The 60,948-nt window shown below is 38.2% G+C and overlaps 2 protein-coding genes across 6 annotated transcripts; one reads left to right on the top strand and one right to left on the bottom strand.

Moving 5' to 3' along the window:
* Positions 1–390: 390 nt before the first annotated feature.
* Positions 391–13,344, bottom strand: LOC114478976 (tropomyosin alpha-1 chain). 4 transcript variants are annotated; one of them, XM_028472354.1, is made up of 9 exons: positions 12,978–13,342; positions 9,948–10,073; positions 4,159–4,292; positions 2,464–2,581; positions 2,318–2,388; positions 2,173–2,248; positions 1,389–1,451; positions 1,237–1,306; positions 391–747 (listed from the first exon to the last, which is right to left on the bottom strand). In XM_028472354.1, the coding sequence occupies exons 1-9, from the start codon at positions 13,089–13,091 to the stop codon at positions 665–667; spliced, it is 855 nt and encodes a 284-aa protein (XP_028328155.1). In that variant the 5' UTR covers positions 13,092–13,342; the 3' UTR covers positions 391–664. The 4 variants fall into 4 exon arrangements, with proteins under 4 accessions (XP_028328155.1, XP_028328157.1, XP_028328156.1 ...); XM_028472355.1 differs by lacking the exon at positions 391–747 and adding an exon at positions 873–1,081 and having other exon boundaries at positions 12,978–13,344; XM_028472356.1 differs by lacking the exons at positions 9,948–10,073; positions 12,978–13,342 and adding an exon at positions 6,278–6,735.
* A 4,760-nt stretch (positions 13,345–18,104) lies between these two features.
* On the top strand, positions 18,105–31,340 carry ap1m1 (adaptor related protein complex 1 subunit mu 1). 2 transcript variants are annotated; one of them, XM_028473202.1, is made up of 12 exons: positions 18,105–18,292; positions 19,975–20,131; positions 20,252–20,319; positions 20,425–20,555; positions 22,083–22,230; positions 22,405–22,531; positions 22,661–22,803; positions 22,979–23,050; positions 23,854–24,012; positions 24,197–24,322; positions 30,606–30,681; positions 31,082–31,340. In XM_028473202.1, exons 1-12 carry the CDS (start codon positions 18,251–18,253, stop codon positions 31,102–31,104), a joined length of 1,272 nt encoding a protein of 423 aa, XP_028329003.1. In that variant the 5' UTR covers positions 18,105–18,250; the 3' UTR covers positions 31,105–31,340. The 2 variants fall into 2 exon arrangements, with proteins under 2 accessions (XP_028329003.1, XP_028329004.1); XM_028473203.1 differs by lacking the exon at positions 18,105–18,292 and adding an exon at positions 18,467–18,554.
* Positions 31,341–60,948: the final 29,608 nt, after the last annotated feature.

Raw genomic sequence — 60,948 nt, 5'->3', positions numbered from 1 at the left:
GCACTGTAGGCTATCGAAAATTAATTATAATTAAAACAAATAATCAAAATATCAATTCACCCTTGGGTAGGTACTGCCTACCTTGCCTACCCTGACTGCACGTCACTGCAACTATAGCTAACTTACCTCAATAGTTTACAGAATGTTTAAAGTCCACACATTTTGTCATCAAATCACATTCCTCACTAGATATATTATCTCTCGGATGTTTAATCCATGAATATTTTGGACAACCAGCCACAAAAGAAAACATGGGCATGTTAGCGCTTGTAAAATGAGTTTTTCCCCATTATTGCTTCCAACTACGAGATGGAAGAGCCTCAGGGGGACCTACACAGAGCAGGAAAAACAGTGCACACAAAGAGAATACACAGAACTGATCAGTCACAATCATCCACATGAACATCATCAGTTTTATTTGTGCTCAGCGTTGTTATGTTTTACACCCACAATTTCAAGCAGCGAAACTGAAACCATTTGGACCCGAAACCACTTAAAAAATGAGAAAAGCAACAAAGGAACCATAAATATATTAAAAGGATGCATGTGTTTAACGACAATGAGTAAAGAGGGCAGAGTCTCACAGAATGGCATGTTAAAAAAAAACAAAAAAACCATTCTTTTAATAAAAAATCATGGTCTGAATGAAGTTTCTTGTGGAGTTTTACAAGGTACTGAGCTCCATGAGAGTTTGGTCCAGAACTTGGTGCATTCCTACGTTCTCCTCTTTTGCGCTCGATAGGGACTCTGCAATAGAAAGGCAGCAGCAGATATATTATGCAAGGCAACCTGCAGAGTATGCTTTACTTTAATTCAGCTGCATAATGACAAAGAGTAGGTCAAAGTGAAAATGAAGAACGACAGACTGAAAATAGAGATATGGCTTTATTGCAGCTTATAGTTCAAAGCAATAAGAGAAACGTAAAAGCAAAGGAAAAGCAAAGGAAGAAATTCAGAGACATTATGATTCCACTGAGGCAGATAAAAGGCTGTGAGGTTTACAAGGTGTTCATATCAGTGAGGGCATGATCCAGCTCCTCGCTGATAGCCTTGTATTTCAGCTTCTGAGTGTACAGTTCATCTGCAGTGCAAAGGTCAGAGAATAAGAGAGGCGGAGCAGGTTCAGAGGAAGTTGAAGAATCATGCAGAGAAAGAAAAAGAGAAAGCAGAAATCCAGGTTAAAAAAAGAAAATATCGACGAAGATTCTGCCAAAGGTGCAGAGAAGTTAACTCTACCTTCTAAGTCATCTATGGACTTTTCCAGCTTAGCCACCGTCCTTTCTGCAAATTCAGCACGAGTTTCAGCCTTGGGAAAAACAACAAAAAGAGAATTAAGGATCATCTAACGCAACGTGCCTAGGAATGCCCAGCCACAGATCTGCATTTACCTCCTTGAGTCGATCATTTAGGACTTTGATCTCCTCTTCATATTTGTCTTCTTTCTCAGAGTACTGCACGAAAAGAGGAACAGCTGCAGTTAACTCATAGATGTCTTTGTGAGATGCAAAACACTGAAGATGGAGATTATAGAACAGTGTGATAGCGCATGCGTAACTGTAAGAAGATGCTCTAGATTTTTTGTATTTTATTTTCAAAAATCCACAATCATTTCCTGTATTATTGTTTTGTTTTTCAATTGCAATTTTGTGCTGCTCCAAAACAAATGGTTTCAAAATTGAAAGACTTTGCTGAGTTCAAAATGACATACTAAGTCTGATGTCAAAATGAGTGTGTAGTACAGAGATGTCCAGAAAAAAAGTAGTAGGCTTAAAAAAAAAAAAGGTTGAAGGCTAAAACTCACGGCGAGTTGCCGCCAATGATGCACGATAGCTAAGGCGGTCGGGGGGCGTGTCCCCCCAGAAGATTTTGCAAAAATCATGCTATATGGTGGGAATGCTCATCATCCTAATCATCATAGCCATACTTAAGTATGTAGAAGACATTATATACTCATTGAGTTTGTAGTGCATAGTACGGAGTGTGCCATTTTGAACAGAGCCTTTGTTTTCATCATATAAAAAAAATTGAGAGTGTTAGATGTCTTTATTTTAAGTGACAGATTTCATCAACATGTTCCTTAATAATATGTAACATAAGTGTGTCAGATTGTAGAGGGAGAGGGTCTGATTAGTCCTGGACTCCTACTTCGAGTGTAAATGTGTGAACACTCACTTTATCAGACTGAGCCTCCAGAGACTTCAGATTGTTGGTGACGTTCTTCAGCTCCTCTTCCAGGTCACCACATTTCCTGAGGGCGTTGGACATAAACTTAGCGCTTTTCATCTGAACTGCGATAAAAAGTGACCAACGCACTTACAGTTCTGCAACTTCAGCCCTCTCCTCCGCCCTCTCCAGTTCACCCTCCAGGATTACCAGTTTACGAGCCACCTGAGGTCAGAGAGAAAGCCAGTTCAGTATTGAGAAAAAAAATTGAAAATCATCTGAAAAACGTCTCCTTTGTACCTCCTCATACTTGCGGTCGGCCTCCTCAGCGATGTGTTTGGCTTCTTTAAGTTGCATCTCCTGAATCTCCATCTTCTCCTCATCTTTCATGGCCCTGTTCTCGATCACCTTCATGCCTCTAAACACACAACAGATACACAACTTTAATGTTTAAGGGCACACAAGGAACACTGATCATTAGATGGTACAGATAAAGGGATCTTTTGGCTAAGAAATTAAAGAAAAAAAGAAAAAAAAATGTTGGTTTGGAGGCCATAAATTGACACAAAAAAGGAGGTTTGAGCTCCTATAACCCACATTTCTTGACATGTGTGGTGAGAAGTTACATTGTGGAAGACTGTAAGAGAAATCATGTTTGGTATGTGGCTACAAAATTACTCTCAAAAGTAAATATTTCCAGAAACCTCACCCAGTCCTCTCAGCCCTGAATGCAAACATAAAGCCACAGCTTTTTAAGTTTATTTTTTTAGCATTTTATTTGTCTTGAATTTGACTTTATTCTCCTTTTTTTGCACTCATTCTGTGTTTTTGTCAAACACAAAAGCAGTGACTGAGTCACTCAATCGTCTTGGTGGTCCAGAAACCAGTACGAAACTTCATTGCTTTGCAAAGACATTTAATAGATTATCCAATCTGTTGTTTTTAACCCCACAAATAACAGAAGTACTGCTTTGGAGGGAATGAACACTGCATTCCATTGGGCTTGCATCAATTGCTTCAACCAATGAGAACACAGGCACATGTAGCAACTTTGTGTCTGTGCTTGTTGAGCAAAGACGAACTAGAATATTTATGTGTGCTTGTTGATGCAGTGAATAGTTATCATTAGTCATTCTGAGATGTAATATACACTATATGGGCTTTTTTTTATGCATATAAAGAGAGAAAGACGGGTATTTGTAAATTGGGGACAGTCTGTTCCGAGGAAAGGGCATGCAAGCCTTGAGCTGCTTGCTAACATGCAAAAAACAAATACAGAAAATGACTCCAAAAAGGCACATATGGACCACAAAACAACCCCAAAGACACACAAAAAGTCCAAAAAATACTCTAAATGACTCCAAACACACACAAAATTACAACAAAATACACAAAGGCACACACAATGACAAGTATACGATTCAAAAATACACAAAAGGACTCCAAAAACACAAAAATGGCCACAATAATACACAAAATGACAATAAAACACACAAAAATACAATAAAATACACAAAATGACCGAAAATACACACAAAACGACTCCAAAAATACACAAAATGAATCTAAAATCACGCAAAATTACCCTAAAAACACACAAAATGACAAATACACAAATTAACTTTAAAAACACACAAAATGACTCCAAAACACACAAAAAATTGCCAAAAAACACATAAAATGACAAGAAAAATAGACTTTGATTTTCAAATTTGTTGTTATTCGATTAATTTTGATAATGTGGCTCTTGGATCAAAACAATCATATTTTTGTGGCCCCTACTGCGATAAAAGTTTCCCATCGCTATATTTTCAGTACAATCATGTTGAAGGTTTAAAAACCTCCAGGGCATCAGGAGGACGACCCCTGTCCACTGAGGAAGGCGTGTCACAGTTTGAATATGTTGTGTTGTTTTCTAAAGATACACGGACACACAAAGACAGTGATCATAGGTCACTATTTTAAATCTGAACCTACAGATCAAAGAATTCATACCTCTCGCTTTCATCTGCAGCTTTCTCTGCTTCCTCTAGTTTCTGCAGGGCCGTGGCCAGTCTCTCCTGAGCGCGGTCCAACTCTTCTTCTACCAGTTGGATGCGGCGGTTCAGAGATGCAACGTCACCCTCAGCCTTGGGAAGCCAAAGAAGATAGATGTTAGCTGCAAGCATGTGAAACTAATAATCTTCTATAAGGTTTGTCATTAAGGGTTGAATAAAAGGAAAAAGTTCAAAATAATTCAGGTTCAGATACCTTGATTAATCTGTAAAAGGCCATTCAGTTTAAAAGTTTCAGTGATTTGTGAATAAATAAAGACTGAAAACTAAAGGTTTATTGCGAAATTTCACCGCACGATTATCGTATCGATCCAAAAAATGTCCAAATCGATTTGTTTAGTCACTAGGTGTCAGTGAACAGTTATGGTACGCTTGCTCAGGCTTGATCACCCTGTAGCTGGCCACCTTTGATGAGCGTGTGGAGTGTTAAAAAGGCTGAAACACCCCCTGATTCAAAGGAACACTACTGATGATGCGTCCCAAAATGTACATCCTTCCCATAGCTGAAACACAGCTCCCACGCCATTCTCAAATGGTAAACCACATGTGACTACTATTTTTGGGCACAAAGGACAGTTTAACATCATGTCCCGTGTTTAATGATCCAACTTCTTGCAAGTTTAAAAAATAATAATAATAAATCAATTGTATCTCATACTAATTTGTACTTGTAAAAGTGAAATTTTTAACTATTGATATTGCAATATTGCAAAGTATCTGGTATTGTTTTAGTATCACCATATATAGTATCGTGACATACCAATCGTGAATCGTATCGTCAGATTAATGGCATCGCACACCCCTACTGAAATCAGTGTTCTTTAATTTTGTAGTGATCTTGAAGTGATCGTAGATCGTCGAGATCACTACGTACACCCATTACAAGACAAAACATTGTAATGGTAGCATCAGAGCATGTGTGACATTTAATATTCATATTAGCCTAACCACTAGGAACGAGTGCATCATGTTTTTCATGCAGTCTGTGCCTTCTCCTCGCTCTCCACTCTCTTTTCTTTCCAGGTGTCTTGATGTCGAAGCTGGCGGTTCCTGATCGATGGTTCGTGGCTCAACTAGTCTGGGACACTCGGATGGACTATCTTTCTATTCTAATCTGTTTGCCCTTCTGTCCACTAACCCCAACCAGTCGAAGCGGATGACTGCCACCTCTAAACCTGGTTCCACTGGAGATTTCTTCCTATAAAAAAAAGTTTTTTCTTCCCACTGTCACTAAATGCTTGTTCATGTGGATCTTGTATCATGTATCATCTTATATTTTGTCGAGCGCTCTGATATGTCTTTGTTGTAATTTGCTCTATATAAATAAAGTTGAGTTGAGTTAATTATATCACTAAAATGAAATGTGCAGTTGGGCTTCCCTGACACTTGAAAAAACACAGGTTGGTTGACATTTTGAATGCTTGTAAGAACAACAGATTTCTTCTTCCCAGGCTGTTTCCTGTATGTCTGCTAGTACAGATAACCATGTATGCACTCGTCTTCCTGCGTAAAACTCAACAAAGGGGCTACAGCTCGGGTTAGGCTTTGTTTATTTATCCATTGTGGCAAACACACAAATCATTTTCATTGTGTTGCAAACCAGGATCTTCCACTTTGTGTGTGTAAATATATATATATAAACAACAACCCACAAACACTAATCTAAATGATAAATGTAATCAACTTTTCTAGGTGTTGAGGTGAATGTGGGACAGATAGAAGTTAGGTAACACACTGAGCGAAGCTGCCAAGGAATGTCCTCCAATTATGCCTCAACTTGTCTTTGAAACATCCCAACACCGTCTGAGCAGATAACACTCATCTGAAACCGAGAAATACACGGCTTAGTTAAGGGAGTTGTGCAAATGTGTTCATTTTTACGCACGACCCAACGCCGTTTCCCCGTTTTTGTTTAGTTTTTTTTTTTTTCTTCTTCTTTCTTTTGCGTCAAATGATCTCCTCTTGTCGCCCTGCATCGATAGAGATTACAGTACCAAACATGTTTTATACAGGTTTAAATATATACATAGATGTAGGTGTGTGTAGCTCTATGGTCTCACATTTTCGCGGAGTTCCCGTTCTATGTCCAACTCCCTTTGAACCGCCAGTGCGCGATCTTCCGCCTCATCCACTTGTAGCTGAAGAGCCTGGATTTTCTTCTTCACAGCCTCCATTATTCCGTTTACTCTGCCTGCTCCAAACCTCAGAAAGATCCGACTACTGCTGTCGTTCTAACGGGGGTTGTCTTTGCTCCAAAAGCACCGACTTTGCACCAATGATTTAAAGAAAAAAAAAAACAAAAAAAAAACTCCGATGAGGCACTTTTCCTCGGGCAGGAAATCACGGACGTGCTGGGGTTGGGATGATGGGAGTTTTCAGGAAATATATGGTCAGATCGTCCAATCCTGTAAAGAAGCCTGTCTCAGATGACATCACTGGGATGAGGAGGGGAAAGGGCTGCTCTTTCCACCCCACAAAAGAAGTGCGTAACACTGTTTGGGGGAGTTTTTAATGTCAGATTGTGGACTTATAAGGCAAGGTGTCGCTTATCATGTGGAGGAAAAGGGTTAAAACTGGGCGTTTTTATCAAATCTAATGATTGACATCTGTGGTGAATCATTATGTGTGACCGGATGTTGAGTTGTCATGGTTAAAAAGTGAAGAAGAGCTGATCAGAGATGGATATAGACTTTAAAAAGTGGAGGATGGGATGGGATGGAGGAATGGAATGTTCGATTGTTCTGGTGCACATGTGACCCACAGCCATCAGGGGGCAACAGGATCCTGATGGCAGGGTTCACCCCAACACCAACATAATATAAGACCCCTTTGCCTTTTTCTTCAACTCTCACATGGATGTAAAGCAGGGATTATAGCACACACTTAAAAAAGGTTCATTACCATAAAGAATCTTCGAGACATGTTCGTCCTGTCATATGTGTCTGATTTCCCTTAGCAAAAAGTTCATATTATTAAGTATGCTTGAGTATAAGTACAAGTACACCAAGTATAGTATCGACCATGTACTTGTAGCGTACTAGAAAGTATACTAATTTAATACTTCTTCGGACTAAATTGGAACATTTTAAGTTTATAAAAGTATACTTTCAGTATACTTTATAAGGTAATTTTAAGTTTACAAAAATACACTTAAAAGTATACTAGTATACTCATCTATTTGCTACTAGTATACTAGGCATATACTTCTAGTCCACATTTCAGTTTATTAAAGTATACTCAGAGTATACTTTTATGAACTAAGAATAAGTATAAGGTTAAGTATTAAAGTATGTGTAAGTCTAAGTAAATAAAATATAGTATGTAAAAAGTAAACTTCAAGCATACTGCCTCAGTTTTAGTAGAAAATAAGTATACTTGTAGTACAAGTGTAAGCTTTATTATTGAAGTGTAAGTCTAAGTATTAATATACTTAGTCTTAGACTATTCTTTATACTTTTCGGTATAAGCTAAGTATACTTCACTATACTTTTTTTTTGAGTATATAAAATATAGTATATAAAAAGTACACTTCAAGTATACTGCTTCAGTTTTAGAATGAAATAAGTATGCTTGTAGTACACTTGAATAAAGTACTTTTTGCTCAGGGTTATTCAGGACTGTCATACATTCACTCATAGTCATAGTGAAATATAAAATGAATGCTTATGGAAATGGAGAAACCACTCTTGTGGAAAATATACCAATACAAAAAGATGGAAGAGAGCAGGGAGAATATTGTATTTTTGTATTCAATAAGAAAAAGTTGCTCAATCCAAAAAAAGAATAGTTGGAAAAAAAAAAGAAAATAGTTTTTGAATGCAAAGAGAAATTTGACATGCCCCCCCAAAAAATGCATTTGAACACTTTTTTCTTTGACTGAAAAGGTTTGTTTTTTATTGAGGTAATTTTATTCTTTTTATTTTTTTTTAATAGATCAAAAATAATTTAATAATACATATGCATGTCCTATGCATAATATGGCCAAAAAAACTAAAAAAATGTGACTTCAATCAAAGAAAAACCTGTTCAAATGCTTGTAACTGAACACTTTTATATTAATTTTACATTATATTATATTATATATAAATATTTGTTTTCAAACCCTCTTTTTCTTTGATTGAAAAACTTTTTCTTTTAATTGAAAATATTTGAATGATTGGAGCAACTTTTTTGATTGAAGTGTAGTTTTTTTTATTGAAAAGGTTTTTGTTATATTGTTTTATATTATTTATGATATTAATCAAACACACAGATCTGCCTCCATAGCCTGAAGCCTGTGACCTAGCTGTCAAGCAGCGCTAACCACTTCTCCCCACTGAGAATCTGAAGCCATGTAAATATAGTTTTAAGAAGAGATTAGTAAATATTCTAATTATTTTTTACACACAGTAGCAGCACTGAGAACAACAATATTTTACATCCCACAACATCTTCCAACTTGTCTTGGAGATCCCAGGCCAAGAGATAAAAATTCCCCAATGAGTTCCAGATATATTTGATATGATTCCAAAATACAGACATTCTGGTTTAGGTTTAACCTAACCAGATTAACCCAAACCAGTAAAAATGGCTTTCATCAGTGTGGAGGAATCCTCTTCTTATCATTGTGAAGTACAAATTCATCTATCAATTTAAATTGTTCAGTTTGACATGTAATTGGAGGTTTTTCCAGTTTTCTCAGGACAAAAGGAGGCATGTCTGTGAAAGATCCCAAGTTCTCAGTAGATGTGATCAGTTCCATGTTATGGTACAAATGTAAGAACTAAAGTACTTGTTTGGAGACTGTGGAGAAAGTGAAAGACCATGGACAGCATCAGACAATCACAGGCCCATGCACTCACGTTGCTGGGCGATACAACAGGTTTTAGAGCAGTGGTGGAAAAGAATATTTATAGAAGAAAAGTATAAGAGATAAGACTAGGTGTGACTTTTAAAGCCAAAGTCACAATGTAAAACCTTCTTAAACTATTGAGTTCTTTTTGCACATAAAGTTGATCCTTTTCAACTTATTGTAACATTTTCAAACAATGATCATGAAAATATCGACATTGTTCAGAATGTGTTCAGACCAGGGATGTTTGACTTGGACAAGGTTTGTTACTGTAAAGCCAGAGAGGGAAATTGTTTAATCTGTACCTCCTAAAAAGGCCAAAGCATTGATTTCATTAGACTCTACACTATGGGGTTCTCTGTTTGCTTAAGCTGCATTCCTGAGATTCCTGGCCGACTACAGGCTGGCTGCGTTTTGTCTCTGCTTGAAAAAAAAAAAGAAGCTCAGTTGGACATCAGCGTGCCACCAGTTACTTGGCAAACCTTTTCTCTGTCTGGGTGAGAAGACACAAGCTGGTCATTTCAGGATTCTCATCCTGTCTGGGATGCAGTAACCATGACATTGGGAGCTTTTCTGTGAAAGGTTCACTCAAGTATCATTGCTTTGGATTTCTAAATGTCAGAGGGGGGCCTGGGTCGCAGCCATTGCTTTATCTATTTAAGTGATACTTTCAGGCAAGTGTATAGTCTTTTTGTATTGAGCAAGTTTAATAAGACAGATAAATCACTCCACCCACCCAATGACTCAACAATTTTAGATGAATCAGCTTTTTTTTTAATCTTTGATGGTTCTTAGTTTACATGTGGTTTTTCTGAAGTGGACAGTGATACTTTCTAGGTGTTGTGCTTTGTTTTAATGTGAGAAACATGTTTCAGGTGGTGTTTTGGTTGCGGACTCACATCTGTCGCCTTCTTGTCTGACAGTTCCAGTTTTTCCTGAGCGTCCTTGAGGGCCTCCGAGTACTTGTCCAGCTCATCCTCAGTCCCCTTAAGTTTCTTCTGCAGAGCGAGCAGCTCATCCTCCAGCTGAGCCCAAATGTGAAATTACATTAGAATCCAAAACAAAGCAAATTTTCTCTGTCAAAATATGAATCAAGTTTGGAAAAGTCTATTTGAAATGGAAGACAATTTTTTTTTTGCCGGTACTTGATAGACTGGCTGTCAGAGGGATATGAGACAATGGGGATGAATTTAGAACCAAAAACCTTTGCCTTTTCTCAGGCTAAACCTAACCATTAAAGTGTAAATAAATTCAGTGTTTCTTTCTGGATAGGCAGAACAAAATGCAGAATATAGAGGGACTCCTGCACTGACTGAATATGATAGCTGATCAGCCGTATCCTGGATCTCTGAATGTTTTAGTGTGACTTGAAAATATAGCAAACTCTAGACTATAATTTAAATGCATTTTGAGTATTGTTTGAGACTTTGTATGGAAACCAGAAACACCAGATTTCAAACCCCATAATAACATTTCCATTCAATTCTAAACCATATCCCCTTATGGCATACAGACATTTGAGGAAAGACTTAAAAACATATATTTTTAGTACCTTTTATGAAGGCTCTTATCTTACTCTTTTTTGCATGGGCATGTTTTTAACTTGTTGTAACCTGTTATTACTATTATGATTATTACCTTCCTGTATGAGTCAAATGTTGCGTTGCTTTGGAGTCTCACGATTTTCACTTCTACACACCTCAAAAATGCTATAGCTACAGCTTATTATGTTCTTTTGTTTTATTTTACTCAGAGTAGATTTATTTTAGGCATTTTTGGGATGAAGCCAAAAACTCAGCATTGGGGCCCTCTAGTGGCTTATAGAGCCCTTTGCAATTGCAGAGTCTGCATATAGCCAGAAACGCCTATGAACACACCTTAAAAAAAAATAATTTTGAGAACACTCAGATTATACTATGGACTTGAAAATTTGTGGGCATAGTTTTTTGTTTTTTTTTTCTTGCTTCAAGTCGTTGTTTTGGGTGCAAAAATGCTTTAAAAATGTAAAGAAAATCCAAAAACTCCTTCAATAATGGATAATAATTGTCTTTTCTTACTTCATGTTTGTTTGGATCCGCACACATTTATCCATTTTAAAGTTCATTTATTTATTCATCTTCTGACCCCCTTATCACTGTTCAGGGTCTGTTGGGGTGCATCCCAGACAGCGATGCCAGTAAATAGCAGGGCCTACTGGATCTTAACATTTCCCAATGCAGGAACTAGGTTTACTAATTTTATTGCAAATAGATGCAGTTTCAAGAGCACTCAGAGAAGCAAACCTCCGCCAAGCAATACTTATCCCCTTTGCAGATATTGGTAGTTATCTGGATCAGTGATTCTGATCATGGTACCGTGATAATTCACACTTTAAAGGCTTGGAAGAAATGTCTATCCCCATTAATAACAATACAGTTGGTCCAAATGTATGCACACCCCCATTTTTCTGAAAATCTCGATGAAACACACAATCACAATCCGATCAGGATGAAACTTGAATGGGATAATTAGGAACCAGTCTGACGTGACTGAATTGAATTTCATGAAGATCGGTCAAATACCAACCGAGTAATGGATTTTTGAAATTTTGCCAATGATGAGAGATAGGGATTTATACTGATCCAGAATAAGTATATTGATCTGGATCAACTACAAATCTTCCATTGGGTAAGGTCTATCTTTGGTTAAACATGTTTGATGCAACAAAAAAACAAATAAACCTTTATACCTCCTTGGCGGTGGTAATAAGGTTTTTTAAGAAGAATATGTTCTCAACTAAAATCTTGATTACAATGTCTGGATCTTGAAGACTTGCAACTTTTTCCGATTATTTTCCTGTTTGCGTGCAGTAATTGTTCAATAAATATCAGCATTGCCCATTAGTTCAATGTGTATTTTGTTCAATCCTTGTTGAACTCTGCTTAGAATAGCACAAAAGGCGCCCCACTTCTCTTGTCTCCCTGTGTGATCCAAACAAACTAAAGAGCCAATGCATGATCTTCTAAGGTTTCATGCAGACTTTTTCTTCAAGTAGAAGTGACTCTTATGATCCATGTGCTGTGTCAGTGACATCTGTCATTCCTTGTGCTCTCTGAGGATGTAATTTGGGCATTAGCCACCAGTGAGAGGATTATTTTAATGCAGATCATGGCCTTGTCCAACCATCATCAGCACCGATCTCTCTAACGTTCTTTACATTCCATCCTAACGATGACACCACGTCCCTCTGGGCAACAATTGCCCCTATTTAAAAACCTCAAATATCCGGTTACATCTTTGGATTTGACTTTGCTTGTACCGAGGGAGAGTGTGTGCTATCATTAAGCCTGGCTTGGAAATGTCAAGCTGTCCAAGGCATGAGCTCTGCAGCACCAAATATGGTGGTGCAGATTTTTTGGAATTTGTGAGGTTTTTGGGCACGTTGTGCAGACCTCAGGTATGATAAGGATGCTGTACAATTCTGTGTACCAGAGCAGTCCAAAAACCTCAAAAATTCATGCTTACAGTTTGATGTGATGTGGAAAATACGTGTAACTTTTTAACTCTTTGGTGGAAATACTTTCTGATTAGAATATGATGAATTTAGTCCAGTCCCAATGGTTAATGATCTGATTTTTTTTGTTTTTTTTAAAAGCAAATTACATAAAGTGGCATCTTTGTTCAAACAGTGAATAAATTCAATACAATCTAGAATCATGCTTAGAATAATTATAATATTGAAACTGCATTTCCTAAATGCTTTTACCATGAAAAAATAGCTTTTATAACAATTTCATGTTTCAATATTTCAGTCCAACATTGCCTCAGTTCCATCTGTGGTTTACTGATTTCTGTTAGTGACTTCAGAAATTTTACATGTTTGATTAATATCAAGAAATCAACAAATGTATCGTTCATTATTCTAATCAAACCCTTTTGCTGTATCTCACCTGTTTGCATTTATCCTCTGCTGCCTTCTGGTCGGTCTCAGCCTGCTCTGCTCTGTCGATGGCATTCTCCTTGTCCAACTTCAGCATCTGCATCTTCTTTTTAATGGCCTCCATGATGTCACAATCTTAGTTTTGTGTAAAGCCTTGAGAGAAATATGCTTTTATATCTTCAGATGTGAAGTGTAAGTGTGTTGAGTTGTTTAAAAGGCTCCGTAGAGTGGATGGCTAAGGTTTAGGAGTGAGGAGAGTGAGGGAGTGCAGGAGAGAAGAGAAGAGGAGAGGAGGATGCAAACTGTGAGCCAAAGGAGGTCCGTGTGTTTTAAACTTGACTGGAGGTTTAGAGGCAGCCTCGGTCCCCAGTGACAGCCCTTTCCTGGTGGTTACCCCCTTTTGCCACTCCCAGCCTTGGCTGCAGAACTTTCTGTGCCCCCTCCTTTAATCTGAAGTCGCTTTTTCAAAAGCTCAGCTGAGTAGCAACGAGGGGCTTTGGCATTTCCCAACCACCATACTATCTAGTGTGCGTTCTCTTCATTTTCTAAACAGGGGGAATGAGAAGCATGATGAAAATCATCAAAGAAGCACACTGATCAAGGAACCACAGACGCATCAGTTATACGAGTTATGCTTCTCTCCAATTGGGGCTATCCATATGCCATACTCTTACTTAGGAATGTTCAAATTGATGTTAATACCAGAGCTGGTTAGAAAAGGACATAGTTTTCATTCTACTGCTGGATGAAAAAACACGGCATGGAAAATGATCCAGCCAAAGAAAATGTAGGGTAAAGAGCTGTCTGAACGTGATCCCAACAAGGCGGTCAGAGCGTTGCAGTTGAGCTACACAAGTGTAAACCACACGCCCACTGCAATGAAGATTATTTTAATTACTATTGATGTGACAGTACATAATTCTGATCTGTTTAGGGGGAATTTTGAGGTACAAACCAATAGTCTTTTTGAGTGTGAGATACAATACACATATATAAAATAGATGGTAACGTATAGCTTTGGAGACATCAGAAACATTTGGGGACATTACTATATAGTCACTTTTATACATAACCATTGCTTAATATGAATTACATAACTGCACAAACAAGCAAAGCCAGAACAGAAACAGTTCTATAGATGTGTTATAATGGTCTTATAAAGTACATTTCCTAAAAATAACTTGTCTGAATAAATGAAACCTTAACATATTATTTTAAAAAAAAGAAAACAAAACGAACTTGCTGTGTTATAGTGTGTTTAAAATTAGGTGGAGCCACTGACTTTAAAATCAATATGTGCAAATATGTTGGCTTTCATTTTTTTTTACCCTAAGTAATAGATAAAAATAAAACTTGTGGTATTAAAATGATGGTGATTTGCCATGAAAACATCTTCTGTTATTGTCATCAGATATCATATATCATTTTAAAATGGGGACAAACTCAACTTTAGACTAAAATAAGCAGAGGTAATAGAAGCTGGAGGAATGAAAAGGATGTTAAAAGTTACTAAATCTGTTAGTGTTTAATGATAGACTAGTTTCCTATGTGCAGAATGAATCGGTTGATGTTCTCCATTATTGCATGCACATGATATGTATGTCCATTATCCTTTATTGTCATTGATCTGTAGGAAGGTGATTGCCTTTGTAATACCTTTAGAAAATGTCTTTCTTTAAAGCGATAAGACAACACAACAACAAAGAGAAGAAAAGTGAAGGGGAGAGAAACAGAAGTGATTCAGACGAGGAGCGAGAGAAATCAGAAGCCTCCCACAGGAAGCTGGGCTAAACTCCTCTTCTCCTTGTAGGGTAAAAACTCCCCTAAAGCCAGAGTATCGCCTTGGGAGTCGAGTCAACATACTGCTAAGTATAAATCATGAAACTATAAGGATGCCAGAGTAGATTTGTGCTGAGTGAAGAACTCCAACAAGTAATGGTTAAGTCATTTCAAGCGCTTGACGTCATAGACAGAATTGTAGCGTTTTTCACAGAATGAGAACATTTATTGGACTCTCGTAAACAGTTGTTTATTTGATTGACCTTAGGGGATGATGGTGAACTTGTAACCCTATCGTATAGCCTGCTGTGGCAATTATTGAGCCAGTGAAACACCTTTATGGTGATGTGATTCACAGCGTCTACCAAGGCAACCAACCCTGTTGAGCTGTGATGCCCCGCACAAACATGCGGTTTTGCAACTTCCAGGATGCATTATGTAGTGTGTAAAAGGGGTTGAGGGAAGTAGCCATCTGGTACATTAGGCTGTGTAACTCAATCAAGTATTACCAAGACTTCTGACAATGCCTGGACTGCGCCTTACCAGCCAAAGGAATCGGAGATGTGTCATTTTGATGGGTAACAGTTGTCGTTTGTATGTGTTGTGCTAAAAGGTCCGTCACTGACACAAGGCACAGTTTCATGAGCTAACTCTTGGGTTTCACAGGTTTAGGGTTTTTTTTGTGTTGAATTACCACATCATTTGCTTAATGTGTTTACGGCAGGATTTTCCTTGAGGCATATTTTCTTCTAAAACCACAAAAACTATAAAATGTTTGGTTTAGTACATCCAAAACAAGTTATAATGAATGTGCTTATGCACAGATTATCACGCTGGCAATAGAATTAACTAAGCATTACCTTTTTAGATGAGTGAAGCAGCAAAGCAGTAGTCATTTACACTTTGAATCCCTGTGGTTATCAAGTCACCTCCATGTATCTAGCTTTACCAATATTCTGTATAGGTTTTCACGGTTATTAATACTTTATTGAGCTCACTGCTAAGGGATATAATATGACGACACTGTAATGGAAGGGTGTCAAACTCTTATTTAAAGAATTAAAGAATGTACAGACACAATTACTTGATACATATTTATTTTTAATAATATAACATATCAATTTTAATGATATAACATATCAAGACATATCGTAGGCCTCATAGAGATCAATTAATCAAAGGTATTTCATAAAAAAAAAAAGAAAAAAGAAAAAATTACTCAAAAAAATGCCAAGGTTAAAAATAACGCTTGAAAGATTGTTTTTGACTTCCTCACAATGGTTTTGTTGACTTGAACTTCGGAAAAGAGGGATTGAGAATTGTGTGAAAAAAAATACAAAAATAGTTGAGAAGCGGAACATTTTTTTAAGAAGTGTTTAACTTCATTCGTACCGTGAATTCTTGTGTTTCTTCACCGGACAAGGAAGACAGTGATTCGCTTGTTGCCATTTTTATTCTGGTTTGTTTATGGTGTTCCCCGTGTTATGACATCACTTTGCAGGTTATTACATTTTGGCCGTATTCAAGTGTTTCCATCGAAAGCCACAAAATCAACATCCACCATTGTTTTGGCACAACTTTCAATATGTGAAAAAACCAGAAATGTCACTTTGGCAGTGTTTTGGGGACACACAGGCATCAGTAGTGGATGAGAAGAGCTTTTATATTAAATAAGGGTACGGTTAAAAAAAAAGCTAGTTATTGCCCCCAGCAGCTTTAAATTGTGTTTCAAATAATGATTTTTCTCACGTTGTGAATGTAGTTTGCATTTGCATTTGTCTACTTTTCTAAATCTATTAAGACAAACCACATACTGTCATAGTACATGCATGGCCAAATCGCACTTTAGGGGTGTTTGGCATTAAAAAATGTGGTATGTCTGATCCATGAGAATGATTTTTGTGTACCTAAAATATCTATTATGAATTCACACTGTTATGTATCATAGGCGTATGTAGTCCTCAAACTAAATACAACACACAAAGAGATCCTTATTACAGACGCAGACTGACACGAGTTAACATGTCATCATGGTGTTTATTTTCATTCTGGATATTTTCTCTAAATCCCTGTTTAATTTTCATTTCATGTCAGCAGAAAGAGCTGGATCAAAAAGAATGAAAGAGTAGAGAGTTTCCTTCTGGAATGTTGGTGTGAGGGATAACGAGAACTGATGATGTGTTCAGTCATCACTTTGCACGGGTTTTCACTCAGCCATGCAGTCCTGCTAAAAAGGATAGTCAGGTGGCTACAGTATGTGGGGTGCTTCGTATTCGTAGTGCACACAGGCTAGAAAACAAAGGTGAAGACATTTGGTAACACTTTACTTGAAGTTTTATAGGCTGACATTACGCTGTCATTATTATGACATGACACCTGTCATTGGCATAAGGTTTCATGAAGGCTGTCATTAAGTGTCGTTCATTGCCCTAACTCTTTGTTACCCTAATCCCTATCCCTATCTAACCCTACCCCAACCCTAACCCTATCCCTACCTAACCCCTAACCCTAACCCTAGCTAACCCTAACCCCAACCCTACCAAATCCCTAAACTCAACCCCACTAGATTCCTCCACCTAACCCAAAAAATGCTAACATAGCTCCAAAGGTGTCATGATTTAGCGAACAGCACTTAATGACAGCCTTTATGACACCTTATTCATGCTAATGACATATAATGACAGCGTAGTGTCAGACATCAAACTTCAAATAAAGTGTAACAAATGTTTTAACATTGTATGAGGAATGTATAAACTGTATATATATATATGTGTGTGTGTGTGTGTGTGTGTGTATATATATATATATAAATATATTAGCTGCAGCAGAACAATGGTCGGTGCCCGGCAATTTTAGGCATATATAGACAGCAGCTCTCGTTATGTAAACACAGATTTCAAACGGCTGTCCAAAATGTATTAAAAACAAAAATCTCAAAATATACAAATTGCACTTAGACAGCATGGACATGTTGGTATTTTGTTTTTTCGACAATAATCTATTGGCTGCATAAGTGAATAACTGATGTTTGAAAATGCCATTTTTGCATTAACTTCAATTGTTTACATGAGAGCAACATTTCAAATTGTATTAAAAAATTGCAGTTTTTGCCTTAAAATCGGATGTTTTCCAAACATCATCTAACATGACGTCAAAGTTTTGTAATTTTTCATGAACATTCACAGTGTATTTAGCAAGAAACAGAGAAAACAAACAAATTATAAAATATTACACTGCCAGGAAAAATGGCAAAAAAAAAAAAAAGAAAAGAAAAGAAAAAGAAAAATATTACTCTGCCATTAATTTGTATGTTCGTTTTCTATTGCAGTACGTCCTCCTATTAAATAGGGGGCGCTGTATGTTCAATCGCCCGGTGAGACGGATGGTCGCCTTTTTCTAAACAGTATTATGAATGAAGTGTGATTTTGGCCTGAAATCTTCATTATCCCAATATTGCCAGTGCTGAAAGACTAGCGGTGTTGATCCCGCACAAACTGAGTGGAGATGTCTGCTAGTGCCGTGTACGTCCTGGATCTGAAAGGAAAGGTAACGTACCGGGGATGGCGGGGCTAAACTAGCATTAGCTTAGCCACCAGTTTATATGATGTAGCTCTGTCTGCAGCAGCGGGTTGGCACAGATGTGAAGGATGACGTGTACTTCGGGTGATTCAGTTTTACGTTGCGAAAAACAAACATATTGTTACGATGATTAAAAAAAAAAAAGTGATTATATGAGGCTGTAGTTGCCTGACAGAAACTAGCTAGCATCAGGTGACCCAGCTGTTAGCTGCTGGATGGAAACATCGAGGTTGGTTTTCCACTTTAATCAGATTATTAATAAACTGTCTACTACATAGTTACTAACCTTCATAATAATATATTATCAACAAATCCACGATTTGGTGTCTTTTAGTTATTGCATCACATTGAATTATTGTAAATAGGTGTGTCAGCATTACCAGTAGTAGTTAAAGCAGGGAACATAAAAACAACATTATACCTGTTAATAGTAGAAATGTTCTGCATCTTAACTAGGGGTGTGTATTGCCTGGCATCTGGCGATACGATTCACACACTGATACAAAATTTACAATACGATATATCCCGATATTAAAGTATAAGGTGATTAGTGCAATTCATTTATTTTTAATATATGACTTAAGAAACAACCAATCTGTAAATTTGTACACCTTCATGAGAACATTATGTATGAAATATATTTGAATGGCTTATTTTACACTCAAAACATTGGCTTTAACATGCCATGTGCCAACAACTTAAAATAACGTAGAATCTGCCTGTGACTTTTAAACCAACTTTGACTTTAGTGCAACTTAACTGAGGTATATGCCTAGAACAACAGATAAATGCAGAAAGTTAGTACTTTCTTTATAGATTTTATTGAAAAAACACAAGCTGGTCAACATGCATATATATATATATATATATATATATATATATATATATATATTTATTTATTTTCAACACCCTTAATCTCAACCATAATGCTTTGAAAATAACTATTAACCTTCCCCTTTACGGTATTTTCATTAAAAACAACTATTGAAACCATATGCGTTGACTATAGATTGCTGTCAGAATAACGATGCATCGATTATTCCTCCCACCCCCCCCAGTTTTTAAAAACAGGTCAATCCACAATGTGTAACATAATCATAATCTACTATATGATCAATTTTTTCTGTTGCACGTTTAAACAGGAAAAGGTTTCATCTATTCCACACCACGCATACTGTAGACATTAAAGTTTAATAATAAATTAGGAACCCAGAGCAAACTAATGGTTGACGCTGACAATTTTGGTGTTATTAATGTTTAAGTACTGGCGTATAATCTAATCCAAAGTCAGCAACTACACCACAGATTGATGAAGATGTTTCAGATGTGGATGATGGGAAACTTGATTCTTTTACTGACTGCAGTTAATGAATCAGTCACTTACCCAGTGTCGAAATAATGTTTGCTGTTAGTCCATACTGTTTCAATGCAACGAAAAATCACAGATTTGAAAGGATTGAAGATATTCCAATTTTCTTAGAAAAATAAAACATTTTAAGGACTTTTACACCTGCTGCCACGGAAGGCCTCTGCCTTTTTACGGAGTGCTACGTTGTCCCTCAATCTAGTTTTATAGGGTCCCAACTCACAACTTGAGAACAACCTAGCAGAGCGAGTAGTTTAATAGTTGATCCGTGTGTTAAACTCAGGTCCTGGTGTGCCGAAACTACCGTGGAGATGTCGACATGTCAGAGATTGAACACTTCATGACTCTCCTGATGGACAAAGAGGAAGAGGGAACACTCTCTCCAATCCTGGCTCACGGGGGAGTTCGTTTCATGTGGATCAAACACAACAACCTCTACTGTATCCTCATCTTCAGTTCCTATTTTTTTAAATTATTTTTCCACCAATGATTTGTGTCTATCCTGTGTTAAATTGATTTCCATCCCCTGTAGTTTAAATCCTTAGCAGAAATCACATTAGTGGTTGCGACATCCAAGAAAAATGCCAGTGTTTCCCTGGTTTTCTCCTTCTTGTATAAAATAGTTCAGGTATGACTCTGTTTTATTGATCTTTAACTGTACTATTTTGATTATTTAGTGCTCACTGGTGGCATATTGTTGACACTTATACAGAAATAAATGCATGTTTCTTAGGTTTTCTCAGAGTATTTCAAAGAACTGGAGGAAGAGAGCATTAGAGATAACTTTGTGATCATTTACGAGCTGATGGATGAGCTGATGGACTTTGGCTATCCTCAAACCACTGACAGCAAGATTCTGCAAGAGTGAGTATATCACTACCAAAATACAAACCCTCCACACCTCAGGATTACTACACAGCCATATTGGTCACTTTAGGACTGAAGAAGCTCTTTTGAATCAAATATAATGCAACTCCAGGGAAAAGAATGGGCTCTGTACCCGTCAGACGCGCTGTCGCCGTGGAGATGAAGCACGCTGAGTCTTGAATGCGGTTTCTGGGGATTTAATAAAACAGCAGCTTTCACAGTTAACACACACTGGATGGATTCGTGTACACTTAAAGGTAGGGTAGGGGATTTTCTCCAGATACACATTTTAAGTTTTTGATTGAAATTGTCTTCATGTCCTGACAGAAATTAAGATCTTCTGTGCTCTGAAAAAAGGAATGAAGAAAATCTGTCAACTGTAGCAGCTGTAAACTTGTCATAACTTCGACCAATGGAAAAAAACAAAACGTTTTTTAACCAATCACGTCTCCCTGCTCGTTCTCAACACCTCACGTGCACGAGCCCACACTCAAAGCGCGTCACCGGTGACAGACTTAAAACAAAGTTTTTAGTCACGTTTTATAGCATATATAATGAGAAAGTTTAGTGTTCACTACAAAGTCCCTACACAATACAAACGATGAGCTTAGATGCGCAGCAGAAGCCCTGCTCGTGCACGTGAGTGAAGGACGGAGCACAGAGGGGAGGGGGGAAGAGGATGAAGGCGGAGCCATCCGGAAAGCTACATTAAAAAATCATGCTAGTTTTCGAAAATACCTTACCCTACTTTTAAGCACATGTACTAGCATGGAATCGGTCAACAGAAAATACGGCTCCCCAGCTCTCATCTTTCTTTCTGACAACCGGATATACACGCCTTTTGAAATTGCCGCCCTTTACCACCTGTCATTTAACTCCGCCTCCCATGCGTTAGCACAGCAACCAAACACGGTCTCACACATACACAAATATACTACTTTATGGCTTCTACAAAAGATTAAACAAGTTTAGCTGACTCTATTCGCCCGTGATTACACCTTATTCCTTAAGAGTAACTGTTATGGATCCGTGTAATACAGTTCTTTAAGTGTGATTTCATGTGAAGGTGTCAAAGTGCATGAAATACATTTTATTTGAAATTATCATGTGAAAAAATAACGTCCCAATATTACACAGATAATGAATGATGTGTTTGCACGATTACAAATATGTAGTCATTGCTCGTTCACATGGGATCTACTGAGGAAATAAACATCGAGCAGCAGTTCTTTGGGAATAAATACGTTGTTAATATCAAAAGTCGGAGGAGAATGGACACAATACTTCGAGATAATGGGGAAAAACAAAAATTCAAATATTCAGCACTAAGGTGTTAAGGTAAGGCTATAATTAATTAACATTTTTAAATTATTTGTTTGTGTTGGATTTTCGTTATAAACTGAGTTTACTGTCTGGGTTTGACTGGGAAGACACTTTAAAAAGGAAAAATGGGCTAAATAATAGGGGTTTTGGCTTAAATTTTAAAATATTTTTTAAAGGTCTTTCTGTCTTTCCATATCTCAGGTACATAACCCAGGAGGGCCACAAGCTGGACACCGGCGCCCCACGACCCCCGGCCACAGTCACCAACGCTGTGTCCTGGAGGTCAGAGGGCATCAAGTACAGGAAGAACGAGGTCTTCCTGGACGTCATTGAGTCAGTCAACCTCCTGGTAGGAACTCTGTGTTTTAGAGGCCAGTGTTGCTCAAAGCAACACTGGAATAGAGGTGTTTATAAACTTCCTCTATTCCTTATGCCTCTGATTTCTGAAGTTTTCCCTTGGTAGATCGTCTGTCTTTTCTGACTGTTTCTTTCCCTGTGCCCCCCCTCCCCCCTCTCCCCTCAGGTCAGTGCCAATGGGAATGTGCTACGCAGTGAGATCGTTGGCTCCATTAAGATGCGTGTGTTTCTCTCTGGGATGCCAGAGCTGCGACTTGGTCTGAACGACAAGGTTCTGTTTGAAAACACTGGACGTGAGTTTTCACTTTGCTGCAGGATTTGTAAAAATGTTAGAATTGAATCATACGATGCTTCCAGCTTTTTACTTCCATTCCTTTTTATGAACTTTCTTTTTAAATGTTACTTTTCTGTAATTTTTGCAGGAGGAAAGAGTAAATCAGTGGAGTTGGAAGACGTGAAGTTTCACCAGTGTGTTCGTCTGTCTCGCTTTGAGAACGACCGCACCATCTCCTTCATCCCTCCAGATGGAGAATTTGAGCTCATGTCCTATCGACTGAACACCCATGTGAGTATTAGTCAATAGATCACTGTTAATCATATTAATATTCATACCGGGTGTCCAGCTGGTATAAATAACTTATTTGTTTGAATAACTTCCACTTTTGTCCACAAGGTGGCGACTGTGTCCCACTTTTAACAGCTTGTGAGAGCACAGTGAAACATGCTTTTTCATTTATCAGGTGAAGCCTTTGATCTGGATTGAGTCTGTGATTGAGAAGCACTCGCACAGTCGGATCGAATACATGATCAAGGTTGGTCCTGATTTACACCCCAGCAGGTTATTTCTCCCTCTGGTTGCTCTACAAAAGGGTTTTTCAACTTTAGGGTCATGACCTAATGCGGGGTCGCCTGGAAATAAAATGGGGTGACCTGAAATATCTAGTAATAATAAAATATATAAAAATATGATTCAAATTACATTTTTATTTAATAATAAAAAAAAGTAAATATTTTTTATTATTTTGCACGTTAAAAAAAAGCATAATTAATGGATTCAAGGATCTTCATTTGTCATGTGCCGTGTGGGGTTGCCTGAAATGTCTAGGAGTAATAATGATTTTAAAAATATACTCATTAAATTTATATATTTTTAAATAAAATTTATTTATTCATTTTTATTTATCTATTTTGCACTGTATTTCTCAAATACGTATCTAGTTTGAATAACATTTTGTAAAAAAAAAAAAAAAAATATCTGAGCGGGCGCATATTGTCACTTTGTGCACTAATCCTGCCTACTCTGCATTTTTTATACACACGGTATAACAAATTTGTCAATTTCAGAGAAGAAAATGATCTGGGGTTTGACAGAAATTTGTCAAATAAAAAATGGGGTCACGGCAAGAAAAAGGTTGGGAACCACTCCTCTACGAGGACTTACAAAGAAAATAATCTGACTAAAGCTCTAGTATTATTTGCTCTATTAATAAAGCTGACACTTAAAATTCACAACAGGTAGGCCCACCCGTTAGGGATAACAATGTATTTAAATACTGGTTACTATACCAGAAGTGGCCCAGCGTGTTGAACTTGACCTGCTTGTTTGGGTTTGCAGGCGAAAAGTCAGTTCAAAAGGCGTTCCACTGCCAACAACGTGGAGATTCATATTCCTGTGCCAACGGATGCCGACTCGCCCAAATTCAAGACCACAGTGGGCAGCGTCAAGTGGGTGCCTGAGAACAGCGAGATCGTCTGGTCCATCAAGTCCTTCCCTGTGAGCACAAAGCATGACACTTATGTTATACGTATATGTTACATTGCAGTATTCTAGAATAGAATAGTTTCACTTTTCTTTCTGTTCATAGAATCCACGCTCAGCATTCCTTTCCAAAACCACAGGAAGTTTTAAATGCTTACATGTTTTTTTTTTCTTTTCTATTCTTAATCACTCATCAAAGGGTGGGAAAGAGTATCTGATGAGGGCACATTTCGGTCTGCCCAGCGTAGAGGCTGAAGACAAGGAGGGAAAGCCACCAATCAGTGTCAAGTTTGAGATCCCGTACTTCACCACCTCCGGCATCCAGGTATGTTGTGCACACAGAAGCACTGGCGTCATCATCATCTCTGTCAAACACAGAATATTCTCTCACGTCAAGCTGAAAGACGGCGGTATGTAAACAATTCACACCAACCTATAGCTGTGACCAGAGGGGGCAGTAGCGGAGCACTGGTTTGTGAATCTCGGCCTCTTTGAAATGTCAGAAAACAGGAAAGCAGAATATTTAGAGAGATTCTGCTTTCTATTCCCATTACACTGGAGGAGTTTTACATTTCCTGTGTTTTTAATTTGTTAATGCTCACATTAAACTCACATAGATGTGCAGCCTGGAGGAACTAAAGAATACAGTTTGGGAAATTTAGGAGGAAAGAGTTTTCCATGAGGTTGCTGACTGTCATACTTTGTTTGTGTCATTATTAAGCAGCAAGTTTAACTTTTCTTTTCTTTTTTTGGGCTATAAGTGCTATTGTAATGGTTTTCTAAACAAAATTTGAATAGCAAGCATTTTAATTACATACAGTATATTTTAAAAAGTGCATATTAGTCATTGTTTCTCCATGTTATTTTTTAAATGTTGCGTAAAATTATTTTATTTAAAGTCTTCTAGACCAGTGGATTTCATCTGTTAAGGTTTGGGAACCAGAAACCCTCAATTACGAGCTGTGACTCAAACCAAAGGAAAACTTTCAAATTCTTCAAGTTGTTATAGTGAAAAGGTGAAGCAGTCTGAACCACAATATCAACGTGGGCAACATTTAAACAAGAACTTTGTGTTGTCCGAATGTCTTGCAGGTAGTAATAATTTTTTGTCCGCAATGCTCCTGTAGCAGTGTGTTCTGTCCGTAATGTGGCCGGAAATGACATTACATCCCCAAAACACTGGAATAGAACATTTTTGACACGGGGGTCATGTAATGTGTGCCAGTGTTTCATCAGCTTTGTAACTTCCTGGATTCTGAAAGCTGAAAGTTTGAAATACTTCTTCCCATCCGTTTATATTTTGCACTACAGACCAACTGGGTTAAAATGCAGGGTTACCATATAGACAGGTCGCCAGTCCATCACGGAGACAGACAATTACATACACACACGCACTCCAATTCACACCTACGCACAATTTTCGAGTCTCTAATTAACCCAAAATACCTGTTTTTGAGAGAAAAGCAGAGGACCTGCACAAAGCCCCGACGCAAGCAAACAGGAAGAACATGGCAGGTCCTCAGAGGAAACGTAAAGGGGGCATCTACCTCAGTCATCCTGGAGATCACAGTGTCTGTCCACGTTATTTATTTATTTCTTCACTGAAATGACTAGATAAAGCCCCAGATTTAGTCTAACCTGTATCTGTTTACCTTCTCTGCTTTGGCTTCTTCTCTTACAACATTAAGGTAAAGAGAGTTTATAGAACTAATAGTTCAGCTTGCACGTATATAAACATTTAATTTAAGTGTTTTTTTTTCAGCCATCGATAATCAAATCTATGCTACAGTCTAGATTCTAGGTTTTTGTGCTCCCATGTTGGAGGCCTTCACCGCACAAGTTGCTGTTTAGAAAGGAAATGCATCCCACTCTGTGCGACACACTGTGGTGTACACGACTTCTCCGAGGCGGCCCATAAAGACTCAATCTTTACATCCATCTCTCATCTGAAGCTTGTAACCCTTCTCTTATTATAGGGCAGCAGCAGAATGGGTGTCGGGGCCCTAATGCAGCCTGCTGTACGTCCTCTCTACGTGTGCAAAGAGGCCATAGAGTGTAATTAGGAGCATGTAAATATCAAAGCACGAGAAAGTTTCTCTTAACCCGACCACTAAGTGCAGTGGAGCGCACATGTGAGGAATGTATGATGCACATAATGCCACCTTTTAAATTTTTTTTACGAGAAAACAAAAAACAGAGTGAGATCACAGTTGGTCTGAGTGGCAGAACGAGACGTCGTTGGCTTCTTCAGGTGATGCCAAACAACTCGCAGAGAAATGTCGTAGGGTTGCGTCTCTCTAAAGCTCCATAAACCCAGACCACACATGGAGTCTGTACTTACCAAACAAGATACTACGAGCATCCTCTTTTCTTTTTTTTTTTTTTTTCCTCTCTCATCTTACAAGCCATAATGATATTTTGCAGAGGGTTTTGCTTTTGATGGCGTTTTGCTGACTTGCGTGCCCACAGTCAGGCCGAGTGCACGGCTCCGGGAGAATTGCTGTGCCGGCAGACTGGATGATCCCGCGTCTGTGTTTTTGTCGTCACGTCTCTGGTGACCACGACGCTCCTGCTCTCTTCATGCTGACCTCACCGTGCAGTGGAAGTTAATAACAAGGCGGCTGGTAGCAAGACCTCGGCTGAGGCCTCCCTGCACCCACAAAATCCTGCAATGTCCTAATTTCAGTCCTGAGACAAGCTAAAAAAAAAAAATGGTGTTTTTTTTATTGAGATAACTTTCAAAAAACATGCATACTATATAGGGCTGGGCGATATCGACCAAAACTCATATCTCAAAATGGCGATATACGATACAAATCTTGATATTTTCAATTAAAATAAAGTCAGCACAAGCACATTTACTAACAAACACCTGCACAAAATGTGCCACTTTTAGCTTTTTCTCTATTTTAAGGGACAGCACGTGTGAGTGAGTTCTGTAGTGTGGCTTGTTTTAAGGGAAGGTCTGGGTTAGGACACACTCAGTAATCCATCTTACTGAGTTTTTCATGTTCTGACAAGAAGAGAAAGCAGCGACTTCTAAACCAGTATTTTGATACAAAATGAGCTAAATATATATATATATATATATATATATATATATATACATAGGCGATATTGTGATTTTCTATATTACCCAAATAGAAAACTTGATATACCTAGAATTGTGATATATTATCCCAGCTCTAATACTATATACTGGGGGGCCAAATCTGACCTTTAGATCTGGGGTTTTTAACTGGTTTCATCCTGGGACCCACATTTTGCCACCGTCATTAAATCGCCACCCACTATTTTTTCAAGAATTCAACCAAATTTTGTTTTTTAAAAATAGATGTTAAACAGACATACATAGTTTGTTTTTAAACATAAATGTATATATTTTCCTGTGCAACATACATTTCACAGCATGCCTGTCAAAAGAAAAGACAAGTCCAACGTGAGTTTTTAAGTATTTATTTTTGACCAGCTGTCCGTGACCCACCCAGTACAGGTTCGTGACCCACTTTTTGGTCCTGAGCCAATAGTTGAGAATCACTGCTTTAGAGCATACAATTCGGCCCGCAGCAGAAAGCAATAAGTCAGTGAAACCATAAATCACTGTGTAAATTACCCAATAATTCAGTTGTAGATATTGCCAAATTAATACACAAATTCGCAATATTAGCAGGGCTCACATTTTCCCCTTGCTTATATCACATGACGGCAGTCATATTTAATCTCAAATTTTTCAAAGAACTCTCAATTTTTCCCAAATCCTGCAATTTTCTTCAAATTATTCCACAAAAGTTCCCCAAATTACATAAAAAATTGGCCATAAAATGTAAAGTGAAGATCCAGCACGGACTGATATGTCATTTATTGCTTTGATATTATTGGTGCCATACATAATTTATTATTAATTTATACATGGAAGTGCAAACCAGAGCACAGTGATTAAATTACTAATTTTCCCGCCTAAAATCTGTGGCCCACTTAAGATAAACCGCTAAGTTTTGGCCCCCGAACTAAGAAGAGTTTGACACCGCTGCCGTACAAGGTCCATGTGTTCCTAGTGAAGAACATGTCTTTATCTTATTTTGAAAACCAACACTGAGGAGGAAGTTTGCACATTAATATCTATTTTTTTTCTTTTGCTTTGCAACAACTACAAAATATTATTTCGCATCTAAATTGTCATTAAAAATGTAACTCTTGCAGTCACCCACTACTACACAATGAAGTGACAAACTGGGTAATATTTAGGCGTAATCTTTGTGAGATGTTGTCCTTGCATGAAGATGAAAAACACAAAGATATTCTCACGGTATTATTTCCTCAACCCGCCTGGGAAAAACCAACATTCAGCAGTGGCTGGCAGGAGTATTTTTAGAGCGTCTTCTCGAAATCGTGCTATGTAGCAACCCCTCAGTTGGTGAAATATCAGTTGTTGGCTTGTGAAAGTTTGATCTCAATTTTGCTGATGTGCTTTTGTTTTTCCTTTTTTGCCAATGCTTAGAAAACACACACTTATGTAAATGTTCTGTGTGTGTGTGTGTGCCTTGAAAGCTGCTCTGTGGCTGCTTCTCTTTTCTTGGTGTGACTCATACTACTACTTCCTCTACAACACCTCGTGCACTACAGCGCGCTACAGAATAAAAGATCAACTCCGCAGGTCATTTTTGCCCCGTTAGATGCTAATAGATACTGTTAGCGTTTGCAAAGGATGCAGATATTTTATTCCAGTTTTAGAAAATGCAGTAAATCTTCACTTCTTCATAGACCAACAGCTACTTGTGTGTTTTATTTTGTTTCTGAAAAACACATTCAGTTTTAAGTTGCCACCATGTGGTAGAAACATGTTATTCAGTTACAGACTCTATCGTTTACCCATGTATACCTTAAGCACAGTGATCTTGTTAAAGGGTGAAATAGCATATCACATTATCTCGTTGCTAAAAGCATTGCACAATATACACTTACAACCAACACTGAGTTGATATGAATTTATAACCTCCAATTAATCTCACATGCACATTCCAGAAGCAGGATTAGCCGTATACTGTATCCTACAACAACCAGAATTTGAACCCACAACAGACTGGCTATGAGGTAACATTCCATCTATTTATGTACCGGTAGTTCTTTCAAAATATACAGCATTACATTGAAAGTACAAGACTATGAAAACCATTCAATAATATCAGTCAAGCTGTAGTACGAGCTTTACTCTGGAGGGTGGTAAATGAAGCCGTTACTTGTTGTTCCTTTGAAAAGTGGAAAGTGCGTGTAAATAATGGAGCATTAAAAGTTTCTGACCATAATGTAAAGAAGGAAGGGGGATATAGGTTTGGGTTCCATCCGTATGTACGTACGTTTGTCCGTCAGAGTTAAAGGGGACAGCTTTTCTCTGAAACTGTTTAAGATAGGATAACCAAATTCAGTGTGTGGCTTCAGGGTATCAATACAGTGATGGAGTTCGAAAATGAGAAGTGCGCAATAATTATTTTTCGGAGTTATTGCCCTTGTTCTGTTTTTCTTTACTCTGGGTGAGTTTGTGTGTTTTGACCTACCACTGTTGCCATAGTAGTCGCCATCTTGAAAGCCCATGGCCTACTGGTCTCTACTAACTAAATTCTTGTATGTTTAAGTGTACTGTTTGATAACACTTCTAAGACTGTTTGTGAAAGTTAAGCATAAACGATGTGTTTTCTCATAGACGTTAGCATGAAGCTAGCAGACTTTTTGTATTGTAGTGTTTTATCCCCCACCACGAAGTGTGGAAGGGGGATATTGGTTTGAGCTCCGTCCGTTTATTCATCCCAGTTAAAGGGAACAGCTTTTCACAGAAACATTTTAAGATAGGATAACCAAATTCAATGTGTGGCTTCAGGGTATCAATACCTTGATAGAGTTCGAAAATGAGAAGCGCGCAATTATTTTTTCCAGAGTTATTGCCCTTGCTCTGTTTTTTTTTTTTCAGTTGGGGGATGTTGATGACTGTCATCTTGTTTTATTTTACTTTACACTAACTTTTGTGCTTCTCATTCTTACTGCACTGGGGCTTAAATTTTTTTAAATAAAATAAAAATAGGGACATATTTTGTGACTAGTTGAACTGTTATCTTCGTTCTAGTCTATTTCCATCTATATTTATTGTTTGCACCAACCCAACAACAAAGACATAAATAGAGACCGTGAGCACTGTCTTAGCCTCCCTCCCACCAGAGGGCGCTGGTGAAGGAAGGTTTGCAGAAAAATCCAAGTCACCGATAAGCAGAAGCCTTTCCAAAACGCCAGGACAGAGCAGGACTTTCCTAAAAGTTAGTTACGATATTAGTAGTAATAACTATTTTTATTGATAAACTCTTAATGAGATAAAACAGAATATTTTAAGATGAAGCCGTCAATAAAAGCTGCTGCTCACATTTCCATGTAAAGGTCTGTGAAAATCCTGCTGGATTCTCCTCAGATTTCACCTTTAAAGATGTAAAGTGTAATAAAAAGACTTGACCCACCACCCTGAAAAGGAAGCAAGTGGTTCAGAAAATGGATGGATGATCGATCCCACAACTTTAAGTCCACTTTTGTTCTTACGTTCCTGTTTCCTTCGCTTTGTTTCCTACCAGGTGCGTTATCTGAAGATCATTGAGAAGAGTGGATATCAGGCCTTGCCCTGGGTGCGCTACATCACCCAGAACGGAGGTAGGTTAAGAGTTCATGGGTGCCCACATTTGCGGGCATTAGGCAACAGTTTGGCAACACAGTGCAATGTGGTGGGAACTGGCTGAACTATGAAAAGGGGATACACTGTAGAACATGAGGCAATGCAGCAACAACCTGTGAAATGTGTTTAAATGACCCTTATGAAAATGTTTTACTTCCCGATCCTTTCACTGAGCTTACAAAGGTTGCACATCTTTTTTTTTTCTTTTTTTTGTTTCCTAATGTTGCCGCTAATTGCCAAACATCCTCTTCTCATTTCCTTTGCAGCCCAGTCATTTTTGGGTGTGAAGCATCATCTGCCTGCGTCCAATTCATTTTTCCTTTAATTCTGTCTTTTTCTGGTGTCAATCTGATTAAATCTTGTTCATTTCCTTCCCAGATTACCAGCTCCGGACCCAGTAGGCGGCGCCGCAGCTGGAAGTTTGAAATCATACTGGGGCGTAGTCAAGCCGCTAATGTGCTGCCAACACCAGCGGACGGCCAATATCTACCTTCTTATTTTGATTCTTTTTTGTTTTGTTTTGGTTTCATTTACTCATGATCAATGCAAGTGTTAGATTGAGCCTTCAGAAAGAAAGAGTGGAAAGCAAAGTCGTTTTCATGTGCTTTGTGGAGCTGGCGAACACAGGGAGGGAGGTTTACATCGTCACAGAATTGTGTAGAATATATCACAGAAGGTGTAAAAAGTATTTGTTACAATTCTCATTCAAAGTTACTGTGAAACAGGTCAAGAACACGCGCTCATTCAGATTGTTGGTTATTTTTGTTTTTGTAAGATGCTGATTTTGTTCGGCCACAGATCCTTTTAGTTAATTATCTGTATATATTTGTTACATGTCGATGAACTTCACTTCAGTGTTTTATTCATTTTTTTAAAAAAGCTGTAAATTAAAGAGAAAGTTTACTTTTTTTGTGATGCCACCCATTGTGTCACAGCGATGCCTTCATGCTTGACATTTTCATTGACATTTCTTGACATTCAGCTTTGCAAGAACATAAAAATATTATCATCTATAAATACGAGTTTCCGTTGCACTTTGAGTTAAAAGTCTATAATCGCAGTTTTTCACTCCGAAACAGTTACTCTTGCTTTGTCTGTATCTACAGTATTTTCCCAATCATTAAATGAGTATTCAGAGAACACCCCCAGTGTCTGCTTGTGTGTTTATTTTATGTGATGTTATCCGTGCATACAAACACATTTCTGTGCCATGCAGGGTTCTTTCCATCCTTATTTCAGTGCCCATGGGTGCCGTGATATCATAGGCAGCAGAGTGCAAGCATTCCATAAACAGCAGAGAAATGGAAAGGATGTGACTCAACCTGTGGTCAACGGTCACAGACGTACGAGAGAAATGTAGGACTGACCTGCACAGACGTCTGATTGTTTGTGCCAAGTCGGGCTGCATGAGCTCACTGTAGGCCGTCCTCGTGAGGCCACGGTGATATTCCTGATTCATGTGAGTCATTCAACAGGTGCCCAGAGAGCTGTCAGGGAAATGTCCAAGTGACATAAAAAGCCAGGTTTAGACAATATAAAACTGCACCTTTTTTAACCCTGTAAAACCTGAATCATTGACAGAAAATTCCAGTGTTTTGAAACTTTGATACATCCAGTCTCAATGCTCAGATACAGTTTTTTTTTTTAACCAACAAAAAGATAATAAATAACCAACATGTCAATAAATTAGTCATTTCGTATACATCATTTTTTTTTAGGGCTACTTCCATGCAACATTGAGATATCCACCAATGGAACTAGCACGTTGAAGTCTATAGCATATAACATTTAAATTATTTTGCATGGTTTTAGGCCTGAAAACAGTTCCTGACCTTGTTCAGATAGAGATGAACTCTACATTTCTCACAGTACACATGGGTAAAAGTGGCCTGCACAGTGCTTACATCTCTGTTTCCAGATTATGCAATTCATTTTTTTTTTTTTAGTTTACTTAAAAAAAAATGAAAAAAAAATACTTTGTGTTGCTTGATGATGTGTAAAATGCATGAAATGCAATAAAATGACAATTGACATGACCTTATGTCTGCTGTATCAACTCTGATACACCATTTCTGACACGGTTTTACAAAAACAGAGATTATGAAATATAAACTAATATCAAACTGCATAAACCCACTAACTCTTCCTATTGATGTTTCAGTTAAAAAAAAAAAAAGAATGTTTTTTCTTGCCTTAATCTTTTCAAAATTGGAAAAATTCTTCTAAATCCACATGTGAATCTTTCCTCTTAAATGACAATATTGTTGAGTTGGCCTTATTAAAATAAGCTCCACGTAAAGTGTTCTTGGTGTTTTTGGCTCAATCTCTGAGAAGAACAAGCAGCAATGGATCATATATTCATATATATATATATATATATATATATATATATATATACACAGTATATATATTAGTGTTGTCAACAGTTCTTCTTTGTATAGTTTTTCCTTTTTTCATTTAGTTGCTAACTTCATTCTGAGCACTTTGACCGATTGCTAACACACTGTTAGCCCCACTGTCCTGTACTTTCATTACATTTGTCAGCAAATCATCATGTTCCTATTTTACTAGCCACTAATAACCTTTAAATAATCGTAAAACACGTTGCATGTTTGTACTTGTACATTTTAAGCATTCTGGAATTTTTTTTCCCCGAAGATCCCATTTGCGTTTTTGAACCGTTCACAACCCATATACCCAATCTGTGACACTTTGGGTCATTTAGTACAAAAACTTATTTAATGCAGCAGTATGTAAATCGACCAAGGCACTAACTACATCTATCATCACTATTAATCTTTGTGGGTTTGAAGCCTGGCAAGTAAATCAGATTTTAGACAGAGCTCATTGGTGATGAGAGCTCCAGAACAGGCCTGAGGGCTGCTCACATGGTCCGTGCCGGCTACCTGGGGCCTGCGGGCGCCATGTTGGTGACCCCTGCCCTATAGTTTTAATAAATTAGGAATCCCTGTGTGTAGTTCTTCAAATTATCCACAAACTGCTGAATAATTGGTAGTAGCTCCTGTCAATCATTCCTTTAACTTTGGACTCCACATTTTGGGCCTAAGCAGCAAAAAACACAATACCACAGCTTTTTGATAGTGACAAACAGTTATGTTGTTCTATTATCCTTTAACCATATTTTAAATTAAGGCAGATTACGCTCCTCTGATGAGGCCTAGTTGGACTCAGTTTTGTGGCCCCCCCTGTGGCTCATTGGGGCATATTTAATCGCTTAGTCCACCTATAGCCAGAAACGCCTATGCCTCAGAGACATTAGCTCATTGAAACATTTAATTCATGCAGTGTTTTCTCATATAAAGAAGAGTGACAGATTTGATCGGCAGTGACTGTAATAAAGGTTTATGTTGATTCTCGTTGTAGCTGTGGGGTAAATTTTTATTGATATTTTTTTTATTTGGAGTGAGCGCCATTTGATAAGCATGCCGTTTTTCATGTGAACACATGCCCTACATTGATTTGAATAACGGTTAATAATACCGACCCAGGGCAGATTACATTGATTTATTTATTGATCTTTCAAACTGGGTCAAACCATTTACAAAACCCTGTGTAGCTTATTAAATGTGTTATTTTAACACTCACCAATGGACGTGTAATCTCCCACACTGGGGAGCTGCTTCTGTGATACTTGAAGCAAATGAACATAGTCTTTGGCACAAGAAGAGAGAAGCGCTTTCATGGAGTCGGTTCAACCTCTGAGGAGGCAGAGCGGCACTCCAACTTTCTACGTGTTGCATGACTGATTCCAGGCACAAAACCGGAGAATCCCAAATGGACACTACTTTCCCAAGGAAAGTTTTCCTAAAAGATTGCTTCCTTAGTAAAGTTAATAATGTGTTTTTTTTTAGAGAAACACAGACCAGCTTTTTTAGCAAATAATAAAGACTCTTTACTTGAGTAAAAACAAACTTAATCTGTTGAGTTATCGGTTTTTTATTTACAGTATAACTATATACAGAATACAGTATAACTTTACAGTAATTGAGGTGGCACTGATGTCTTCTTTGTTTTCAATAGGGGATTTAAGGCAAAAGAAATACACAGTTTTAAAGTTTATTGTGTATGAAAATGATGTTATAGTTGATGACACCAGCAGTACAGGATAGCAGGGATACAATAGCAATGATGCTCGGCTGAAAACCTGCTATAGTATATTCCAGTGTTTTTTCAACCTTGGGGTCGTGACCCCATGTGGGGGAAAACAGCATCGCCTGAAATGTCTAGTAATAAAGAAATGTCTAAAATTACAGTTTAAAATGACATTTTTATATATATTTTTTGCACATTTCAGAAAAAAAAAAACCCAAAACAATGCACACAATGTATTTGTCATCACATGCATGAACGTGTACATAACAAAATAATGGTCACAAGTTCCCTATTAAACCCTTAAAGAATAAATAATAGTATAAAAGAATAAAAACATATAAAAATAGAAAAACCACCAGTAATATAAATATAACACATAAAAAATGATACAAATGTACAACAGTGACAATAATATCACAGATAGATATACAGTGCAGGAGGAGGCAGAAAGCTCAAAGAGCTTAAACACTGTATACATTCTTTAACAACTGTTTTCTGTCTGAAAGTATCTGAGCTGGTGCATATTGTCACTATTTGTAACACAATTTAACAAATATGATCAAAAAACTAATTTTAGAGAAAGAAAGCCTCTCGGGTCGCCAGAAATTTGTGATATAATAACAGGGTGACATTTAGAAACACTGGTATAATCCAATGTTTCGTATGATGGCCCTAAAAGCTTTATTCGACACCTCTACTCACACAGGTGTAGCTCCCTATTTTCATTCAATTCACAAATGCCACACTATGTCAAATGTCACATTTAAACTTGTATTGGAAAAAGGATCATAGATATACAGTAAATAAGGATACCATAGAAACCTACGTTTACAGGTTTTGATAAGTGCGTCACTTTTGCTTTGATCTGTTCCCAAACCATTCCAGCCTGTGGCGTAAATAGCTCGCAGATGAATGACAGAGCACCTTCACCTTTGGCCTCAGGTGTTATTTGGCTGCCATGCCAACGCAGCACTATTGACACTGATTTTATGGCAGATTCCGTGCAAGAGTTACAAGCCATGGAAAATAACTATGGTTACTGCAGCGTGGTGAAGCAACAGGTACAGGTTTGACAGCGTGGCAGTATCAGCTTCAAACACAGGTGTGTCGTTACAGGCGCCATGTTTATCCACACACGGAACCCCGGTGCCTAGCAACAGAGGGAAACCCTCTTGTGTCAGATCAGCACTCTGATCTCCACGTGACGTCAAAGCCCGGGTCATTCCCTGCTTAGACATTCAAGGTGTCCCTGTAATCATGTGTGAAGTCTCCACTCCAAGTTGTGAAATACAAATAGCTCGTGAGTCATTTTTCAAACAGTAAGTGGGGAAAAGGTGTTCCACTATAGCTGGAGCGTGGCAGTGCTAAGACACTTCCTCCAGGAGGAACCAGAAATAGTGGTAGCACTGATGCTAAAAAACATCAGGAGCTCAGTGTGTGGTCCTCGCTGGCCTTACAGCGGGGAAATTTCCATCCTGCTGTGTAGACTTTAGAACAATATTGGTTTTAAGAGCATATAGCTGAGTGTTCAACCGTGCAGGGCCTTGAGAAGCTGCTACAATCTCACCGTCTCCAGCCCACACATAAGATATACTGCTGACACAGCAACGGTTGGTACGTGATCCCACAGTCGTTCAACCTCATCTGAGTTTTGACACTGAGTCAGTGACTCAGAGTGGCACTGGGTCAAAGTGTGCAGCGAGGTAAACCCCCTGGTACAGCTGCAGGATTTCTCTCATGGAACAGGGTTTTATCGCCTTTCCTTCGGAAACTGATTTATCAACACTGCAGTCCAAAGTCTGAAGGGTCAGCAAGTGCATAGTACACGTTATTTTATACAACACATAGACCATATATGTATGGCCTGTTTAGAAAGGGCTTCCCAATATGTGGGTTGGACCCCACAAGCGATCCAAAGGTGTAAAACATAGGTAATCAAATTGTTTGTTTTTTTTAGATTTAGATTATTCTTTCCTTTTGTAGTCTGATAATATTATTAATTAATTCATTATTTCATGATCACAGGTCAGAACAGGGGCTCTGCTCAAACAGAGCTCATAGACCAGCGATGAACAACTTTTATCACAGCCGGGGCCACAAGAATGCAATGCTCTAATCCAAGGGGCCACATTATTAAATGCCATGTCAGCATTTAAAAATGATGACCATGTAACGTTATTACAGGAACGAACATACGGTTTTTGACAGTTTTAGTCTCGTTTTTGTCATTTTGTGGGTTTTATTTGCTGTTTTGTATGTTTTGTGTTTCCTTTTTTTTTCTGTCAATTTGTGAATTTTTGGAGGGATTTCTGCTTCTTGTGTTGTGTATTTTTGGTTTTGTTTTAGTTTAAGGAAACCTGAGTATTAGTCAAAACAAAACGCAAACACTATTTAGGTATGATGTAATCTTTGAAAATAATTAAAAAAAAAAAAAAACCCAACCTCTGTCCCAATGAGCAAACCCATTCACTTAATCTCTGTATTTTGAAATGCTGATGCACCTTTTGATAAAGTTGCAGACAAGACATGTAGTCACACGTGTATTTAATCCATCCTAACACTGTCGTCTTTCAATGAAGCTCTGTCTCTTTGTGATTGTGCAGTTTCCCCCTCCAGAGAAAAACATGTAATACCTGTGATTGTCTACTTCTACATAATGGACTGGTGACCAGTGGGGGGTACCTAACGACAACCTCTTCTTTTGTTTCCTTATTCACAGCATTTGTTGAAAGCTGAACTATACAAAAACATGTTTTCACAAAAAAAAATTAATTACAAAAGCTTTAAGACAATCCATGTGATACTTCATTGTATGTGATTACATCTGCCAACTGTGGGTCAGGTTAAACTTGTTTGATCTAAATGAAACCAGAGCTTGAACAAAACATTTTTTTTTCTGCCTGAGCCTCAAAGAAGTGAGAAAACTTCATATTTAAACATCAAAAGGAGAAGATATAAAAAAAAAAAAAAACTTTTAACCCTAACTTAGTCTATCAAATTAAAACAATGTTGTACATAAACTGAAGCCAAATCTATGGGATCCTTTCGAGTATGTTCCACTTTCTTTATCCTCAGTGATGCCACCAAGAAACTGAATGAGTACGGTAACCCCCTCCACCCTCACTAAACCAATAGAGATGTATTTAGAAGGAAGGAAGTCATTTTGTGTCCTACATAAAGACTTGAAACACTGGCGGCGTTCTCATAACATTGGGCGCGTTTTCTGTTTTACTCCATAAGGAGGAAGTCTCTCTTTTCTGTGCCTGAACAAAACCATTTTAATAACATAGCTGCAGGGTAGCGTTGGTCATTGAGCGGTCTCCTCTGGTGGAACAAAGGGAGGGTAAATCCTTGTCTGTCTGACTTGAAACAGCACAGGTCACCTGGCTGTCACTTCAAAGACTTATTTCACCTATAGCTGACCAACTATTCTTGTTTTTTTTTTTATATATTCAGATTGAGCAAAAGACAAGTGTAAAAAGAGACAGCGGACACCTTGCATTCTGGGTAAAGACAAAAATGGCCAAAGTCTGTGTCCCCTTAATTGTTATTTTAAACATCCAAACATTGACCAGTTCCACATCTGGATATTATCTGGACAGTAACCGCTGTAATAAACACTGACACAGTGATCAGAACCCACACTAATTCACTTTGATTGTCCACTAGAGCGCCTTTAGGTTTTTCCCTCTGCTTCTGAAAATATTTGTGTTTTGCCTTCTCTCGCTCCTCTGGACATTTGATAGGCCTTGGACGCCATCCGACATACTTTCTGCTGTCTTAATGCCGGCCCGTTGCACCAGATGATATTTTAGCACAAGTGCATGGCAACAGAAAAACAAAGAGGCACAGGATGAATTCTTTGGCCGACCACGTTTTGAATTACTGATCATGTAAAAACCCACTGTGGCTCCCAGATTGCAAACATCAGTTCTTGGAGCCTGCGTGCAAACCAGTCCCCTAAATAGGCTTGTCTATTTCTGTTGGGCAGCGGGGGGAAACATGTGTTTGACATCAGTGTCACTCGCAGACGACTTTCCAACAGGTCTTCATTGTCCCGTAGAGAAGTTCTACTTGGATCACTACTGGACAAAAAGCTGTATTCAAAGTGTTCCGCTAAATAACAATAACAATCAATGAGCTCACGCTTATGGAGAGACTTTGTGCTCAGGCTAAACTGTTTTTGGACTCGACAGTGTGTCTGATTTTTTTTTTTGTTGTTAGGATTGTTGTTTATTCTGGCTTTTTGAAAACAGCTCAGGATAGACAGCAGTAAAGTACACACTCACAAAATACAGTGTTTCCCACACCACATCACAGTCCCAGAGACTGTCAGGCCATGTACGACATGCGCACCATCAAAGGACACAGTCACACCGCTTTAGATCTGTGTTTTATTCAGAAACGTGGAGCACAGTGGCAGCTTGGGCAGGGAAATGTGAACTTGCAGCTGAGTGAACATGATCCAAACATCCAGGCAGGCTGAGCTGCTGGAGCTGCTCCTCCAGTGGAAAGACAGACTCAGAGCTTCACAGGTGTGGAGTATATAACTACTGTTATGTGTGTTCACCCGCTTTGAAAATAAAAGTCCTATAGTCAAATAAAAGTTTCTTTGTGATGTGAAATATTCTTTGAATTAGCCAATACTGTATGTCAAGATCAACATAGGATTTGACCTTAAATGGGTTGGATTAGGTGTCAAACTCAAGGCCCAGGGGACACATCCAGCCCTTCAGAGTATCAGATTTGGCCCGCAGGAGAAAGTGAAAATGACAGAGAAAACATGAACTGCTGTGTAAATGATCAAATAATTCACTTGTAAATTGTTGTTGAAAGAACTCGAAATTTTTCCAAAATCCTGACATTTTTCACAAATTGTTCCACAAAATCTCCCCAAATTAAATAAAAAATGGTAGAAAGAAATAAAATAAATCAAAGGACATTTAAGTATCTGTCACTTATCGCGTAGATATTGTTGATGCCTTCCATACTTTATGTGTAATTTATATCTGGAAGCGCAAACTTGGCTGCATTAAAGCTGATATCCAGAGTTTCTGAGAACTATGTTTATATATCATTCTTTTGAAATGCAAAAAAATACCTAACTTGTCTTTTACGATGGTCTACTGCCAGTGGTCATTCATATACATTAATGTATATAAATCCCGCCTTCGTCCTATAGACCCCTTTACAAATGTAAAAAAGCGCATTGATCGCCCAGCCAATAGACTTCCTCTTTTTGAGACTGTCAATCAAAGTGAATGCGGAACTGTGCACGGAAACAAGGCCGCGCCTCACAACAACAAACAGGTAAATATGATTTTGGCTCTTACCTGACCCATAGACCTATATCAATGCGACCTTATTATGTTCCGCGATGCGTGTGCAGAAAAGTAGAGGCGTGGCTTCTGGTAGATTAGCAGGGCAGTGGGAGGAAGTGAAGCTGTTTAGGGCGGGACATTGAGACGTTTCTCAGAAACTCCGCATATCAGCTTTAATGTAGAAATTGTTTGTTTTTCCGCCTAAAACCTGCGGCCCACTTGTGTTCGAACTGGCCCATATTTGGCCCTTGAACTAAAATGAGTTTGACACCCCTGGGCTAGGAGCAGCATGTCTTGCCATTAAGCCAATAAATATACTTTTTTTTTTTTACATATTATCTCCTTTTATGTGTAAAACAAAGTGGGTACTTTAGGGAGGTTGTTTTAACTTACAGTAGGATTCATTTCAAGGAAGTTTCTAAGAGGGACACGTTAGCCACTTGGAGAAAAAGATAAAATCATGGATGTTTTCCAATAAGGCTTACTAGGTATACTAGGTCAGGCTATGTACACATTTAAAGTAATTTATAATACTTTTATATTTGATCAGATCAGTTATACATTCACACACTGTCTGTACCATTGTTTGATTTAAACCTTTAACCCACTCTTTATTTTTACACATTATTTCTTATTTCCTGCACCACATGCCTATTGAAGGGTATATGTTATGTTTTTTTTTTATTATTATCATTGATTATTATGTGTTATTTATTTTGAAGGTGGTAGAGTAGGTTTCCTTTTAATCAAAATGTAAGAGGGTTCAATCCCAGCCTATCCCTGTCCATATGCCTAAGTGTCCTTGAGTAAGACCCTCACTGAACCACAAGTTGCGCACCAAGCGCAAGGATGCAAGTGTCGTTTAAGGTGCTACATAAGCAAACTGTATTTACTATTTACAAGAAAGCAAACAATTCATAGGTGAGTTTGTATGTATAAGTTGAGAATACAGCACAGATTTCAAGATAAAAATCCCATTGATTATTACAAGATTCTACAGTAAGTGTTTATCGTTTGTATTTCAAATGGGAACATTTTATTTCATTTAGTAAAATATTAAACTGCTGCAGTCAAACCAAAATTAAAAAGTAGTTGTTCAGCTTTAAAGGTATGAATTCTTCCCTGATTGAAGGGTGACGTAAAAACGTCACACGAGGGTTTAGTAACATAAAGTACACGACTCGACTCAATCTATAGCTTCATCTTTCACTGAGTCCTTGGTAAATATCCGCCAAGCTTAAAAACAGCAAACTCACGCACGGAACTTTTGTCAAATAATGTTAAAATAAATAACTTCCCTACTGAAGAATCAGGTGATGTTATCCTCTTTAACTCGACCCCGTACTGTTTCCTCATCCAGGGGAAAAAAAAAAACTTGTGTATTTATCCAATCAACTGTGGAGAAGAGGAGCAATGAAAGGCCTGTGTGACACCAGCTTTCTTCCTCTATAATTTCCGTCCCCATTTTCCACCAAGACCACTCAATCTTACAGCCTTATGGCGGTTGGCTGCCATAACCATTCACAGCTGAGTAAAAATAAACCTTTGGGATACATCCTTGGGACAGGGGGTTTTGAAGACTCGCTTGGTTCAGCCTGTGTTTGACTTTGTACTGGCTACAATAACCTACTGAGGATCGTCCTATGTGCAGATGATTTCCCCTCATATAATTTGCAACGGGAATACGGTCAGGGTATACAATATCAATCAGTTTCAATTCAAGGGGGGAGGCAAAAATAGAAATTCAACCACATGAAGAAGCTCAGACAGAAATAGCTTGTTTGATGGGTATATATTCCAGTGGTGCAATGATGGGGTCTCTCCAGAGGGCTTTAAAGACTACCCCTCATTTATGATTAGGGGCAGAGTGGTTGCACACGTGGTTTGCTTACTGCGTGCTCTGGGAGAGACAACCCCACAGATTGAAAAAAAAAAAAAGAATAAATCCTCTCCTTAAACATAAATTGCATACATCTGCACTCCCAAAATAAACTCTCGTGTTGAGTATACTACTTATTGTTCATTTCTGACATAATCAATGAGATTAACTGATGCTGTTTCTTCACTGTCTCAGCAAACACACAGTGTCTACACACACACACACACACCACATGTCTGATGGCGCAACGGTCGTATATTAGAAGGTGAGGCCATCGTCTGCTGCCTCCCACATAGATTAACGTGCCGCATGCAGACGCGAGACACAAACCCACCACCGAGTAATTAAAGAGATTACAGTCTGTGTAATTAAAGATGCTTTTTTCCCCTGGTCTCTAATGTATTACCAACTTATTGCACAATGAAGGGGGTAAAAAATCATTGGCACATAATGTGGTGTTTTCATCAATATGTTTTAATGTTTTAAGCAAGTATTGCTTAAACTCAATGTATATGTTGTCTCAGGGAGCTGGAGTCTACTAGTACTTAGTAGGATATGGGGGGAAAAGGCAATGTACACCCTGGACAGGTTGCACAAAGAAATACAGAAGGAATCGGGCTTAAAAAACTGAAGAAAAAAACACAAACAAGTCCAGGAAGAACTTGGAAAAACAATCACAAGTGTAATCCTCCTAAACACAAGCAAGCTGTAGTTATTTGTAGTGTTTTGTTTTGGGGTCTTATTTAAATCTCCACCATTAAGATGTTTCAAATATGATTTCTATTAGTTTGTGGAACAATCTCAAACTATTCAATTACTGGGACTACAACGTGGTTGAACGAGGCATGTCGTTTCAAGCTCAGTGATACCTTTTGCAAGATGTGCTTGAGAGATTTCAGAGATCACACTAAACAAAGATCAACCAGTGATAAAAACAGCCATCATTTTAGAACAAGTTAGGTAACTTAAAGGGGTGATATTATGAAAAAAAAAAACCCTTTATAATGGTTTTGCTACAGTGATATACATCCCTTTACAGAGGGTCAAAGTTGAAAAAGTTCTGTTTCCTCCTCCCTTGTTATTCCACATTTTGTAAAAATTCAGCTCTAAACGGGCAAGTTGGATTTTCCCCACTACTTGACATCACCTAGCGGAAACTCCGCCTCCTGACAATCCTGGCTCCTCCTACCCTATAAGAATGTGAGCTCCTCCCTCTCAAACTACCTCACAGTTAAAACAAACACTGTGGTCTAATATAGAATATATATTATACTTTATTGTCATATATGTAAAGCTACATACACAAAATGTGTTCTCTGCATTTAACCCCTTCCTGAGGAGCAGTGGGCAGCAACGGAGTAGAACCCAGGGAGAAGTTACAATCAGTTCCATTTTTAGTATCCGTTATACTGCCTCGTATCGCGTTTGACATGATCAGACGTGTTTGTGACATAATGCGATGCAGCCGTTGGACAAAACTAATGATTATCACCTTAAATGCACTATTTAAGGTAATACCTGTCGTTAATAGAGATGAGGAGGAGAAGAAAGTGACTTAGCAGCTTAACACTCCAGTGAGTGCGTGAAGCTGCTGCTGCTGCGGTAAACACACAGCCTTAAGTGCTGAGACGGACTCACAATAACAATAGCCGCTTAAATAGCCATGTGTTTTACTGTAATGTGCAGTTTTGGGGCTGAAAACATTAACAATAGTGTGTAGAGAGCAAAAAGAAAATTGCTTTGGTGATCACTGATCTTCTTCGCAAGAGCGAGGCATGAAGTCTTCGTCTACACTCATGAATATATATAAGTAGGCCCCAAAACCGCCCGTTTTTAGAATTTCTCAGAAAGTCACTTTTCAGAGAGCTAAAACTCTGAAAAAAAGGCGAGTTTGGAAAATAAACCTCAAATACTATCTCTGCAAAAGACTGGCAGCTGTTGGTGGATCTTGAACATCAGCTGAAGTTTCCCAGCCACATTGCGGTCACCACCCTGTGACCAGACATTGTCCTTGTGTCCGGGTCCAGTAAGCAAGTAGTGTTGTTGGAGCTGACCGTCCCGTGGGAAGATCGCCTGGAAGAAGCCTTTGAAGCTCTCCAAGTATGAGGTACTGGTAAGTGACTGTCAGCTGGCTGGTTGGAGAGCAAGGTGTTTGCAGAGCAAGTGGAGGTTGCATCCAACCTCCACTGTTTCCCAGTGGAGGTTGGATGCAGGGGTTGTGCAGCCCGTTCCCTATTTAGAGCCTGAAGCTGTTTGGGCATCGAGGGAGAGAGAAGGAGGAGAGCCATTCGCAATACCACCGACGTGATAGAGAGGGCCTCAAGATGGCTGTGGCTCAAAAGAGGAGAGCCATGGAGTCATGGTAGCTAGCTAGCCATCTGGACACAAGCCGGGGCCTGATCAGCCACGGGTGGGTCACCTGGAGGAGGGCGTATTATATTTAAAGACCCGAGACCATAACTGATGATGTGTCCAGAGGCATCAATAGATATACAGTATGTACACAGTCGGGGTTCGTAGAACAAATGAAGAAGAGTGAAAAATAACATAATACCACCACATTAAAATAATTCAGTTTTAATAATAGGGAATCCTTTAAAATGATGAGAGTCTGCCATCCTGGTAGAATTCAATGTTTTGTTTTAAATACATTTTGTATACTTTTGAAGTACAAAATGCTTCACACAACAAATAAAGGGACTCAGCCAGCAACAGCTAGGCCAACTGAAACATTTTTCAAAATATGATTAGGTGTAATTTTCAGTCTTACTGCCCCAAAGTGACTGTGACTACATTGGCCAATAGGAGGAAATGGCCCTGACTGAAAAACAGCAAAAAATGTATAAATTCTTTTTAGAAATTCTCCAAACAAGACAACGTGCATTGCAAAGTTTAAGAGGATTAACAAAAGAAACAAAATCAAGCAAGCATGTTCTCGACTTGTCAGTTTGGAATGACTGAATGGAATATTGGGAATTATTTTAGCCTTGTCAACACAAAAGTCTCTGAGATCATCTCTAATTCTGAACATTGGTTTTTGATCTCATACCAACAAAATGACAAAATGTGCTACTATCCAACAAAGTACATCAACCACATTTTATTTTGTGTAATCAACAGCAAGTCACCCGTTTTTCCCACACTGTGATTAATTTCATCCCTTTTTTTCTGAACTAGCGTAAACCTATTTAAAATTCTGAGCTACAGTAGTTATTTATTCAAACCTGACAGAGTAGGTTGTTTTATGTGCTTGCTTTTCCTCTCCTATAATAACTTCAAACCACTGCACATCGTGATCCCCCACAAATTCCTTTAGTCAAATTATGCTGTATTTTTTGCCTTTTTAAAACACTCATGAAGCTTTTCCCTTTGCCAATATTCCTACTTAACTGAAATATTAAGTTCCTGCTTGAAAAGTCTCACTCACCTATTGTCAGAATAATACTGGTAGTTTTGTTTACTCAATATACAGTAAGTCACCATGTTATGGCTATCACTGTATCTTCCATACTGACTTTCCAAACTTACCATTTTTGTTTAAAAAATTTGAGTTCATTTTTCTTCAGATTTTATCGAGAAATGAAAAAAGGTGGGCCTGTTTTAATGTGTCCTTGTGAAATAAAAGTAAGTCAAGTTCTAAAAATGTATTTGTGAAAAGGCCCTTCTATAATGACCTTTTAAACCCTGTGTAATTACATTCTTTACTGTGAATACACACAAGGAAAACTCTGTAGGCCTTCACACCAAAAACTGAGTTTGTGGCCCTGCGATCTCTATCTCAACATCTTCACAGAGGAGCAATTTACTCCCATACCCACAGGATATCGTACGGTACTCAAGCCATAAATGACAAGTCTGGGTAAACGGCTTCGGCTTCAAGAGTGTGAACGAGCAATATTGAATTCACGATTCCGTTTCAACATCTGAGAGGGACGGATATTCCCAATAATTCTGAGTGTGTCCTAAAATAACAACTTGCTCTTAGCTTATTTCAGTGTAACTGGCTGACTCAACTTTTTTTTTTTTTTAAAACAGTTTACTTTTCACTTAGCATCTACAAGACTACCTGAATTCTTAGAGGCAGATTTAGTTTAAAAACCTTGCTGAGAGATTCCTGCAGGTATACGTTCCATTCCGCCATATCCCAAATGTGGAGTATTGGATTGCATTGTTTAGTCAAACATATTAGAGAATCTTCTCCAGACTGCATGTTAAAGTCAAACAAAACACAAAAAACCTTATTAACTTGTAGATAAAAACCCAATTAATGTATTTCCATGTGTAGTTCTGTGCTAATCTACACGTGCAAGCATAAAAAGACTTTTTATGACACGAAATCGCAGGCGTTGCCAGGCAATAGGTAGCTCCTGGAGGCGGCTAAACCAGAAAGCTGTAGAGACGTACTGTACACGCTGCACCACACCTTTTGTAAACAAGAACAGAGGTTATTATAGACACATTGTTTTGTGATGTGGATAAAAAAAATCTGAGGAGGAAGCATGTTCCTGGGACGTCCAACCGTAAACTGCTCGAAGCCACAATATGAATAATGGTGAGATCGGTGAGTCAAGTGACAGCGATGTACCATCAGATGATCCCGTGTATGGCCGGGCTGTTCAATCCGTCAATGACAGGTGTGGCTGTGCCAAATTATGTTAAAAGACATTGGAGCATGTTCTAGCAGCATTTACTGTACATGTGGAACTGCACATTTTGTTCACCTTTTAGACTGATCCACTTAATACGTCACAATATCGAAAAGTAACGCAAGAGCATAGTACCTAGCAGCCAATATGTCAGCGTCTTAAAAAAAAAAACATACATTCTATGCTAGTAGGTAGGTGTAAAGTGGTGCAGAACTAGGAAACAAAGAAAAATAAAATTGCAGTTGGAAAAATAACAATGCTTTTATTAGACTTTACCTCTGGACATACTTACTGTACATACTTGCTCCGGGTACAACCTTTTCAACTTAATAGGAATAAAAAACAAACCGCAATAATGTGGTGTTTAGTAGATTGTGAGGATTTGTTTTTTAATTTGTACCCCCCACTCTCACTCATACCCTCGACGACACATCGGCGACCGTGGCTCAGGTGGTAGTGGGTCGTCTTCTGATCGAGAGGTTGGGGGTTTGATCCCAGTACCTGACTATGTGTCGAAGTGTCCTTGGGCAAGACACTGAACCCTAAGTTGCTCCCAGTGGTCGACTAGCGCCTTGCATGGCAGTCCTGTCCCATTGGTGTGTGAATGTGAGAGTGAATGGGTGAATGAGCTGATATGTAAAGCGCTTTGAGACTGCTTCAGTGTGGTGATAAAGCGCTATATAAAATCAAGTCCATTTACCATCGTCGCAATATCTTGTCACATTATACGTCGTTCGACCACCTTTACAAGAAACACTTTATAACACTTTGATGGATTTTGTGAATCTGTGTGAGCTACTCCTCTTAGCACTGAAATCAATAAGTGGTATCATCTATAGATGGTTAGATCTGAGACAGAATCAACCAAATACAACCAATACAAATCCCCCATACTGGACAGTTTTACTTGACGCGCTCCTATGTCCAATATGTAAATTAAACTTAGGGTAAATTTATTTATTTATCTTTTTGTTGAGTATACTTATGTCCTTTCTTTGTTTTTCTTGGCTGATTTGTTGGTGTTTGTAAAAAAAAAAAAAGAAAGAAAAATTCAATCTGACTCTGGGACATGCACAAGAATTTTTTTGGCATGTGCATGTGGCAAACTTTATTCTGTTCTATTCAAATATATCAAAGTAAATTAAACTTTTGGAGACCAACTGAAACGACTTAACAAATTGTTGCTTTTCATATTTTTAGTACATAATTCCTGAAAGGCAGATATTGAGCCCACTGTATTATTGAAAGAAGACCACCCAAAGCCATATTTGCTTATGGTTGCTTGGCATTCAATGATATTGTAGCTTTGACCATAAAAAGAGAGACCTTGTGGAAAGAAAATGTCTAAAAGTGTATGTTCTGATTTGAAACAGTAAAGTATACATCCCGGGCTATATTCGCCAGTTTTAACCTAAACCACAGGAATGTCTTTTTAGGTGCCTGTTTATAAATGGGAGTGGGAAATCATCATCTATAAATGGCAGCTAATTTTTATGGCACGCATAAGGCCACAGAGGGAAGCAGACAGAGTGTGCTACTCCTTTACTATAGGATCTGGGGTCAAATATATGATGACAAAATAGAGTTCAGTCCATCCCTCTCCACCTTCATTAATTTTTCTTTTAGCAACAAATCTCTCACGGTCTTTTCTCCTTCACTACTTTTAAAAACACACCTGATCTCACAGGTTAGATGAGGTGAGAGCATGGGGAGGTAAAGCTAAAGGGCAACAACAGGCGGCATCCCTCAGGGCACAGAATACTTGGCAAATCTAATCAATGACGGCACGTCACGAATGTATACAAAAAACCCATCAGATACATCTGCCAAATTTAAAACTATCCTTATTTCCACACGGGGAAAAAAACTAAAACATAATCTGTTGACCTATAACCCCGGGGTGTTTTTTTTTACTATACAGGGATGGAACAGGTCTGCTCTGCCACCTGTTTGCATTCTTTCTGACCTATTCTTTCCAACTGTGAGGAGGGTGAGCCACAGTTCCACACTTGCCTTCATAGCTTTTAAACAGATGCTGTAGCCACTGCTGCCAAACCAGCCACATATTTTGGTGTTGCACCATGTGGTATTCCTATTTAGTTTCCAGCAGACCCCATTAAGTTTACCCAAAAGACCCAAGCCAAATATATCAAGCAATTTCAAGTTTATATGAAGTCAACTTTTGCCTCTTTTAGAGTTACCATCATGCACCACCAGTTGGTTTTAGAGAAATTCAACAGGAGACGTATTTTAGGGATGATTTAGAAGTCAGGGGAGTTTAATTTGCTCCATTCCCACAGGAGATGTGTTAAAGTGTTTGAGTTATATTGTTAGACGATTGTGTGGGAAAGTGTTCAAACATGAGTTCCCTCAGAATAAGTCTGTATTGACTCATGCTGCATTTGTACAATGCGAGGCATCCAGTCCATCTGCATTTGACACTGAGTGACAGATACTCGGCGGCGCACAGAGGAAGACATTAATTCCTTAGTGTTGATTGTTCTTTGTCTAACTTGATTTAGATTCACCCTCCCTCCTAATCACCCATTACCCTCCTACATAACAACACAAACGGCCATTTCCTTTTTTTTTTTTTGCAAATGGTTGTCTGCAATGGCTACAAGAGGGCTTACGCACAGTAAAATGTCCTCTTCAATTTCAAAAAAATAATAACAGCAACATTCCTGAGGGGCTGTAATTTTCTTCCGGCGGGTAAAAGTTGTCCATTATGGTCAGGGTCAAGGAACACATGCAACCCCATCATCAGGGCCAAGCGGTCAGGCCACATCAGAACGGACCAGTGGAAAGGCTCTGTCTGTTAGTACAACGCACAGCCAACCACCAGCCAGAGGCCCCGGCTCCTCGCTACATTTGCCCCCACTAACCACGCCATGCTCTAATTTAAGCATACATATTCCATTGAAATTACAGCATGTATGCTCTCACATCCCTGCAATTTGCATGGGCTCCATGCTGATGGAGTGAACCAAGACTATGTCAATTTGGTGCATACAACAGTGGTTTGATTTCTTTTGTTCTGAGCAAGAAAACAAAAGCTCTCACATTATAACTAGTTTCATATGAAAAAAAAAAAGAGGAAAGATATGAAAATAATCATTCTCCTGGAAGATTAAGTTGTTGATAACATTGTCACGCTATGACTGAGCTTCATTAAAATGCAAAAGCAAAAGAGATTACCGGTACCTTCCAGATTCAGCGTCTAGTACTTTGCCAAATGCTACACGGCTCGTTTTAATGCATGCAAAAAAAATAACCATAAATCTAAAAGACATTTGAGGACAGCACTGTTGATTGTGAATGTAAGACTGTATTACATTAATTATTCATGTATCCAGATTATCTTGCTGTCATTTTCTTGATTCTGTCGAGAACTTGAGATGTTCGTGCTTCACTGCACTTGTGAAACCTGTACGATGATGAAAGCATGTGTAAAGGATGCCAAGAACATAAATCATGACATTAGTAACACTGATAATGTTTTCAGGCTTGTGCAGTAAATATCTGAGACAACACAAAAGAAGTTGCTTTGAAAATGTTTCCGTCATAAACAACCAGGTGTGTCCACTGCTGCTGCCAAAATGCACATTTCATTTATTTGCACAAATGCAGATTAGCCACACCATATTCCTGTAGAAACTGCATGTCAGGGGACAAACTTTAATGGCAACAACATGAATAAAATACAGTGACTTTTGAGATGATTTCCCAATAATGTACCTTGGTAGAAGACAAAGAGTTTAGGTTTCTCATTAGGTCCATTACCTGGGGCTCCCCATCCAGTATGTTTTAGGGCAGACATGGGCAACACGTGGCCCCCAGACCAGAGTAAATGCATAAAATGATTCAAACACAAAAAAGGCTCCAAAAACACACAAAACAACAACATAAAACACAAAGTGAAAAAAAGAAGCAAAATGACAACGTAATTACACATAAATGACTCCAAAAACACACAAAACGACATGAAAAAAACAGAAATACTCAAAACTAAAATAAAATGTCCAAAAGGGCAACAAAAACATACAAAATGACACCAAAAATCCAGAATAAGCCTTTGTTCTTCCCTGTATTAATGCTTGGATTGATCATTATGCTAAATGCCGACATCAATGTTAATAATGTGGCCTTTGGATCAGACAATCATATTTTTGTGGGTCCCGCTGCGATACATGTTGCCCATCTCTGTTCTATAACAGAGATGGGCAACGTCTACTACTGTAGCTACCTTTTACAATCAGGTGTGGTGGACCAGGGTGGCATCTATACGATACTGACTGTAAAAGGTTGCTACAGTAGTTATCAGGCTCTTGAGCTGCACGATGACATCATCATTAGGTTCAGGAGTGTTGGAGCAGGAAGCATAGAGGCTCTCGAGGACGGCACCAGACCTCTGCAGAAAACCGTGTTCTTCCCTAACGTCTCTTCTTTGTATCCAAAGAGAACTGATGAGAAGACTTTCGTACTGCTTAGAGGTCATTAAGGCTTAGTTTAGATAGTAAGCTGTCTGGAAAGGTACAAACAGAAGTGTCAGTCTGCATCCATATTAAACATGTGAGCCTGTAATTGTCTGACTGTGTGTGTTCACAGTACAGAGTGTGACGTTGTTCATGTCTGTGCGTGGGTCAGTGACAGAGAGAGTGCATATTCTGCTTAATTAATTGTTCTTGTACATTTTTTACCATTGTAATTTATTGCATGTTATTGTATGTTTTATATAGGTAACCAGTGACTACAGATGGAAACTAGCTGTTTACCTATACTCTGATGTAGAACATCTCTGTCTTTTATGATCTTAATGCCTCTATCCATGTGTCCCTTCAAATAAAGACTAAACTAAACTAAACTTCTGTTACCTTTTTTTTTTTGCTATTCCTCATAGAAAATATAGAACATCCTTTACTCAAATTTACTCAAAAAAAGAAAGGAAAAAGGTTGACAATTTCATTTGAAAGTTTGGTTTCATCTCCACTTTAAACACCCTGTTTGATGACATTTTTGGCAATTGCATTGTGGGAGGTGGAGTCGCAGAAAAGGATGCATGCCGGTGTTTTTACTTTTTTCCGGTATCACGGGAAATACCGGGTACTAACGAAAACAAATATGGTGTCAAGAAATGTTTTTCTGGCAAAGAAACCAAAAAAATCACAGTAAGAATGATGTAAAAACATTTCTATGCATTTGTTTACGGAGAGAGAGTCATAACGTAATAAAGTGAAATTGATCAGAGTGACCGTTTATGAATAAACATCGTATAATCTCACACGTTTACGCAGTTTAACAGTCTCCAAGTCTCTGCCTGTATTTATTTTATCCTGCTTTTTCTGCAGCAACACTGTTTTTAGTCAGAATTGTGGATTTTCTTTCGTCACATTTTGAAAGAATTATTCCACAACAGTGACGTAAGTTGCTCTGCACAGTTTCTCCGTGTTTGTGGTTAGTCAGACGTTGCAATCTCTGGAAAACGCTGGTTCAAGTTGACGTGTTTATAACCAGCTTCGTAGTACAGCTGTTCTATGAGTCAATGGCTCATGGCTCAATGGAGATATCCCAGATATATGTATCCAGCTTTGTAGTACAGGCCCTTTTTGTTTTGGAGTAAATCATTCTTGACTCATTGATCTATATGACATACACTACAATTTTATCTAATACAAATTATGGAGGGTTGCAGCCTTTTACCTACAAATGTCTCACAGTTTCAAAGTTGCGTCGAGTGGATTTACACATTCCATATCCAAAAGTTAACATAAACATTCAACACGTCTGAGTGTTTGTCAGTAGAACAAACTGCCAATCAGAAAGAGCTTCAGTCATGCGAGACTGGCTCTCTACTATTCAAAATATGGCTAAGCCACTTGGTTGCATCAGCTGTACAATGAGAAGAATTTTACAAGCGCTGTGGGACTCCGAGGTTTATTTCCACAAAACAGTTTGTCTTCATACCTCGATGGCTTCAACTTATGTAGTTGTTGTTGGCTCTGTGGTCACGCTTCATATTTCCACACGAGGTGTTGACAGCGTGCACCATCAGGCTGTGCACCAGGCCTGTGTGTGTGTGTGTAATAACTGCAGTGAAAGACATAATAGACAAGCTAATATACACACCTCACCTGGGAATGCCTTGAACAACACAAACTGGTGCAGCCTGGGATAGACAGAGAGAGGCAGTGATGAGTCAGGACGACAGGCTTGCATGGGAACCTGCAGGGTGAAGTGTGTGTTGTGGTATTTTTGAACGTCAGACGATCGAATCAAGACACGGTTTAATGTGTTTGGATTTATTTTTGGAAGGCATGTCAGTGACGCTTTTAATTTGTTGGTTTTGGAAGTTGAACATGGAACAAATCTCGCAAGTGTATAGACATATCACTGTTATTGCGTCTTTGGGGTTATTGGAAGAAAAGCAGTTGTCAGGTGTGTGAAAAGGGAGCGTAATCACTTTGCAGTCACCGAGGATACATAGACAATGCATGTAATAATAATGCTCAGACATTTTGTAGGAGATTTAACCTTTGCGTCAGTTCATCGCCACAGTGTTTGCGACTTATCTTACATGTTTACTTGGATTTATTGGCTGAAAAATACATTTGAATTTAAGGTTTTGCCCTTTGGGGTTCCCCAGATCCAAGGTCATGTAATACCGAAAATTCACCAACTCAACTGGTTTAAGCCAAACCACCAAATATTTAATTAATTGTGGTTTAGAGAGAGAAAAACAGCCTTCAGTGATTTTTAGGCTGCGTGTCTTGATTGGTTCATGTCTCTACATGTCACTTGCTAAGAGCAATAAATAATTGTTTGAATGGACAAAATGTGCTTACTCAACTTGACAGGTTTAGCTTTATTAAAGCCAACTCTGGTGTAATTGTTCCTGATTCAAGGCTTGAGCTTCCGTGTGTGCTGAACAGCCTGTAACAGCCAACACCTCCACACACAGAAAGGACACAGGTTGAATTGGGTGACATTTATTTGATTTGATTATTATTTTTGTTTTATTTTTTAAGAAAAAAGAAAACCTGGCTTTAGAAATGTTCATGAACCCTTGTTGCACCTTACAAAGCAAAATGCTAAATGAAGTGTTAAAAGAGTACCGATATATCCTACTCAAATAGAAGTACTGTTACCGGTACTTGATTGAAATTGTACAAGTAAGTCATACATAAAATACTTAAGTACAAGTAAAAAAAATAGCTCAATTAAATAGTACTCAAAATAAAAGTTACGAGTTACTTTCACCTCCACTTTTATTTTTGTTAAAAAAATCACGCCAGGGTTCTCTTGCATACAAACCAAATCCTGCACAATTGGAACTTAACTTTCCACAAATATAATATATAATAAAATATATAAAATATAAAGTTAGTCAAAATGTACAATTATTTTTTAAATAAAATAACACCAATGAATTCAATTGAAAATAAAAACAATTCTCAGGCTCGAAGTATAGATACAATTATGAACTCGGTAACCTCCATTTAATGCCGTTTTGGCACGGTGCATTACGTTTAATCTGATTGGTCGACTATGATGTGATGCATTTGATTGTTGTCTGGTCAATTCATTTTTTGTAGTTACACAATGTCCGTTGATCATTTAAAAAAAAAAAAAAAAAAATTAACTCAGTAAAGGTTGAGTGTAAAAACATTACAATATACTTATTTTAAAACGTATAAGTACAAGTAGAATGACTGATGTAGAAATACACTCAAAAAGTACAAGTACCCATAAAAACAACTGAATTACAGTAACGTGAGTACTTGAAATCTGTTACTTTCACCTCTGTAGATCACAGTCCAAAAGTCGAATAACTCACTAGTTTTAAGTGCACCATTGTTATGATTCAGTCGCTGAACATCGACATCTGGTCATTTCTTTTTTCAAAAATGAAAGAAACATTTTCTCATAAAGAGGAAGACTGATGGTCGAGTCTCTTGGAGGTGAGATCACACCCAGACTGACCAAAGCAAAGAGGAGGCCTCACCTAAATTTGATCAAGATGCATTTTCCAGTTTCAGTTTAGGGTGAAGTCAGAAATTGGATGAGGTTGCACGCTGCAGCTGAAATCCAGCTACGGTACATGAGGTGCTTTCTAATCCACAGCCAGGATCAGCAAATCCTCGACATCATTCAAGATCCTCATCCCACATGTCCATTTTATTCACAAGAAACCCAATCTGCAGGCGAGATTATTTAGCATTTGCAAAGTGCTCATCTTCATCAAACTAATGTAACTGCAACACTTATCCATATTTGTACAGAAATGCCTTTGAAAGAAATGTTATCCCTGTAAGTAATTCTCAAAGAAAATTGAATTTCTTGGCGCCCACTGTCGGCTTTTATTTAAAAACTGGAACGGCTTCCTTGTTTCACACAACTGCAAACCTGGCAGTTTTAAAACCAATAAAATCCAGATTTCAAATTTCCCTAAAAAGAAAACACTTTGCCAGGCCTTGATTTTTAAACTAGAAGTTCCGCTGGATATAATTTCAGAAATGATATCCCACTTTGTCAAGTCTCACTGATTCTAAAATACTTCAAGATCTCTGAGGTTTCATTACGTTCTACAAAGAAAAGTCAAGTTGTAACAAAAAATGTGGTTTCTTTTCACCTGCAGTTTAGATAGATAGATAGATAGATAGATAGATAGATAGATAGATAGATAGATAGATAGATAGATAGATAGATAGATAGATAGATAGATAGATAGATGCTTTATTGTCATTGCACAACGTGAAATAACACGTGACGTGTTAATTTTGGTTTCGTTTTAGCCATTTTCTTTTGACTAAAACGCAACTTAGTTGTTGTCAAAATAAGTCACCAGGACTATTTCAGTTATAGTCAAGTTTTAGTCGACTAATTGACATTGAGGTTTTAGTCGACCAAATCTGTTACAGATAAAGTCGACAAAAAGTTTATGCGTTTTTAAAGCTTCAACAACCATTTATCAACCTGTTATGAGATGGTATTAGTGTTTGTAAATACACAGACCGATTTGATGGATCAATGTGTAAGACCACAAGATCACATAAGTGCTGATTGGATTTTATCTTATGTGATGAAATTATAGTCGACAAAAATATAAATACAGTATGATAATTTGATACAGTTTTGTCAACATCTTTTTTTTTGTCACTTCTAAAAAAAAATGTAGTTGACAAAAATGGTGAACATTTTGAGTTGACACTAACTAACACTGTGTGAAACTGGTTTCACACAGTGAAAAACAATAACATGCCCTTTATTTAGCGGAAGGTGCACCTATACACGAACGTGACGTTCAAAGTTCAAGGCCAGCTGTGTTTAACAGCTTCATTCATTTGCTCAGGTGTGCTGGAGTCACCACAATAGTACACTATCGCACAGTAAGTGCTTTTCAATGGGAATTTGTTCATTGTCACGTAAGATGGAGAGCCGAGGTAGCTTTGGCATTTGAAAAGGCCATATTTGTGGGCCTCCTCTGAGTGTTTACCTTCAAGGACAAATGAAGCCATTGAGTCCGCGCAAGCTGTGAATGAGCTCCTTCTACACACACAGGCTTTTTGAACGCACATCAAAACAACCTCAGCAAACCCAGGGACACATTCCTCTAGCGTTTAATGTGAGGGCAAATAGGAAACCACTTCAATAAAATACCTCTCGCATGGAATTGCATAATTTGACAAAACAAGCCCGGGCTGGACCAAAGCAAAGCTCAAGAATCAGGACGAGTTTCCCCATTTACATTAAGTGAAATGACATTAAGGAACCTTAAAAAAAAATGTCTGGGGTGGATTTACTATGTGGACAGGCCCAACTGGTTTGTAACCAAGTGTGCTTGATTGAAAAGAGTCCCCCACCTCAAAGCCAACACAGTTTCTCTAAATCTCTGTGAAACACATTGAGGAAGAAAAAGAGCCCATGTCTATTTTTACATGTCATCTTTTTGAGGTTGACGAGACAATAACAAGTTAAGCCCAGCGCAAGCCATCCAATTTAATTATACCGTACCGAAGCTCCCCCACCCCATGCATCTACCACCCCTCTCCACAAAACCCTTTCCCTTCACAAACACACACACACACACAAAAAAAAAGCATCACATTACACGCCAACATCCCCGTTCCCCACGCCGTGTAATTATACAATCGGCAGAAAACATGTATTTTTAGGGTCAGTAAATGTTTGACTTCTGCTTGTGTGTAAGAAACCAAGAGAACAGACAAGGGGCATTTCACAATAAATCTTTAACAACTCCAACTTCATTGTCCAGGTCGGAGATTTTACAATCACGTGGGCGTTCACGAGAGTTGAAAGCGTTTCCAGTTCCAGCGTCATCCAAGAAAAGACTCAGAGCATATAGATTTTAAAGACAGGTGTAACTACTTAAAAGCACTGTGGTCCCAAAACAATGGTCAGGTTTTCCATACAGCACTGGAAGATATGTGACATATGCCATCCATGCTTCACTTCTTATGAGATCTCAAGTGATCTGAAGACACATTAGACCAGTGGTTCCCAAACTGAGGTACGTGTACACCTAGGGGTAGTTGAACACCCCTCAGGAGGTATACAGAAACATTTGTGAGTTTTTTTTTTTTTTTTTTTTTTTAATTACCAGACTTTTTTTCTCATCCATCAATAAGAATTTGTGGCACAACTTTTTAAAATACACCAAGAGGTGAAGTTCAAATTCTAAAACGAGCAAAACATCAGAAATAAATGAATAAAAAGGCCTAAATTCAAGCCTAATGTTGGACAAGACACAGGAAAGAGTTGAGACGAGCCTGCAGACACAAATAAATAGTGTATAATGTGAGCTAAGGGGTACTTGTGATGAGAAATAAAGGCTAAGTGGTTCATGGGACAATACAGTTTGGGAAATACTGCAAACAAACAATTTCAACATTAATGTACACAAGATTGTTCTTCCAATTACAAATTAGACAAAGTATGGAAGGTATCATCCATATCTAAGCAATAATTTACAGATACTCAGATGTCCTTTAATTGATTTTTTTTTTTTTTTTTTTTTAATCAAATTGACCCATTTCAGTGTAATTTCAGCTCGTTCAGTTTACCCTTTTCCAATTTGTTTCTGTTTCAACGGCTTTCCCAAACTAAAAGTCAGTACAAGCTATTAAACATCCCAAAATTGTGCCAGAAATGCTTAATAGTAAATTAAGGTAATTATTGTTTATTGTTTCTAGGCTGTATTTGCACCAAATGCATGCGCTGAAATCTCGCAAGATTTAATAATAACAATACATCAATTTTATATAGCGCTTATTTGGACACTCAAAGTTGCTTCTCAGAATTAAGGCATTATTATTTCACTCCACACTTAGTGGTGGTAAGCTACTATTGTAGCCACAGCTGCCCTGGGGCAGACTGACGGAAGAGAGGCTGCCGAAGTGTGAAATCGGCCCCTCTGATCGCCACAAATACTCACTCACACTACAATCATACTAGGCACGGTGGTGAAGTGCCTTGCCCAAGGACACAATGACATAGGCACCTGGAATTATCAGTGGTCTCCAATCCAACTACTAACCAGGCCCAGACCTGCTTAGCTTCAGAGATCTAACGAGATCGGGCAATGACTTTTGAAGTAGGTCCGTTTGCTCCACAATAAACCATTTGTTTTACGATTGAAAGTTGTGTGTATATGTGAAATATTGTCCTAAAATATAGCAATAAGGGTTTGCCCCATGCCATACACCTTCTACATTTCAAGACATGAACTCATATCAAGTCATATTAAGTCACTTTACGCATGAGTTGACGTTTCCATCTCGTTGCCCACTCATTGTGTGATGTTGTTCCAAAACTTGCATGTGAAGGTATATTCCCTGTCTTACAATTTGTAGAGGAAAATTGTAGCAGCTTCAATTTATTTCCTTGAAATTGGTGCATAACAAACAGGCACAGGCAAGGAAAAGCCGTCCGTGAATAACTAAAACCTGTTTTTCACGGACTGATAGGTGCACGTTTTTCTGAGTGTTAAGCTGCCCTAAGGATCACAGTGTAATCATTTAGCGACCTGCACTTGTTTCATCTGTATAGGATTGCAGCCACACCGCTCTTTGCTTTTGTTGTTCGTATCAAACATATCAAGCACACTGTTTGTCAAAGTTGGAGCTTTACCAGAAGAATCTGGTCATTTGCCAGGTTTTTTAATCTAATCTAAAGCAAAGATTGAACTGATGCCACAAAGTTTGAGAGGTCAGCAATCTGAATGCCTCAGCCTACAGGATATCTTATGTAATGAAGCACATAGGTCACTAATTATCAATAGATTTAGCAAGAACTTGCGTTATCAATGGCAACAATGTACATTATAAAGTAAATACAATAAACTGGTGGTACACCAGTATTACATTTTCACGTGTTTGTCTACAGACAACAGTAATACGAGAATTGAAAAGTGTTTTTGTGATCAGCACTGTGGCCGATGGCAAAGCCAGAGTATTGTCATAGAAGAGACCAGAATGAAAGAAAACATACTGCTTCTGTTCCACAGAATACATTTGCATCTTTACTTGGGGCACACCTGAACCACTAATTCTACTACTTTGTCGTCTGTAATTACTTTGGTGAGTGACGTTTGACGTTGAGTGTATTACTATCAAACCGAGAACAAATCAAAAAACAGATATCCAAATTCTGGACTTGGCTACTTGTATTTTTTTAACATTGCCTCTAAAAGTCAATGTCTTCACTCTATACCAGATTCCAGAGTCCCATATCAAATGTTGTAGCATCCTACCACTTCTACCACATTCTCTGAAGTCAAGGTTATAATAAATAACTTAAAATAATGCTTTAGCGATTCACTATTGAGCTTTCAGTTGTTCCTTTCAGCTACATTTTCCATTGATTTCTCCGTGTGAGTTCCCAATGCCCTCAGACATCTGCGAACCACCGGTTCTTTAAAAGTTTAAAAGCAGAGATGACCTGTACATCAGCTTTGGAAAGACCTGCCAAAACAGATTCACCTGGAAACAAAACAAGGCCGGCTCACATAAACGTTGTGAAATAAATTGGCTTCACTTTAGTATTTTTTCCAACAGTTTTTTTGTCAAGTCTACATAACTTCGACAATAACAAACCTAGAGCACAAACAATAAATGAGATAACAATCCCTAACAGAGTGAAGTCTGTTGAACCAAATGATTTGGGTTTTTCCAAAAAGAAACTCTACAACCCTGTAAATAAACATTGTGTTTTTCTGTTGAATGGAAAAGTTTTTACAACACGTATGAGAATTACTTCTTCGATGTGTCTGAGACTTCACGGTCTGCAGCTTCATTACTGACACTTAGGTGTTTGTTACTGATGAGTTAAAGGTGGGGATGGGGGGGACGTCTACCACCAGATACCATCAGATGATGGAGAATTTACAACCACTGATGTTTTCTATAATTAAAGACTCTACTTCTACTGAGAGCGCTGACCCCTAATCACCTGGATAACGGTTCTCCTCCCATGGCCATTATGGTCTCTGAATAAATGTCTTTTTCAGCACGCATAATATATACTTTACAACCTTATACCCATTTGGACGTGCTGAAAACTATGCCATTCAGAAGCGTATCTTTTTAATTTGGGATTAAATCGCTGTCACTGGTAGAAAGAGGATGTGGTGATGGGTTTTGAGTAGGATCTTTGAAATATGACACTGCTGCATTAAGTCTTCAGCCAAAGGGTATGCTGTGCCTGAAGGAAACCACAGAGAAGCCTAGGCTGTGTCAAGCTGGGCCGCTTATCTACATCCACATCTCCACGACTGCTTAAAAAGTCTGCAATTGTAGGTTGTCATGAAGAGAGAGGTGATGAGTTAAGCTGGGTGGCAAAAACACTGAGGCCATCTTTCAAAGGTTACAGGTTATATCCAATATTGCACCAGCTCTTCCTTTCGACTTGTAAGATCACACACACACTCATTCCAAAAACATGAATGCATCATGCTGTTCTAAGTGTCTTCTGTTGATTTATTAGCAGCTACAAATTACTGCATACGCCATCACAATAACAAACCTCAAAAGAGTTTCTCGTAGAGAGGCTTTAAGGTACATTTGTGCAACTTTTCCAAAACTCCAAGCTTTAGAGAATGGTGTCCACAAAACAAGTAACTCCTTCAATTTCTTTATTTACTGTGTGAGGTTAACAAAAAATGAAGATCAATTTAATATATGTTGTAGCTAACTAGGGAAAGCTTAATGCCACTTATTCATTTTGTTGTTTATTTATAATGAAATTTCAATGACCAGGTGTACAGAAATA

Source organism: Gouania willdenowi, chromosome 17 (genome assembly GCF_900634775.1).
Source record: "Gouania willdenowi chromosome 17, fGouWil2.1, whole genome shotgun sequence".
In the NCBI taxonomy this organism is placed as follows: domain Eukaryota; kingdom Metazoa; phylum Chordata; class Actinopteri; order Blenniiformes; family Gobiesocidae; genus Gouania; species Gouania willdenowi.
The sequence above is the reverse complement of the archived record's forward strand: the minus strand, read 5'-3'. Positions and strand labels throughout refer to the sequence as shown.

Coding starts and splice junctions, on each gene's coding strand:
- LOC114478976 (XM_028472355.1), bottom strand. CDS start 13,091: ATGGAGGCCATTAAAAAGAAGATGCAGATGCTGAAGTTGGACAAGGAG. Junction 10,074..12,977: donor CAGAGGATAAATGCAAACAG/GTGAGATACAGC, acceptor ATTTGGGCTCAG/CTGGAGGATGAGCTGCTCGC. Junction 4,293..9,947: donor CAGACAAGAAGGCGACAGAT/GTGAGTCCGCAA, acceptor TGGCTTCCCAAG/GCTGAGGGTGACGTTGCATC.
- ap1m1 (XM_028473202.1), top strand. CDS start 18,251: ATGTCTGCTAGTGCCGTGTACGTCCTGGATCTGAAAGGAAAG. Junction 22,804..22,978: donor CCTATCGACTGAACACCCAT/GTGAGTATTAGT, acceptor TTCATTTATCAG/GTGAAGCCTTTGATCTGGAT. Junction 30,682..31,081: donor CTACATCACCCAGAACGGAG/GTAGGTTAAGAG, acceptor TTTCCTTCCCAG/ATTACCAGCTCCGGACCCAG.